At 45.5% G+C, this 71,002-nt stretch overlaps 1 protein-coding gene across 7 annotated transcripts; it reads left to right on the forward strand.

Moving 5' to 3' along the window:
- Positions 1-7,531: 7,531 nt before the first annotated feature.
- On the forward strand, positions 7,532-49,970 carry IRF2 (interferon regulatory factor 2). Of its 7 annotated transcripts, none has more exons than XM_030493152.1 (10): positions 7,532-7,814; positions 25,594-25,723; positions 27,161-27,264; positions 32,689-32,788; positions 33,390-33,566; positions 34,600-34,646; positions 38,398-38,509; positions 42,061-42,225; positions 47,227-47,273; positions 48,611-49,970. In XM_030493152.1, the coding sequence occupies exons 3-10, from the start codon at positions 27,178-27,180 to the stop codon at positions 48,920-48,922; spliced, it is 1,047 nt and encodes a 348-aa protein (XP_030349012.1). In that variant the 5' UTR covers positions 7,532-7,814; positions 25,594-25,723; positions 27,161-27,177; the 3' UTR covers positions 48,923-49,970. The 7 variants fall into 7 exon arrangements, with proteins under 7 accessions (XP_030349012.1, XP_030349018.1, XP_030349019.1 ...); XM_030493158.1 differs by having other exon boundaries at positions 42,067-42,225; XM_030493155.1 differs by lacking the exon at positions 7,532-7,814 and adding an exon at positions 7,852-8,220.
- Positions 49,971-71,002: the final 21,032 nt, after the last annotated feature.

Raw genomic sequence — 71,002 nt, forward strand, 5'->3', positions numbered from 1 at the left:
CTGTCCAGGTGCTTGAGATCCCTTGCACTCAAATACCAGCTCAGTACCTTCCCAGTGGCATTCCCCAAAGGCAGTTTCCTCGGAAACATGCCCCATCCATACCCTGGCAGCCCCATCAAGACCCCAGTAGCAAATTCTGGGAATTGATGACTTAAAAGTGATGTTGGCTTTTACTACACCATGACAGGTTTCTTGTTCAGCCCCTGGTGCTGCCTCTGAAAGAGCCTCTCCTCGGTTACATGGGCTTAGCAAATCTGAGAGCAGAGCAACGGCTGGAGCGACAGAGATGACTTGTCAAAAGAGAAGTGCAGCGAGATGGGCTGCAGGAGACATGAGTCATGGGTGAGCTGTGCTCCAGAAACAGCTCAGCAGGGCCAGCTGCTGCCTCTCAGAACATGAACTTGCTGGACTCGATGGGCTAGCACCAAAGGGCCAACAGAGAAGCTCAGCTTCACTTAGTTCAGTGTATTCAGAAGAAGCTGCATCTGCTCCTGCTTTGGGAGGATGATCAGTTGGGTGTGCAGTCTGTGGAGAAGCTCCCTAGAGACTGGTGCTGCCAGCCTGAATGCACACAGGCAGTCAGCAGGTGGGACTTGTTATCCAAAAATTACCTTTCTGTTAATAATCAAACACTGATTAGGAAAGGCAAAGAGCCAAAGCTTTAAAGAGGATGCTGACTTTGGAAATAGATTTGTAACTTGCAGTGATCATTTAATCTTAAGGCAGAACAGCCTTAAATTGTTTATAATTGGCTCCTATTTTAGAGGGGGGATCGCATTGGGCTGTCACCCAGACTGTTGCAGTATGAGCTGGGGAGTGCACTGAGGAGAAAAGGCTCAAGCTATATTTAAGTAGCCCCCAAACACATAGCATCAGAGGGTCCTGTGGGCTCAGATGAGCTGGGGGCACATAGAGCACTGCCTGTTTTGCCAGCAGGAGACCTCCTAAGCAGAACCCCCCTTACAGTCACCTCTCTGCCTCCCTCAAGGCGGTTGGTGAGGTGGCCGCGTCCCAGCACCTCCTGCCTCTGTACCTGAGCTGGGCAACAGTCTCTGCTGACCCCATTGCCCAGCACACGTTGGCGCTGGCTTAGACCACAGAACGCAGGGATGGGAGGTGGGATGCTGGTTCACACAGGCACACATCTGTCAGGTGATGCCCAGGGCATCCTGGGGAAGGTCCCACCTGTGGATCGGCTCCCTCTATCCTCCCATCCTTCAGCTCCAGAGGGGAAGAAAACACCACTAGCATGGGGTGGAACCTTCCTCCTCTCCAAAGCCATTTTAGTGGTGGTCCTGGCAGTCCTGGGGTAATGGTTGGACTCGATGATCTTAAAGGTCTTTTCCAACCTCGTTGATTCTATAATTCTATGATTTGTGGGTAAGTGTGGTTTTAGTGTGGTTGACGCGGGAATGTGCCTGGTGAGTGTTTCTGCTATAAGTGTCCCTGGAAAGGCTTTTTTGTATATGAAAATACACTACAAACAGAAAGCGAAAAGAGAAAGAGAGTTCCTTCCCCCTCAACAAAAAGAATTGACCTGATTTTAATAATAAATAAGTTTTGAATTAACAAATCAAGGCCTGTGTTTACACATGATGATGTGAAGGGAAGCTCTTAATAGCTCATTATTATCCAGAAGAAAAAGTATTTGTTCTGCTTTGTCAAGCCAATAGGTGATATATCACTTATCTTTTTATTCTACCTCAGTTTCACTGGGAAGGTTGCCATAAAAGCTTCCACTTCAGTGAAACGCTCTATTAAAGTAGGACTAAGCAGGATCACTTTCAGGTAGGATCTGCTGAAGCAGCCTGGCTCCCATCCAGGTTTTCTGTGCCAAGCTCCATTTCAGCCCTGAAAAGTCAAGATGCTGTGCATGTTTTTAAAAGACTGCTTTCCTCCCTAAAATGTGCTGCGAGAGCCATGAGATGTAACTAAAACCATCCCACAATGCTGGTGTTAAGCAAATTCCTTGTTCCCTCTCTTCCGCTAAAGAAAATGAACTGTGTACAGCAGCTGAGCTGGCAGAACGATGGACTGAAGCACTGCAGCCTGATAAAAACAGTGACAGGTAAGTATAATGAATAGTCTGTCTAGCCCTCCACAGTGTTCTTCTTTGTTGTATATATATTTGTTGGCTCAGAAGACAGGCTCTCCCCACCTACCTGTCCTCCTGGAACACCTGGGTGCAGTCAAACCAATACAATGAGGAAAGTGTCAACATTCCTTGGTAGAACAGATACCTGCTGTGGGTTATTGTTTCGTCTCTTGGCTCTTTCTGACACTAAGGGCTGGATACAGCAGCACCTTCACGAGGACACTTGCCTTTACTGAAAGTGAAAGAGGCTTTGAGTTGTGATGGTAAAGTTCAGAGATCTGATCTGAGCAAATGGATTTTCCCATATGGGAACAGTTGTCTGTAATTAGTACTTCAATTAGTACCAACAAAACCAAAGCAACACTCCCACCATCTAAATTCTTAGCAATCTGAAGATGCGCACAGCTGGAGATAAGGGCTGAGAAGTACTTGCTAATTTAAACACCCTGTTAAGCCTCTCAATGGTAGGTCTCCCTGCTGGTGTAACCCAACGAAAGACAAAGAAAATATCCCAAGAGGGGATTTGCTTTGAAATGCATTGAGGAAATTCCTTCTTCATGCTGTGAACAGTGTTAGGGTAGTGCTGCTGGAATAGGGTGTTGCTGCTGTGGATGGGCCCCTGCTGCTGCAGCTGGGAGGCCCTCATGTCATGCTTCTGTCCCCTGGGATGACATGGCTGAGCCCCACCAGGGAGGGGCAGAAGCCACATCCCGTGGAAGCAGCCTGAGCAAACTACACACCACCGTGCAGCTGTGAGAGCAGGACAGAAAAGGAGGAAAGACTGCAAAAAGGTCGAGTTGAGGAACCTGGGCAAAACAAAGACACACGTAACTTCAGGTGCGTGAAGACTCTCTGAATGCAAGAGGACTTGCTCATGTCCCTGTGTTTAAGGGCACATTTGCTCAATTAGGACTTAAGTGAGTTAGTCTTTTCCCCCTGGATGTTGGGTATGGAAGAAGAGACCCAGCCATATCTCCAGGGTTCCACTTGCGACCATTGCAGACACTCCTGGTGGCCACTGCTCTGCCCATCAGCCTCCCCATGCCAAGGTTGGGGGCACAGCAAAAGCAATAAAGTAGCAAAAAGCTTTAGTTTCTACAAATGTTAACATGAGCATAAATACTGCAGAAACACCAAAGACCAGACAGTCCCTTTATTTACAACAGCATAAACCAAAGTAAATGAAACAAACAAACAAAAAGCCCTCCAATGCATGAATCTGCCTTCAGAGGAGATATTAATTACAAGTTGTTAAAGTGTTAGCCAACATTTTTTCCATTATACCTGGGGTGATTATTTGTGTTACAGTAATATGCAAATACTTTAAATTCTTAACTATAATCAGAAATCTCGTGGTTCAGTTTTGAGTTCGGTTGTTTGGTTGTGGGGGGTTTTTTATAAGAAAGGTTCTATCACTATATAGTATCTAAAAATACCATTAAAAAAGGTGTATAAAAATACAGATTACATCAGTGTCAGAATCTTTTTCACGGGACATTAAAATTGAAAATAAATTTCCCTGGGCATCATGCTTAAAAATGGGTGTACGCACCCAGGAGAACATGGGTAATAGTATTAAAGAAAGAATTACAGGAGTCTTGCAATTGATTTATTTTCTTGATAAGCACTGGCCTGTAATGCAAATTACCAATACGGTTTCTGCTGGAGAGCTTTCCTCCTTTAACACACCAGAAAAATAAACAGGTCAGCCACGTGTGAGTATGTAAGCTTGAGGCCCAACTCCCTGAGAAAATTCAACTACTTCAATTCTACAGATTAAAAGCCATGATGCCTGGGACAGTGGTTTTAAGAACCAAAATGATGGTATAATGAGCTCCACGTAAAGATAGGATGAAATCCCACAGCAACAGCAAGAGAAAAATTCCTAATTATTGTTAAACTTTTCAAAAACATCATTAAACTTTAAAAATACACTGGATGGCTTATTTTCCTTCTGGAAGTTAAAGGATTCCCAGTCTCAAGTTTTTTCTGACAGAAATTCAGGCCAGGCCAGAATAGTGACTTTTTTGTCAAGGAAAGGCAGGATGCTAATGGAAACAACCAATTCCAGTAGCTGGATCCCAAAGGAAGGTGATTAAAAAGTTACAAACTTTGGCAATTCTGCAGAGAAAAAGCTGTGAATATTTGATGCTTATGGGTTAAATTTTCTGATGTTAAAGCTGCCAGGTCTTACTGAAACAGCAAAGTCACTCGAGGTAAAAGTCTCTTTTTGGAGGGAATGAGTCACTGCTGAAAGTTAAGTTTAGAAAACTAAAGCTGCCCATTCACTTTACCTTTCAACATCAAAAAAAGAGAATCACAACAGAAGATTTAACTTCTGGTATATATATCCTGTGAACTTGTAATGCTAGAAGACCTGGAAGGAAATGCCTTTGTTAATGCCTTGAATATGCCCCATAGAGATCTTCAAACATGCCTGTTGAGATTTGCTAAAGGCAATGGGAAGAAATGGCAAGAGCAAGTTGCAAATTCTGCTCAATGGTTTGGCTAGTCTTTCTCAAGGAAGCCAACTGTGTTTTATTTGACCAAAACCAATTAATGTCATTACGGCATTGCCAGTTTGTGAATAAACAGTCCTGCGAGCATGATATTAAATTATTAAAATGGCTGTAAGCATTCCCCCCCACCCCCCACCCCCAATATTTGCTGATACATAAACTTCAGTCTTTTTCACAGCTGGCTTATTCTGTAAACAAATTAAAAACACATACTAGAAATGACAACAGCATTGTAAAAGCCAGCCCCAACTGCTCTTCCCGTTGCTTGGAAGGAGGTTTTGGAGCAGCACTGAGCACTTGCCCTGGTCCTGACCCATTTGCAGGCATTCCCAGTCAGGTCTTTTTCCAGGCTTAGGAAAAGGGCATACTCTGAACAGCTTCTATCCCCTAGAAATTCATGGCTTAGGGGTCTGCTTGCCTTTAACCCTCATGGATTTTTTTTTCTTCTATGAATGTGTATGGGTGCTTTTTTGGATCCCCTGTGAACTTTTGGCACCTCGAAGCAGGATGTCCCACTGTTTAACTATCTGCTACATGAAAATCCACCTCCTTCTGTTTGCTTTAAATCTGCCACCTGCTAGTTTCACTTGATGCTCTCTAGTTCTTATATTAGAAAAGCAAGCAAATAATTCAGCCTTACTCTTCTCTACTTCATTATTTTATATGCCCTCCAATCTGACCATTTTCTGTTATCACTGCTCCATCCTAAAAAATCCTTGAATCCTTGAAGCACTCTAAAATAACATCAAGGTCTCTCCATATTTTTCGTTACCTTTGTTGCTCTTCTCTGGATCTTTTTCGTTTCTGTAACAGTTGGGCCAGAGTTGCTGGAGCAGGCACTCTGCAGCCCTCCCCATGCTCTCCATTGCACTCCACCCTTGGCATGTCCCACCAGCTTTGTGACAGTTCATGAGCACCAAACCGATCCTTCCATGGAGTTATTATGACTACAAGATCTTATTTCTGAATGGGAACAGGTTGGTTAGAGATTTCTCGCTTTCGATCACTTTACTGTTCTCTAATCACACCTGGCATAGTAACTGCCTCCACCTTGGTCAGAAACTCATTAATACCATCTTAATACTTACTGTTTTCCTAGTTGGATCTTAGGTCTATAAAGATTTGGCTTTAGTTGCTGGAGTTAGCTGATCTGACTCCTTCTGGCATGGAGTGTATGGCTCCTTTCCCTCCAGCCACAGCCTAGTCTGACCCTCCTGTACAAGCTGCGTCCTGTCACTACCATGTCCTGTCACTACCATGTCCTGCTGATTATCTCCTCTCACAGCACATGTATTTAGTCAACGTGCCAGTTCACAGCCAGGCATCCCAGGTCCCTCATCCTTAATCCACTGTGGCTTCATGGAAATCAGTCCCTCTTCTCTGTTCTTCTGGACATACCTGGGAGTATCCCCATGTGAACACGACCCTTCCTTGCTGCTCCTTCGCAGCTGCTCTGGGGACCTGTGTCCCTCTCCACTGGTGTGGAGATCTCTCCATCCTGCTGTGTTTCTGGAGAAGCTTCGGAGATGCTTGATTTTACTGTCCTGTCTAGCACCCTACATCTTGCTTCCAAAACATTTGCCCTTTATTACTTCACTGGTGCACATGGGGACAATAGCTACCTGCTAGGCCCTGGCATTTTTTGGGAAATGGCAGATTCCTGACATCCATGGGTCCCTTCCAATATAAATCATTCTGTGATTGTGTTCTACTCAGCAGAAGAAGAGCACTTTCCAGAACAGGAGGACTCATCACCCACAAGGGCGGACTCCCCACCCCATCATTAGCTTGGTGTCCTCTGCATGTCCAGAGCTGCCACCGCAGAGGGTCCTCACAGCACCAGCACCTGGGGGACACCTCGCTCTCCGTTTGCCATCCCACTGGATAGCAGACCGCTCCTTACTCATCCCTCTGCACAACCCCTTGTGTCCTGGCATTCCTCCCGCTGCTGATGGCTATGCATCATGTATCCGCACATGTACCTGTACTGCTTGCTTACCTGAATAGATGTATGTACATACTTACAGCATACATACAGCATGTGAGAGAAGTGTACACCTCTCTCTCTGCCCCCCTCTACACACAACCTGCTGTAATGACTACACTGCATATCTCCCTTAACCCCCCAGTGCTTGGGGCCTTTCTTTCATCATCTATGGGTAAGGCTAGGCATGATGTATTGCAGCCTCTCCTCAGTTGATTTTATATGCTGTTGTTTCCAGAATACTCTTGGTCGCTACATAGACTCTATGACCAACAGCAGTTTGCAAAATCTGTTGAAATTCAAGAGGTCTCTTTTGAAAGAACCAGCTGCTTGAGCCTCACTGAGTTCAAAGGACCTGGTCTGAAAATGTCCTCGTTGCAGGACTGTCACATAATCCTTTTTTAAAGGCAATGCCAATCCCAGCATGCGTGTGTACCAGTCCAAGACCTCAGCAGAGGGGGAAAAGAGATGCAGGGAGCGATGGAGTTGGTGCTGGGAGAGCTGAGCTGCAGGGATTCCCCGAGGTCTCCGGGAAAGCCTGCTTTGGGCCATGGGCTTGTACATCCCAGGATAGTGCGGGCTCACTCCCCACTGCCCGGAGCCACCCCAGTCTGACCGGGACGTGGGGCTGCCTAGGGCTGCCCCCCCCCCTCCACCCCCGGCCTTGTTTAGGGCTGGCCATGGGAGTTATTTCAGTCACAAGCCAAGCTATGAATAGAATCCAAGATTTCCACACGCAAGCCAGACCTTGGATTAAAAATATTTAAGGATGCTGTAGGAGCGGACGGTGCCGCAGCAGCACCCCAGAACCTTTAGCGCCCAAATCACCCACCGCCGAAACGGGGCTCCCCGGGGCCGAGGGGAGGAAGGGGCTAACCGGGATAAGCGGCTGCGGGGAGCGCTGTTCCGTGCCGCGCCGCAGCGGTGACGGGCGCAGCGCGCTTCCGCGCCCGCCGCCGCAGCCCTGCCCCCGCCGCCTGCGCGGCCGGCCCGGCCCGGCGGAGAGGCGGGGGGATTTCCAAGCGGCGGCGGCCTCGCCGCTTCCTCTCCTTGTTTTGCTTTCGGTCTGGCCCTCTCTCCGCCCGGGCGGAGGCAGTTAACTTTTAGTTTTGCTCCCGCGATTGCTCAGCGCCTGTTTTCATTTCCATTTCGCGTCCCCTGGCAACGGCGGTAACCTTGAGGAATTATATAAGGGCCGCGAAAACGGGCCGGCAAGGTAATTTTTAATTGTTTTCTGTTTTTATTTTTTCTTTTTTTCTTTTTGTGTGTTTAATTTTTGATCTCGTCCCTGTTCTTGTTCCGGTTCCCATCGCCGCTCTTTTCGCGTGCGGGGCTCCCGGGCAGATGCGCATCGGTTTAAAAACAAAAGGTCGGGCTGCAGCGGCCGCGGCCGAGCTCGATTCCGCCGCCGCGTGTGCGAAGGGGCGGCGGGGAGCAGGTAGCGAGGGGCGGGCGGGCGGCGGATTTCGGCGCAGATGGAGGGGGGTCCCCGCCGCCCGCCGAGTGGGGAGCTCCGGCCGCAGACAAAGGCGGGAGCGCTGGATCTGGAGGGCCAGGGCGCGGCGCGGGCCGGGCCGGGGGCCGCGGCACTTGTTGCGGGGCGGAGGCTGCGGGTGTCTCCGGTAAGGAGCGGGGGGAGCGGCGGCGGGGCGGCGGGCGGGGGTCGCGCTGCGAGGGGGGGTGGCTGCCCCCGCGGGTGCTCGGGGCCGCGGGGTGGGCGGTGCTTCGGCGAGCCCTTACCCGCCCCGCGGACGGCCCGTTACACAAGCGGCGGGCGGGGCGTCTGCCTCTCCCCGTCCGGGCTGCAGCGGGTTAGGGCCCCCAATGGTGGTGGAGGTGCCCCGAGGCTGGGGGGGGGGCCTGCCCCTGCGAGGCGACGAGGGAGACTGGCACAAGATGGAGCGGGGCCTGAGGGGCGGTTGGGCCGCCGCGGGTGGGCTGTGGGGGAGCGGCGGAAGGAGGAAGTCCTGCGGAGCGCTGCACAGGGCAGGCTGATGGGCGGTGGTGCTTCCTCGCTCCTGTGCAGCAGGCCTTTCCGCCTCTGCGTCTGCAGCGGAAAGTAAACACGCCTCTAGAAAGCAAGCCTTTCTGCCCCCCGCCCCGTGCGGTCTCGCTGAATCCGGCCTTAGCGAGTGCCTCAGTCACAGCCTTGAGCCGCGTTCTGCTTTCTGCAGGAATAGCCTCTTTTCTTGGCGGGTGCAGGCAGCGCTGCTCGTTGCATGGCTGTGCTGCTCCACGCCAGCAAGGGGGGCGGCCAGCCCTGGACGTCTTCCCTCGGAGGAAGTTCATGAACAGGGGTTTCGTTGTGTGTAATACGGAGGGTCGAATTCCAAGCATCTCACAACGCATCTCACAATGTCTAGGGGGCAAAGCTGCAAGTGCTTGAAGGATTTGATTCCTTGGCTCAGGTTCCCAGAGATATCTGGGTCTTTAATTCCCATTTGGATTGGTGTGAGCACCTAAACAGCAGAGTGTTTGAGGCATATTTATTATTTAGACACAGAGCTCAGGTAGAGGAATTTCAGAGTGCAGAACTTTGCTCCCGGTTAGTATATGGTTATAATTTATAGCCCAGCTCACCGTGCTAAGATCTTGCAGAATGTTGAACATAGGAACAGTTGTAAACTACAGCCTTAGTTTCTGGAGATGAAATACAGCATGTTTAAGTTGATAGACATTTTATTTAAGTCTTAATGGTTTGCAGATAATAACCTTTGCAGAATGCCTGAGTTAGTACCATAAAAAGAGAGTTGAGTGGAGCAGCAACATTTAAATTCAGCCTAATACGGAAACAACAACAAAATTATAAAAGCAGCACAATTGATCTGAAAGGCAGGTGGCTTCTGTCTGAATCTCAATCTTTCTGTGCCACCAGCCCCTTCGGAGACATCAGTGTCCTTCTCTGGCCCCTGTTGGTAATGTCCCATAGGGGAGTTACTACACCTGCTCCTTGTGTGCAGTGGTTCCTTTTCACTTGTAAATGGCGGTGGAAGGTCTGAGTGACGCCTTTGACATGGTATCACTTTGTTGTGGTCACATACCACACCGCAGTTCTTCAGCTAGGTGCAGGCATGGTGAGGTGTCAATCTGCTGGCCCTGGTGTCATCCCTCTGAGGTGGGGGGTCCCAGCTGGTTGGCAGAGTGGTCAGCCTTTAGATTTGACACGTATCTTTGTGGTGCCACCTGGTTACTTGCTCACTACAAAGTGACAGATTTCAGAATATGTCAAGTCAGCCTCTTGAGAAGAGCTGCTCATCACAGGCCACGTTACATGGAAAAGAGTAGCTAAAAGAGGTATGAGAGGTAACATACAGGCTGTTAGGAAGGGGGGTTAAAGACCCTAGTCTCCAATGCGTGGAGGTCTTTGATATGTGGGACCAGGTGGAGTTAGGGAGAGGCAGAGTCTTAATGCATAGTTGAGAAAATGTTGCAGAAAAAAAGGAGCTAAGATTCAAGAGGAGATGGAAATATTTTTAGAATAGGAAGAGTACACATTACAAGAATGGTCTTTATATAAATCCTTTTTTTTTTTTTTTTTAACCATTAAAGCACCACACAGACAGGCTGTGTACTTTAAATGAAAACATATATTTATATACACCATGCATATATTATTATAAGTTTAAAAACCAAATGGTAGGGAAAAGCTGACATGTGAAGAATGTAAAGTTTGCCGTGACACATCCTCTCTTGGATAGGAGCATTAGGGATTAAAACTGGTATTAAAACATCGCCATGATATAATACTTGGAGTATTAGAAACTTTGCAGAAGCTCAGATATTGTAGAGACAGACTACAGATGGCAGAGAGAGGACAGAGTGGCTTGCACGTGCATGGAGTGACATACTTTTTGTTAAAAAGGAAATAACTGTTTTGGGAAATAGCACAGGATCTCATGAATTAATGTTCTAGGCCTGTATCGGAAGAGTAGAGATTTGGGCTATAGAACTGTCTGCCCAACCAAGATGCTGACAGCAATTATCATACATGAAAAGAGAGTAGAGGAGGTACAAAAGTGGGAAATACAATGATCATGAGAGGCTTCCCATGGCAGGTGCCCTTACCTAGGTTATGTCGTGCTCCAACATGAAATTTCCCCAGGTACTAACTTTTTAGATGCCAGAAAATCTTAGTTCCTAGGTGTACCACTAGTGTACTCTGTGGTAGCAACTCTGGACAAAGTCCTGGCCAGCAAGAATTGAGTTCAGAATTTTACATTAAAAGTGCCAGCCAGCCATGATGTGACAGTGATCATAATGTAGTTAGACCCAGTGTTGCTTTGGGGGCAGTAATGGCCAGGGTGGTTGTGGCAGTGTTTAATTTTCTGAAGTAAATGTTCATAAAGTGAAGAAAAACAATAATAAAATGTGAGAGGCAGCCAAAGGTGTAAAGTACTTGCAGGTGGCATGTAATTCTTCAAAATTGCTGTAGTAAAAGCTCAGAGCAATTGCATGGCATCTGTCAGAAATACCAAAAAAGCTGAGCAGGCTGACAAGCAAAATAAAGGAGCTCAGTAGAAGTAAAAAAACATCTTTCAGAAGTTAAAGCTCCAAATGGGAAAGGTAGAAAAGAACATAAAATCTGTGTTAGACACAGTAAGGTAGGCCAAAAAGAGTCTTGCAACAAGTTGCTAAAGGCATGAAAACAATTAGTAAATCCTCTTTGAAATGCATCAAAAGCAGGAAGCCTGCTGATATGTGATCCATGCATACATGGAGTGCCCAAGGAAGAGAAAGTCATAACTGAAGAGTCAAACAAATTTTTGGCCATTCCTTCATTGAGAAAGAGTTTAAGGAATTCCCTTGCAGGAGGCTTTTTCCTTTCTAAAGGGGTGAGCCTTCTGGAGCATTTCTCTCAGACTGAAGTATCTGTAAGAAAGGGTATCAGAATGGACCATTGAGAAGGATGAAGTAGATGGCAGGTGATACTTGTTGAACAGTTTTTAAGGACCTTACAATACGAAATTGCTGATCTGTTGCCTGTTGTGTGTAACTTGTTGTGTAGGCCTTTGTTGGTGCTCTGGGAGTAGAAGGTGACAAATGAGCTGTCAGGTTCTCAAGGTTCCCAGAGACGCTGAGAACTCCAGGGTGGTCATTTTTGTTTGCTTGTTTGTTTGCCAGGGTTTAGTGAATGAGGTTAGTGAATACAGGTATAAACATAATGCATTGACGTAGACTAGACCCGACTTTTGTTGAGGACGAATTGTGTGTTGGGAGTCTTCTGGAGTTCTCTAAAAGCATTGCTGAGCAGTTGTTGGGTTCTCTTTGACGTAGCCCTCCTTAGAGCAGGGCCAGTTTCAAAGTGGGATCAGATTGCTCTGGGTGGTATGGTCATGGTCAGTTTGCTCAATGCTAGTTGTCCCCTTCAAAGTCTGCCCAGAATCTATGCCTTCAGTGGATGGAGGAAGGGATAGGTGGTGATGTGACACATTTGTTGGTTGTGTTAACTCATTAGGAACATAAAAATCCCGAAAGCTGAACCACAAAGGCTGCGGAAGGATCTCATATTGAAAGTCCGGATGTAAGTTTGCAGATGAAATTCAGCACATGTCAATGTAACACATGGAAGGTAGTGCAAATCTTAACTTTCTATACACAAGGACTTTTTACTCAGGAAGAGATCATACTACACACATAATCCACAAATAAGCTCTGTGCTCAGAAGTGGCTAGGAAGGGAGAGGGCAGGTTAGGATTTGTTAGGAAGGAGTAAAAAAAAAAACAAATAGAAAACACCGTCATGCCACTATAAATCCGTGTTGCTCCCCTCTCTTGAATAGGGTTAACAATTTTTGTTCCCCATGTCAAAAAGGATGTAGTGAATGTTGATGAGCTACAGGGAAGGACATCAAAGACGATCAAGGGTGAAAAAGAGCTTTTGTGAAAGAGTAAGTAGCTTGGAAAAGAAGTGACTGAAGAGAATGTGGGGATGTTCTTTAAAATCACTAGTGTCATGAAGAAAGTGAATAGGTTATAGCACAGATAAGATAAACACGGCCCAAGTAAAACAACTGGGAGGCAGCTTCAAAACAACAGGAGGTGTTTGTCCTGCAATATATAAATTGCAGTGCTCATTGGCCACTGTGTGTGTGTTGGGAGTTTATGTGAGTTCACAAGTGATTAGGTGGTCTGTGGGAGAGAAACTTGCTGTGCAGCTTAGCAGTCAGAGCAGTTCAGTGTCAAGTTCTGGGCACTGACTCCTCACAAAGAATTACTGCAGATGCTGATCAAGAATTATTGCTGAAAACTGCAAACAGGAACCTCCACTGAGAAGCATAAGCTACGGTCCATTTGCAGATAACATTGAGAAATCAGACCGGGAATTGCCCTTTGTTATGTGAATCTTGTGGCATAAGATCTTACGAAACTTCCAGCAAAAAAAACGTTCCTATGACGATCCTGTTTAATCTGCGCTTGTTACCCTTGGACATATTAACCTGACACAAGTTACAGTCAGGTTAAGTGTATCCTGTATGCATGGGAGTGCATGGGAGTGGTACCCCAGCAAGATTTCTTTGATGTTTGCAGGATTAAAACCTCTATTTATATTGTGTGGATCTTATATTGAAAGTCATGGTCCATTTGTAGGTAAAGAAGTAAAACTAATCACTTACTCTTACTTATCTTTGCAACTCATTTCCAAAGATTGCCCTTTTGAAACTCTATTCTTCAAAGGCCTACCATGGCTGTGATACTGAGGGCATAAACCATAAGGTAGTGTTTACAGAAATTTTATTGTAGCTTATGGTGCTATAAACTGCGATTAGTGTAAAACATTTTCTGGTTTGTCCTTTAAGATCACAAGTGCAAAAGCAAAACAAGAAATAAGCAAGCCAAATGGTACAGTGAATGAGAGGAAGAGGTTTATTAAGTTGCATATTCCACATGTGTGAATAACATTATGGAAAAAAATCATTCAGTGTAATTAAATAATTCCCCCCCCCCTCCGGTTTTTTTTAGAAGTTTTGTTGGAACTGTATGAAGGCTCTTCCTTGTATTGACTATGTGTGAACTCTTGTGTTAAGATTGAAATAGTCAGTAAGAAAAACTGGAATCGGCAATTAACAGTTATTAACAGTGACAGGGAATGTGTGTTAACAATTAAGAGTTTAATGTCTGCGTGTATATATATATATATGCACAAATGCATAGGTACATATATATAAAAATCAGAGGTTTTGTATATAGCGTAAATAAAATATTTTACAGCACACATTTATTATTGATAGAGTGTAAAACAGTTTTAAAACTTGCTCTTCCAGTTAGTGCTGGATAGGTTTTCAATTTCTTGGGAGTTGATGAAAAATTACTGCTTTTTGAATAAGCTAGGGAGAAAAGACAGAATTAGTAAGCAGTAAAATAATGTTTGGTTTCTCAGTGTGTGATATACTGCAAGCCTGGTTTTGTGTATATTGGAAATCTTCTGACCTCTTTGTTCACTTGGGGGCATGTTGCAAAAAATGTACAGCAGTCTTTAGGACAAGGCAGATGCTTTATCTTGTGCAGCTTGGACACAGGCATCCAGGAGCAAATCCGGTGCATGTGGCATGTTGTTTCACCCGAGGTGCAGGACTAAATCCTAGCTTTAAATTATTTTAACATTCAGTTGTTGCTATATAGGTTGCTAGCTTTCAAGAAGTAATGGGAAGTAATAACTTCCATACTGCTTGCTCTTAAAGAGTAGAGCAGGTTATGGTTCGATAGTTTTTCAGCTAACCTTTACATGCTTGGTTGGTAGCTCCCAACAGATCTGGTGTTAGGAATGGAGTTAAGGTGTGACAAAACCAGAAGTGTTTGTCCCTTAGTTTTAGACAGTGCACATTGTCTAGCCATTTCCCCTTTGCTGTAAAATTATTTTAAGTACTTTTAAAAGGCTTGCATGCTTAACATTGATACAGTACAAAAGAAAGGGAAGGATTGCTTATGGGTTTTGTTTTAAAAAGTGTGAAGTGTGGTTAAGTTCTGCTTTTTAATGTGACTTGAAGAGCTTGATGAGTGCACAGAAGACAAAGTGAACTGTAATATTCCTATTGATATTGGATATTGCTTGACAGCATTACAGGCAACCCTGTTACAACTTTATCTAAGCAAGATAATGCCTTAATTCTTCAATAAATTAAGGTAGCAGTAAGTTAAGGTCTTTATGTGCGTTTTATGCATATATATAAAACATGCATTTGGTGCATGATATGGGCCTTTGTGCATTTGGTGCACTGACTGCTCTTCTAAGGTGTTTTGTTGAATCATATAAGTATACTTTATATGCAACTGAGAGATGAATCCAGTGGAAAATACTGAATTACTGAATTTAATTGCATGTGGCATATAAATTTGTAAAATCAAGATCGAGCTTTCCCTACCCCCAAACGCATTCCAAAATTGTGACAGCATCTTAAAAAGTTTGTCTAAAATACAAATAATTGCACAGTAAGAAAAAAGGCAGGATAGGAGAGTAGTGTTTCTAAATTACTCAAAGCTTTCCTGCAGGATCTGAAATCCCAATAGTGTTACATGAAAAAGATGAAAGCAAAACTTGAGGATAAAATTGAAACCAAACACAAATAAAAGTGAAACTGACTCCATTGGTTTTCATTTCCCAGTTAGCAAAAACGAAAGAATAAACACAGAGCAAAGAAGCACAAGAGCTGAACTTGAAAAATTATTTCAATTTTATTGTTTATTTCATCTGTCAGTAAATTTGGCTTCAGCACAACAGCAGTCCTTTAGCAGACTACACAGGAGGGAGCAGGGGTTGCTCTCTCCCTGGTTTATCTGGGTACCACTTTTCCCACCCAGTGGACTGGGTGATGGCCCCACAGTATGGGAAGTGGCGTTTTCTTCAGTCACAGAAGTAACATTTTGAAATGCTGTGGCAATTGTGTATACAAAGTACAGTGGAGGTGATGACATCCAGTATGATGAAAGGGAGTCATTCAGCTGGTAGATGTGCTTGAATTTTATTCATGTTGAGATTTGAATTGTTAAATGGGATTAGGTATAAAATATGTGGTGGGCTTTTTTTTGTTCTCCACCTTTGGGATCTGGGTCAGCCACAGTAACTAAAAGATATTATCTGTTATCAGCCTTGCTGATGGCATGAAGTGACTGTGAATGGTTTCACTCCATTTCCACAGATGAGTTGACAGCTAGAAGGTCCTTTTTGACCTTGAGAACTAGCGGGTGAAATAGTCAAAGATGGCCAAACATTGGGTTGCTGTGGAATCTTGAATGAAAATCTTGGCTAAATTGGCAAAAAGGTTGGGTGTTGAGGGGAGCCTTGGACAGTGGCTGCTCTGCTGGAGCTGTACTAGGGTGAAATGAAAGACTTCAATTCCAGAGGGTTAATTCTCACATGTGTGCATGCATTGCATTTGAGCATATGAAAAGTAAATTCTTTGGATGCCGAAACTGTTCTGGAGATTTGAGATTGATGAAGGAAGCTGCTGAAGACTAGCTTTGTTTAGTTTAATAATATTTATCCGGCTTAGATGAGAAGCGAAGATGAGTTCAGTGGTCTCACTCTAGCTCAGTAGTATTTTAGGAAACTTCCAAGATAGAAATAGCTGTTGCACATCAGAAATTGAGGCTGTCTCGCTGCTGCTGGTCTGTGGTCAACACAAGATCTTTAAATGAAGAGCACATTCCATAACTTATTCTATTAACTATTCATATCTCCATATGAAAATGAATTAAGAAGTTCCTGTGTGTCATGTGGCAGTGGACAGAGTAGCATTTTTATAAAAAGGAGAATTACATCATACCATTTCAACAAGCGTCGGTATTAAGCATTTAATACTTGGCTCTCTTTAAGTGCAAGCCTTTCAAGTGTATGTACAAAAGGAAGACGTTTTTCTCTTAAATTCTGCAGTGTCAAACAATATCTCTGTAATAACTAATTCAATTTATTTTTTGTGCTCAACACATCTGCTTCTTTCATGGTGCTATTTTTGTAGCCATAAATAAGTGCATGTGACAGACATGTTTCCAGCTCACAGTGTGGATGATTCAGAGGATCCCAGCCCCCAAGTCTGTGCCTGCTGTGGTCTGTAAAGAAAGCATCTAAGTAAGCAGGAGAGTGTTCTTTACAAATCTGAAATAGCGTATACTTTTCTTTAATACCTTCTCTTGTAAGTAAAGGAGAAACTGCTTTCTTGAGAGAGCTGGTTTTGGTGCTTACTGTGAGGTTAAGCGGAGGCAGTTTGTGTCTCTTGCTCTTAGTTCTGGGTGCTGCACGAGTGATTAGAAATGCGGGTAGCAAAAGTGTAGGTGTGGGTTAGCTATTAACTTCAGTGGTAGAAACTGCCCTTGCCCAGACAATAAAATGAAAGCTTTAAGCAAATATTAAATTGCGCTTTAGCGTAGTGTGCAAATAGTTTTTGCTGTGTGTTGCAGAACAGTATGTTATGCAAACAAAGGTAGCTGTGAGAAACAAGACCAATCCGAGCAAGGTGGATTACATCAGGTGCAGGTCACGGCCAGGGAATGTGAAAACTCTTCCTTGAACACATTTCTTGGTGTTAGTTATCTGGAATAATTTTTCTGCCTCTCTGAGTACCTCTGAAATGTCTTTGTCCTCTTTGCAATCTTGCCCTAGCCTCACAGGCCACCACTGTGGGAACACTGAGCTTAAGGACTTCTGTTTTACAATGGCTGCTTTTCTTATACATAGCACCCTATAAAGCACTGACCCTGTACTTGAGCAGAAGAATGCTAGACAGGACATGGAGATGAAGCCTGCCCAGACTTTAAAAAGTATGTTTTACAATTTAAGATTCTGATCTTGCAGATACTTGCATGTGTGATTCTCCACTGCTTTCGGGGGGACTCATGTAGGAAACGTGCTTATTACAATTTTTGGGGTTGTCTCCTGTAAACCTGGACACAGAGCTTGTAAGAGTGCATTAGTCAAACAGAGACATGGAGAGACTTAAAAAAACGTTTTGAGTTGCATCAGTGTGATAAAAGAAGTGATTCTTTCTAATTGTTTGAGCCTTAATAGCCTTCTAGTTTTCACCAGGCTGGAAAATTCTTTATGAATCAGGTGTCAAGTGCTGAATTTTCCTGGCAGCTTTCAAGAACACACAGGGTTTGGCTTCCGTGGATACTGACTGACACAACTAAGCAGCAGCAGCTATTACATGTGGGTATTCAGGAGTGGATTCGTGTGTGAGCACTTGATTCCAGAATAAAATTGATTTATTGGGGGATAACTGCTCCCCAATGCAAGGAATTAATTCATCTCGGACAACCATGCCAGCAATTTTCTTGTTGTAAACAAGCCCTTCCCAAACTTGTCTGAGTGAAATACAACTCTCTTACTGAAAAGTCACCACCTCTTTTCTAGGCAGCGTTTTGGGAAAAAATAGTTAGACATGCCAGATAGTAAAGACAAATTGTGATCACTCATCAGATGTAACACAAATCTTAAGAAGCAAGTAAATAAGTTATTGGACTGGTAATTAATAATCAAGTTATGGCTGCTTTTGAGACTCTTGGAGGAAATGGCCGGGGAGAGTTTTCTGTAATCACATGCTGTTGACTATCACTTGCACAGACCCATTGTCATCCCAGTGCCACCAGAGTCTGGCATCTCCATCTTCACTCCAGGCAAGACCTGGGAAACAAACAAAAGCACCCCCCAGGAAGCAAAGTATTCCTTTAAAGCTGAAGGTAAAAGCAATCATTATGTTGTATTGTCAGCAGACTTGCAGACACTGGTGTGTGTGCAGATGATGGCACAGAATACTGCAGAGATGATCTTTAACAGTTATTTGTTAGAAGCCTGGGCCAAGTTCCCAGCTGATGTAAGTCACTGTGATGCCAGAGAAATGAATGGGCTCAGCCACAGTCACTGTGTTGTTCAAGTGGCATGATAATGTTCAACATAGGAGCCAGTGGAAGGGAAATTTTACTGTAGGTATTGAGAGGTTGAGGCGTTGTTTTGTTATGGCTAAACCCAGAGCCAAAAACCAGCCTTCTGGTTCTGTTGTATTAAAATAAGATGGCTTTTCTTCAGTGCGCTTCTAGTCTGCAAATCCAAGGGCTACCTTTAATGGTGCCTGAGATCACTGCAAAATAACAACTCATGTCTTTGCTGCTGAGGGAGAATAAGCTTTGCATGGAAACCAAAGGAAAGAGTCTGTTTTGATGTGTAATGTCTGAATCCCAGCCAGGGCATGTTAACACCCTTTGGGTGGAACAGAAATGCTATAGGGCTGATGAAACAGACTCTATATACAATGTGAGTTCCCATTGTACGTTTTCCTGGGCATGTTTATCATGCAGTCTGTAATGCCTCAAATAATACTCATTTGAGGTATTTGCTGCCTTTGGTTTTGGTGGTGGGTTTTTTTTTTTTGCAGGCAGTGTTGCGTTGGTTGGTGGTTTTTGCCCTCTGTCCCTGAAAGGGCTTTTTTTCCTTCTACCTTTGTGTATCTTTCTTGGATACAGCAGTGTGAGAGGACGGCATGCTGAATGCCGTCCTCCTCCTACATCTGCCTTGTACCTCCCTACAGCCTGAGGTGGGCACAGGAAAGCAGGGGCTTGGGAAGTTGGGTAGCTGTTGCTAACTTGAATCCATGGCGCAGCAATATGGGTTCCCAGGTGTTTCACCACCCCACAGAACTGTTCCCTTACCAGCCATGCTCCTGTTGTAGCCTTGCCACGTTTGGTTTGGGAACCTAGGGAAGCAGGTGGAGTGTTGCTTGTTGGTTGCCTGTGCAGGTTCTTCCCAGTGATCAGGCTGTGCCTTACACTGGTCTGCCCAGGACCTGTGGCCTCCCTCCCTGCCTGCTCTCCAATTCTTGGCTTTCCATCCTGTCTTGATGGAGTTTCCTCCTTCCTGCAGGCACCTGAGCAAATAAGATACCACCTTTCCTGCCCATGGTGAATTATTTTTCTTGGTGATGGAGAGGAAGGATATAGCATGCACACGGCTTCTTTGCAGCTGCCACCAAACTATTAGGGAAGGGTAGAAAAAATACTGCCATTGCAACAGTGTGGATCAAGCGTTATAGCCAATGTAGGAGCTGTGTTTGTGGAGCAGTCAGCTGTGGCGTACGCTCTAACGGAGCGCAGGGCAAGAGGTGCTTAGTGATAAGTAAATCTGCCAGCAGAGTGGTGATGTTGCCCCTGTTCCTCACTGGTCAACAGGGCATCACGGACAGAATATTCTTCGGAACAAAAGAGGCACTATTACGTGCAATTAGAAGACCAGAGTAGGCTTTGCTGTCTAACTATCCATGAATCCAGAAAGTCCCTTACAGGGTTTTGTGTGTTTTCTTGCTTCCTATCTGCTTTCCAAGCCAAGAGCTTCAGGATTTTATTTTGAACCCTTAACCTCTGCACCTCTGAGAACGATGATACGTACTTTTCCTTGTTTACTAATCCAACTTTAATTATGTGGTTTGCTGTTGGTTCCAAAAAGGATGTGGATATTTGCATAATTTGGGGTTATCAGAAGGCATGTTAATTCTGCTTCCGCAGCATCCGTGGTGAGATTCTCCTTCTCCTTGTGGCAGTGGGGAAGTGCAGTAGGCAGAGGTCTACCTCCCTGCGGGCTGCAGGAGGGGGATTTCAGGCATCCTGAATAAAGAGCAGTTCAGTTGTCTGTGTTTCAGTGTCAGCCCCACATTTCTGAAGTATTTCTGAGCAGGTGAGGCTAACAGGTTTTCTTGCCCAGGAAAAGTCTCTATCCCTATGACGAGTTTGACTTCCAAGCAGGGCTTTACTTATAGTACATACGATTAAACCTTTGAAAGGGGCATCCACAGTGGCATAGCTGAAAAAAGTGATCCTGCATGCAAAATCCTGTATGAAGGCAGAATCTGAGCTGTGACCAAGGGAGAGAATTTTGCTGCAAGTACTGTTCCTTAAAAAAAGATCATATTTCCTTGTATCCTGGAACAGTCTTGGCACAGGGACAGACACAGAACTCAGTTCTCTGAATCCTAAAATTAGCTTATGGTCTCATTTCAGCATATCTGTTTGGTCACACAGGGTGATTGATGCTTTTCTGAACTGCAGCAGTGTTAGCAAACAAAGGGAGTACTTAAAAGTTATTCAGCAAAGCACAAGTACAAGATAACTTAAAAAAAAATAAAAGTTGTCAGTTCTGTATTTGCAGAGAAAAGTGAAATAGATACCATGCAATATTCTGCACGTGTCCTCTGGGGAGCAGATGTTTTTTCACAGCTCTGGGGTAAGGCTGTGTCCTACTTCACAAATGTCCCCTCAAGTATCTTGCCCAACTTACCTTCTCACAACCGTTAGGAATATTTCCATACACTGACAAAACTTTTAACTGGGTACTCTATGATGGGGAAAGAAGAATTGCTCTTTCAGATTGTTTAGGTTTTTTTACTTTCACAGAATTTTTTTTAACTATCCATAGGCATAGAGTAGCTGTATTTTTGGGATAACCTTTGTGCCTCTTCAGTTATCCCTGTCAGAGGGAGCAAAACTGAGGGCAAGAGAACATCTCGTACTGCTCAGATTTAATGCCTGCCATGCTGTTGCTTTCACTTTCTGTCTACAGCTGCTGTAATTTTAGTGAAGAGCTCTTCATTCTCAGAGGTTACACTTTCTGTATGGCGTGACTGTTACCTCCGTCAGGGAGAAAAACAAGTCAGACTTACTAGAATGTTTTGCCAGAGAGCAGGGAGGACAAGCTCTTTATTGAACATTATGGAATGAAAATATTTATATTTATGTATAGATGCAGCCATTACTTAATCCTTTTCTAATGTCTCTTTAAAGATGAATAGCTCTTGAAAATAGTATTTTTCTAATATCTCTTTAAAAATAAATCAGTGGTGTGAGTTTCATTTTGAAGAGTCGCATAAAGAACCCTAGAAAAATACATCTTCCAAAGAAGTATAGAGCTGAAATTCAGTACGATTTGCTGCATCTTAAGGATGCTATGGTGACAGCTACCTGCTCAATGCCCTTTGTGTGACTACTCCTAAAAATGTTGCTGTACCCCTGCCTTCCTCTTTTACACCATTACGACTCTTCTTTCAGCTATGTCTATCTTAGGAAGCTGGCTTCACCCCTGACTGCTGATGTGATTTCCTTGTAGAAAGCTCATTTTCAAGTGCAATGTGCAGTAGCAGGAGTGGTGTTACTGACTGGCCTCCTCCCGGTCTGTGTGTTCCTAGCTGGATTCTGCTGGTCATGGCTTCAGCAGATCCTGTGCTGTCTGCCCTCTGTAGCACTTCCTCTGAGTCACGTCTGCAGGGTTAGGACAGTTTATAGCTTGTCGGGGGGTAGCCTCCACTCTGTTTTTGTGGTATCTAGTTGCAAAAAAAAAAGGCTGAACTGTCTGCAGGGCTAGCACAAATAGTGCAGTAAATAAAACTTTAAAGTAGGTCAGAATAAGCCCCCTGCATAAACTGTGGCATCAGCTCATGGGCCACGTTTCTTGTGTGGGGCGTAGCTCCTCGCAGGCTCCCAGTGGCCTCCTTCCCTCCTCCCAGCAAATGCTGTTTTTGTGTCTCACATGCTTGGTGCTCGTTTGGAAGTTATTTTATTGATGTGTTAATGTCTGTTGGTATATTAAGCTCCCACTACTGAAAAGGCAACCGCCCCTGCCTACAGCCCCCTTTAAGAAGGAGGCAGGTGACAAAAATGGAGCGAGAAGAGGGAAGTGATATTCGTGGAGCTACCAGCCACTGTAGGAGGTATGGTTAAAAATTGTGGTTCTTAAAGATTGGCTGTCTTCTTAAAAGGTGTTCATAAAATGATTTCCCAGCAGGTAGCCCTGCTTCCATCTCTAAATGAGCTCCTCTTTTCTTGTAGGGCAGAAATACGCTTTCTTAGGTCACATCTTCATTAGCAGTTGACTGTGTTTCTTGGCGATTATTCTTCCCTTCCCCCACCACGGGACAATGATAAACCAGGAGAAAAAACAAAACAGGGATTATTTTCAGTGTAACGCCAGAAAGCTTGACTCCAGCGTGGGTCTCTGGGAGTGTCAAGCATTGTCCTGTGCTCTCCCCAAAGAGATGCTGGACGTCAGTACTGTCCAAGTTTGAAGCTGTGGTCTAAAAGCACAGGAGCTTCATTAGTGGTTTTGGATTAAGGGGTTCTTCTCTGTCCTACCCGGCTGCTCCCTCCCACTTCCATGCAGGAGTGCTCTGCTCTCTCGGTTGTGATGTGACACGTGTCTTTGACTAGGATGAGAGCCATGGTCCAGGTTCAAACAGGCAGAAAAGGCCTTACAGGAAGAGGTGTTGCTTGTAAGCCTGCTAAATTCCCAGTCTTGTGCACAAACCTGCCTGTGCAAATAGTAGCATTAGCATGCAACAAGATTTGAATGGGACTGAAGGGTGGAGGTGATGGAGTGGGAGGTGCTCCTTTGCCACTGATGGAGCTGGAGCTGTGCCTTCCTCCTGGAGCTCCGGCTGGCTCTGCTCCTCTTCCCTGGCCATCTCCATCAATGGCCTTTCCAGGGTGGAGCAACATGGTGCCAAATGACCCACAGCAGGCACTAAGCCATTTTTCTCCCAGTTAACCCGAGTGTGAAGGTGCAGGCTATCAAAGGTAACCGGCTTCTGGAGAGGTTTGCTTTGGCCAGCTGATGGTACCCATGGCTCAGGAGCTCACAGTGGTGGTGAACCAGGTGGGAACTGGATGCCTTGGCAGCTCAGAAAATGCTGGTAGAAGTCCACCTGTCCTGATGCAAAAAATACAGCCAACCTTCTGCAGCTGCTGCTATGTGTAAATGTGCAGGGGAAGTGCAGTGTTAACATTGACCAGGAATGGGAGATAGGTGCATAGGTGCTCCTGGTTTTTACAGCCTGCTTCAGATTATAACTGTTGATGTTTTGTTCTCCTTAAAAGGATTGACTGTTTCTGCTCTTTCCTTTCTGCTGGGTAAACACTAGAGAGAGGCTGGAGCAGGAACTTGGCATGTCTGCTGTTTTGTGTGGCTCACCTTAGTTTCCAGCTTTGTAGGTTTGTTTTATAATTAATGTATTCTGATGGAGAATGAAGCTGGCTTGATATTAGGTGATGGCACCTGGAACCTTACATACCTTTGCTGCCTGTTTTGGAGAATTTCAGAGGTCTTTACAATCTTGAATTGCTTAATGGCAGAAGGTGTTCCTACTCACTGATGGATGAACTAAAGGTTCTCCCACCTGCAGCCATCAGAACAAGACTGCCAATTGCACCCATTAACCCTGTTTAAGGACAGACAGAGGGTACTTTTAAGGCACTGCAGAAATTGGTATTTCTTTTTGTACAGTTAAATCGTGCATTTGACAGCTCTGGGGAAAGGGGAGATGTGGCACCTTCATTTCCCATAGGCAATTACTCAGTTGATTTGACTTGGTATTTTCATCAAAAGGATGTTGTTGGTGTGCAACTGCCAAGAAACCCACTACGTTTTAGCACTGTTGTGGTCAGTGCTGTCCTGAGGCAGACAGGTCTGGGAGTGTGTTCTGAAGACATCAGGCATTATTTCCAGCAGCATGTGCTCACAGAGGAACACGGAGTGTGTTTTGATGAGCAGAAGCATGCTGTGCTTGCCCCTTGGTGAAAGACATTCCCCCACAGGATGCCCACAGTCCCCTCCAGCTGGACATCATTGTGTGTTTGTTTTAGCGGGGTTTGGTTTTACTTTCAGATAGACAGATCTTGGGAGCCACTCCTCCTTTCTCACAAGCCAAACCTCGTTTCTGACTACCTTGGATTAATCTGCCTTGGTGTGTGTGATGAATGCAAAGGTGTGTGCTGACAGCTGCAGGTGCTAATCTCAGAGTCATCCCAGGGTGCCAAAAAGGAGATGAGCACTGCAGCATCTGTGGGGGAGTAGTGGGGAAGCCCCTGGGGACATGGGAGGGAAGAGATGACAGGCTCGACTGTGCAGTTTTGGGCAGGATCAGCTTCCTTGTAGTAGCAATGTTGGCAGCTTTTTCATCTCCTGAAATGCACTGCTTTTGCACAAAGACAGCTTCTGTTTCTTCTGTGTTGCCTGTCCCAAGAGGGATTTGTTGCTGCTGCTTTCAAGACAACTTTTCTGCCTTCCATCTAATTTGTTCATTCACATGGGTTTGAAATTTGTTTTAGGGGGCTCATAATCCAGAAGACGACTCCCACTGCTAAATGGAAACACTCATATATTGAATGCTGAAGATGACACACAGTGTTTCCAGGAATTGTGTCAAAGTGCTTGCATACTTAAAGATATCTTACAAAGAAACACGTCTAAGATAATCGTTGCATCTACTTGTTTCTTCCTTGAGAGATGAATAAAAATTTGCTCACGTTTTTAGTACATTGCCATTTGCATTCTGCAGCTTTGACCCAACATGTAGTAGGGGAAGATGGTACAGATCTCCCATACTCACTCTGCAACCTAGATGAGGATCATTGGTGCCAAGGGGAAGGGGCTGCAGTGGTGCGGTGGCTGCTCGCCACCATCCCGGGAGCTGAAAAAGCTGTACCCGCATCGCCCTCACCCAGAAGCAGCTTCACTCTTGTACAGAATGGGGATTTGCACAGGGCTCAGCTGCAGTCGGGTTCTGGGGTTGGCTGTTTTTCGTGTCTGATGTGAACCCGAAAAGGAGCCGAGCAGTTGCAACCATTTTCTGAGCTATTTTAGAAATTCGTAGTTACTGGAAAAGGCTGAGGCTGAAGTGCGAGTGACCAGCTCCACACAGTAGTAAATAAAATGCCAGTATGTTTGCTAAGAGATTAGTGTGACCATGGCTGCTGGTAGATTCTGTGAACACATCAAAGAGCCTTATTGTTGCACTCAGGTTTTAATTCCTTATTAGTTTCAGGAAATACATGTCCTCAGAGCAATGAGAGGAAACTTTGAACGTTTTTCTTCCTCTTGTGCTGGGTGTGGGCTTGGTACTGCCTAATTGTTAGTCTGTCTGATGCCTGTACTCCCATAGGAAGCAAGAACCCATTTACATTTGTGTCATTGCTGTGTGCTTTCAAATACATGACCTACTCATTTTTTTCTCTTATTTTTTATGTTTTAAGATCAAAGGTGACAAGAATAGCAGAGCAGAGAAGTTAAGAATGATGCAGAGAACACAGATGTGAAGAACAAAGGAGAGAGGAAGGAGCTGAGCCTGGTGCGGAGGGGGAAAGGAGAAGAAGAAGCCTAAATGCAAGTACTTGAACATGGAAATGATGGGTTGCAGGCTGCTTAACAGGAGTTTAATGCACAGCTTAAATCTGCATCTAGTGCCAGTTGGTGCTTCCAGAGCGGTGCCTGAGATAGGTTAATGTTTTTAAAATTCTCTGCCTCAGGTTCAAGACTTTGGACTCTTGTGTCAATAATTTACAGCTCTGAACAGGGAAGTGGCAGCAGGGTCACGTGTGTGTGTGAGAGAGAGGAAAAAAAGTCGGTTTGAGTCTCAACTGAATAATACAATGTGGCATGGTGCAGCTGAAGGGGCTGTGAAGCACTCACTTCCTAGTTTAGCAGTATCAATATGTAAAGTAGCAGCTAAAAAATCAGTGACTGGGTTGATCAGAGAAAGCTGGAAGGAAAGGGTCAAACTACTCAGCCAGAACCATAAACTGAATTCAGCTCTGGGGCCCCCAGCACAAGAGGGACGCAGACCTCCTGAGTGAGTCCAGAGGAGGCCACAAAGATGCTCAGAGGGCTGAAGCAGCTCTGCTCTGGAGACAGGCTGAGAGAGTTGGGCTTCTTCAGCCTGGAGAAGAGAAGGCTTTGGGGAGACCTTAGAGCAGCCTTCCCATACCTGAATAGGGCCTAAAAGAGAACTGGAGAGGGACTTTTTACAAGGGCATGTAGTGACAGGACAAGGGGAAATGGCTTTAAACTGAAAGAGGGGAGATTTAGATTAGATATTAAGAAATTCTTAACTGTGAGGGTGGTGAGGCACTGGAACAGGTCGCCCAGAGAAGCCATGGATGCTCCATCCCTGGAAGTGTTCAAGGCCAGGTTGGATGGGGCTTTGAGCAACCTCATCTAGTGGAAGGTGTCCCTGCCCATGGCAGGGGGTTGGAACTAGATTTTGTTAAAGGTCCCTTTCAACCCAAACCATTCTGTGATTCTATGAATTGCCGTGATGTAAAATGTGTTTTTCATAATTTTGGTTAAGTTTATGGGACAGAATCAGCCATTTAAAAGCACTCTTGTTAGCAGGTGCATCATTTTAGCTAGCACAGTGATGCCTCCTGCGTGTGAGTTTTTTTGGTTACAGTTTTTTTCTTGGCAAAAAAAGGTCTTGTGCAAATTCAAGTATGTGGTCCAAAGAGTTTTTACAGGAGTGTGGTTGTTTTCCTTTGTGGCCTCTGTTATCCTCCCTGTATCAGCAGACAAGCTTTTGCCACTATGATGCGTCTTCTTCAGGTGAAGGTTTTCCTAATCCTGGTGTCACAGAAGAGTGTTTTCTGCCATAGAGGAAGCTTTATCATCTCAGTTGCTCTTAGGGGACGCTCCAGCACAGATACAGAGTCACTGTTATGTTTATAATTTTTTGATGCCTGCAAGCTTTGATAAGTCTGTACTGTGCAGAGATAGGGGGAGCTGCCTAGGAGTTCTGCCTGGAAAACTTGTCCCTTGTTGCTGCAGCTCCTTCCCAGGTGACAATGCCTGTCGAAAGGATGCGGATGCGCCCCTGGCTGGAAGAGCAAATCAACTCTAACAGGATACCGGGGCTGAAATGGCTAAATAAGGTAAGGGGAGTGCATGCACGTGCGCGTCTTCATGTGCCGAAGAGGGACTTTATAGCAGTGCCTGAGGTTTGGATGGGTAAACCAGCTCATTCCTGGTTTTCAAAGAGGTGACAGAGGGAGGAAGGGCAAAGCTGAATGCTTCCTGCTGAACCTGTTCCTCCGGGCTTGCCTGCCAGATCTGAGGCACCCTGTTTTGGCCTGGTGGATCTGTGGCTCCTTTGAAAGCATTTTCCAACTCTTTGTTTTTGGAGCGAGCATTTCTAGAGGCTCCACTAGGCCATTTTTTTAAGCTGGGAACAGATTGCTCACCAAGTAGCGTCAGAGGGACATGAACAAAATGCTCTTCTGAGGTGGAAGGCTATGTTCTGTGTGAGACTGTGGGTTGAAGCAACAATCTCATGTTTCAGACTTGGTGTGACTTCTCTGATATTCCTTAACCGGGGAGAAATGGGGTGACTTTTCCCTTGCCAGACCCAAACCTAATATTCCTGGTCCCGAGCTCTTACTGAGAGCTCTAAACACTTGGAGATCACTATTGTGGACTGCAGAATGTCAGTGCTCAATCTGATTTTTTTTTTTTAATTGGCTCAATAAAACCAGGGAGTGTATTTGAGACTTTGAACAGTAATAATCCTGGAAATCCTGCACGTGTTATGTAGTATGCAGGAGAGTAATTTGCCACACTGAAAAGCATGAAACAGTTTTGGCTACAGAGGCTACTTTATTATCAAAATGGGTGGAAGTGCGCAAAATGACGTGCAGAAACATAGGAGGTGCCACTCTGGTTAAGACACTGACCCAGTTAGTCTGGTATCCTCCCTATAGTAGTAGTTGTGGTGCTCAGGTGTTAATTTTTAGAGCTGAAAAATGACAATTAAGATTACTGCTTTCAAAGCTAGAAATGTTTGTAACTATAAAATTATCAGGAGCCCTTTAAATTTCAGCTACAAATTTTGTTTCTCAGGAACTTCCTGCATTAGCGACTCTCACATGCTGTGGCTGGGTAGATAAATATTGCTTTATCCGTTCTCTAGTTAGCTGCCCTGTGAATTTGAGTAGGTCCTTGTTCTTGCATAATGGGGTCACAGATGAAGAGGAAGAAGAGACCAGTTTTTACTGTTGTCTTTGTAATTTGAGTCCCACATTTCAGGTCCCTATGGATTCTTGTCCTCGAGTATCTCTACTTCGGTGTCACGTCTCTTCTGCTGACAGTCCATCTCTGCCGTCCTTTGTTGTGCATTCCTGCCCAAACCTGAAATAATTTCTCTGCACTTACTAGAGCACAGTATTTCAGATTTGAGCATATTACTCTTAAATACAGTATCATCTGTAGGTTATGTTCGTGTAACCTTTTTCAGTACACCCCAGGAACGTACTTGCCTCTTTTGGTCCACAGTGTGAAAACACTGCCACTGTGCTAAGGGCTTCTTTTTTGACAAGTTCAGCCCACCAGCCCATAAGGGCATTTTGCAAAGCATGTCATGTTGCTTAATGTTTGTAGGTCTCTGATCTTGTTACAGTGATTTCTGCCTTGTACTTCTGGCATAAACTGTTAGCATGCAAGAGTCGGTAGGAGATTTTGTCCTTAACATATTCTATATGACCAAGGCTTTTCTCACAAATAAAGTATTTTTAATTTTTTATTATTTTGTCTAAAACAAAGCCCTGACTCCTACCAGGAAGAGAATATCAGCCTAAGTGGCCTGCCTTGAGGTTTATTAAACTCGGATTTCCCACTTCTGCCCTCTGATTTGGCATCATTCTGGGTTGCCTTTATTGTGCTCAGGAAGCTAATTGCACTTCTTAGTATTTCTGTTTAAAAATGTTTAAACATTCATTCCACCAATGAATCATTAACCAAAAGTATTTCTATTTTTACTGTAAATCCTGACCATAAACAAAGCCATGCATGGAATCAGTGATACAGTGTCATGTGTATCACAGCCCGTTCTGTGCCCACAGAATCGACTGGAGGCTGTAGGATTTTGGGATTTGTGTATTTTAAACAGAATTTGGCAAAGGACAGTTCACAGTACAGAAAAGAAGGTGGGTCAGATTAGCAAGAGAATGGCACTTGTGTGTGTACAGCTTTTAAGAAAATAAGATTTAAATACTATAGAAACAATTACCATTCTGGGTGTGTCAATGGCTGTCTCAGGGGAATTTTTGCAGACTGAGAAAGGAATTAAACATCTCTTGGTTAAAAATGACAAAGCGGGTACGGGTGATTCACCTAATTCGTTCCCTGACTGTCAGTTGATCACATTATACCACCTTTGTATCCCCCTCCAGAACAGACCCCTCTCTATGGGGTGTAAAAAATAAGTACTTGTGCACCTCACTGATCAAAGTGTTATCCTGCTGGATGACGTGAGTGAGGAAGGGAATTTCTTTACCTTCCCAGAGGGACAGAACTGGGAGGTGTGAAGGAAATTACATGGTTCAGTAGAGGGCAGAGGTGGTGTGAGGAGGGGGATGATGAGAGGTCAGTGTCCCTCACGGAACTGGAAAAGGAAAATAGAGTGGAAACATTCAGAGTAGCTGTTACAAGAGTTGAGAGGCAACCTGCTGCTTTGATGGCTGCTTGGAGTACTGCCCTCCAGACAGATGCCACTATTTAAAATCTGTCCTGTGACTTCCTAGCTCATGTGTGATCTCATACTCACCTGCTTGGAGCATTTTGCAATGCTAGAGCTACAAGTGTTTGGTACTATTTTCCATTTCCTGGCTGTTTCTAAGAATGTGACACCGTTTCCATGTTGATGTCCCCACTGGAGATTGGTAACAATTCCTGTTACACTGCAAAAGTTTTGTGGGTTGTGCTTTTGGCTTCAGGTGAGGCTAATTTTTTAATAGAAACGCAAGACTGCTACATAGATGGCCAGTGATGGAGTGCTGTACCAGAGAGCACATGGTTTTCCAAGTCTTAAGAGAAAGCACTGATGAGCCTTTTCCTATTAAGGTCATTATTAGGGAGCACTGACTGAAGAAAGAGATGATAGGTAAATGTTTGATAATGTGTGATTAGTATTTAAAGTTAGTATTTAAATAGAAAGCATCTGGGTGAAGTAAAGCAGAACACACAGCCACATGGTATTGCTGCAGTCAGCAGTCTTGCAGGATTTCAGAGAAGATTAGATGTTTGATAGTTGATAAGTAAATCTGTAGCGTCTGTATAGGTATGTAAAATTATATATGTATTATAAAATTATGATACATGTGGATGCTATTATTTTGTAATTTATATTATAATTACTTAAATATAAATATTATTTATATTATAATTAGTTAAATGCTTCAAGACATCTGGGATTGGGAATAACTTTCTGTAATAACCAGAAACACTGTAATGAACACTTGGACTACTGTTGAGAGTGTCCTGGCATCTTACTTTGAAGCAGTCAGTATGGTTGTTGGTTACAGGATGCTATGTCTGGAGTCTTGTTCGGTCTGCTAGTTCCTACAGAATTTTTTCAATTATCATATGGAATATGAAATCCATGATAAAACCTCCATAGCATTTTGTAGCATTGTTCAAACCTCTCCCTGTCACCAAGCGTGAGAAGACTTTTTAATCTGGTCAATTCTTAAAGTTCTTGTTGATAGAAATAGTTTTCTATGGAAGTAAGATTTTTTTTTTTTCCATGTTCATTATACTCTGTGGGGGAGCAAAGGCAAGGAAGTTATTCTAGCTCTGATGAATACCGTAGTGCTGTGGACCACAGGATAGTGGGATTGAGGCTTTCTTTAGATCACTTCTTGGGGAAAGAGGAGAGCATCTCTGTAGGATGATTTAATTGTATAACAGGGGAAGAGTAAGGAGGCAAAAGGCACATGAAAGAAGTGATGGGAATAGATTAAGAGGAAGAATGAGAGTGTGAGGGCTTGAAGGGCAGTGAGGAACGTGTTAAGTTTGTGCTTTCAGCAAATTAAAGGTGAAGCCAAGCGAGAAGGGAAAAATGCAATTCTGAACAAGTGAATGTAAATGAGAAAAAGGGTTGAAGACAAGAATTGAAGGACAATACAAAACACAGGATCAAAAAAGGAAAGATCACATGGAAAGGAAAGGAAATAAACCTAACCTTGACATTAGTGAAATATTAACCAGACAGACAAGGAAGAAAAGTGGGTGTTGGAGGAAGGGGAAAGGGCAAAGGATTCATCTCACCCGACCACAGACATCTCCAATGCAGTCGGTTAAATGAGAGCTGCTTGTCTAGAGTTGTTCGCTGTCATTGGAGGGAAATAGGCTTTTTTAGGGTGCAGTTCAGTTGGCGTGGCTCCGGTGGCCACCTCAGTAGGAGGGTACATGTTGCCCTGGAAGTGCTTTTCACAGGCTGAGAAGTGGATCTAAACGTGTAGTTGCAGAGTTTATAGTGCAAGATGTCTGCATGTGAAGCCAAATAAGATGTATTTCCCCTCATAGGGGAGAACAAGTGTTGTGGAACAAACTTCTGTATGGCTTTGCAGAAATGAGCATGAAGAGTTCTGAAGCAGTCCTGTAGGTCACCACACAGTAATTTGTTCTGGTGTTGTATGACATAAAAGCACATCTGACCCAGCATCCATCTGGCCCAGTATCCTGTATGCTAAGTGCTGGTGGAAGGAGTATATGAAACATGCTGTTCAGGCTCTGAAAGCCATTGGTCTTCCAGAGCTGGAGCTGCATCCCAAAACTATCATCATTAAGTCACCAGTGTACAATCTTTCATGAGTTTTTCTGATCCCTTTGGGAATCAGTTTATATTTCCACTACGTAAGGCATGCCCTAGTTTAACTGCATGCTGTGTATTTAAAAAAATAATTTTAGAAAAAGCCTTCCTTTGAATTCCTTTAAAAACACTTCTCTTTGGCCTAAAGTTTCTAAAGTAAAATACGTTCAACTGTCTTCAGTGCCACCCCTTCACATGGGTGTCTGATGTTTTTTATCCCCACTGGAGAGATGTGTACAGTTGATAGATTCATATATCTGCTTGCTTGGCATATAACTTTGAGGGACCCCTTCACCATGCTAATGTTTTACTGGCTGAATGCTAAATCCCTTGAATTTGCTGTGTTCCTATTGTTGTTTAGTTTCAGATGTAATTTTTCTAATCATAAGAGTGTGCTACCAAAACTAGCCTTCATTTGAATGTTTAGAAATGTGCAGCACTACATGTTTTATCCATGTGTCAGCTTGGAAGGCTGCCAGGCTCATTATTCGTGAAGGGGCTTCTGAGTATTTCATATACTTAGGGCTGTATTCTGCGTTCAGTGACGCTAGTGGATATTTTCCTGTTGACTTCAGTGGCAGCAGCACTGGGTTAGAAGGAAGCAAAACACTTGCAGATGCTGGAACTGTGCTTTTAAATAAGTGACTTAAAGTCATCAGAAGATCCCTCAAGTCAATCAGTGTTGGCATTTCCTGTTTGTTTTCCCTTCCAGGAGAAGAAGATTTTTCAGATTCCCTGGATGCATGCTGCAAGACATGGGTGGGATGTTGAAAAAGATGCTCCCTTATTTAGAAACTGGGCAATTCACACAGGTATTGGAACTCTCTTTCAGCAGGACAGATTTTTATATGGTTTTCCCTTTTAAAGTTACATTTTCATTCTTTCTTGTCTTTGCTCTTACTCATACAGAAAGTGAATCTAAGTTTCTAGATTTGTGGGAAGCTAAGTGCTTTTTTCAAGGTCTGTGATACTCCCCAGCTTTATTGAAATGCCATAAGTCATTTGCATTGAGGAACACAGTAAAACTTAATTGATTTAAACGTTAACAAAATTGTCAGTCAGTAGAGCACACTCAGCACTTTGTAGACTTGGGCCCTTGGGCTTTTTATGCCTTTTTATGGATTTGAGCCAGACGTGATAAAGGTAAATGCTGTGCAAGCTTTTCCACATTGTTGTGCAGTCACATCTGAGCTGCAGTGTCCTGGGTCTTTCTTGAGCAGAAACTGTTCATCGTGTGGTCTAGAAATATGCATGGGAATGAGATCAAAGCACTCTCTTGCATCCTCAGCTATTGTGTAAATGTTTGTCATGGGAATTGAGGGCTGATACCTTGAAGTTAACCTACACTGTTATTAATTTGCCTTAGGTTTTCAGTTGCAAGTCGTGTGGGCCTAACTTTCTTTTCTTGCTTAGGAAAATACCAGTCAGGAGTAGATAAACCTGATCCAAAGACATGGAAGGCAAACTTCCGTTGTGCTATGAACTCTCTGCCTGACATAGAAGAAGTGAAGGACAAAAGTATAAAGAAAGGAAACAATGCCTTCAGGGTATACCGGATGCTGCCGTTATCCGAAAGACCTTCCAAAAAAGGTAGAAGGGAGAGTTTGTCACCATGAAAATGGTGATGGGGATGTTATTATTGTGGGGCCTGCAAAATGTGCCAGTTCTACTTCTGTGTGAAGCTGAACATTTTTATCCTGATGTTCCCCAGAACTTCTTAACAGCTGTATGAAAAATGGGCTACGGTCAGTTAGTTTCCCTGAACCGTAACCTGTCCCACTGTGGTAAGATTCCTCTCATAGCTCTGAGAACTAGAAAAGTTCATCATGAAAACTGAGATTCTGCAGATGGGAGCTGTAGCAGGAGAGGATTCTGCAGCAAGTCCAGTTATTATAAAACTCTTGACATATTTTGGGACCTGTATATATTGTCTCATGCCCTTTCTGTGTGGCTAAATTTATGTGTGAGTGAGAGCAAAAGAATTTGGCTGCAAACATTTCTAATTCTCAGTGCTATCTTGTAGTAGAGATGGGAGAAATTCCTGGGACATGTCTGTGCGAACAGTGGGGTAGAGCTGAGCTTGCAGTAGCAAGTCTGAGCTTCCACATCAGGGTCTCGTCAGGTCAGAGCAGGGGCAGCAACACTGGGGTCTGCCAAGGCACACGACATTGTGTGAAGGTTGTAAGCTCTGTGATATTGTGGATTCTCAAGTCACCACGATTGCATAAAAGAGTTGTGCATGAATTATAATATGTCCTCCCCTCCCAGGTTACAACTATTTACAAAAATATTTGTTGAAGTTTATTGTGATCTCTTTTCACGTTAAATTAATGAACAGTCTCCCTTTCTTTTATAGCTACAGTGAGAGTGTCACAAATGTGATGAGACATATTTAGCTTTTTCTTTTTCCCCTTTTAAATATTTTTCTCCCCTTTCCTTCTGTTTTTTAACAGGCCTTGTTGCTTAGTTTGTCATTCTTCCACATTTTTCACCTTGATTTCCTCAGTCCCATCATGGTTCTTTTTTGTAGCCCTTTTTGGGGCTATTTATTGGTGAATATAGAAAGTGTGAAGGATAACTCATGGTGCACAGGACTTTAAGAAATCTTCCTCTGTTGTTGCAGGAAAAAAAATGAAGCCCGAGAAGGATGACAAATTCAAACAAATTAAGGTAAGAAGTGGCTGTTTAATAGTGCAGCGCTTGTGAAAACAATCTGTTGCAAATTTTTTTAATAGCCCCAATAGTTTATTGTGGTGGATATTTGCAAATCTCTCATGCTTGTGGTTTGGTTAAGTAGCTACAGTTACATGGGATGTTTGGGTTCCTTTTAAAACGTGAAGGCTGTTAAAGCCATGACTGACGTCATCACTTGACACAGCCCTTGTGTTACAATGCCTGGAGGTTGGAAAACTGGCAGCCGCAGCAATACATTTGCCATTTGTTTGTCTGTGTAAGTAGAAATACAGTAATTATGGAAGGAATGCTTCTGAACAATGGAGGTACCTTTTGGAGCAATTAATTGCTGTGCGTAAGGCGTTGGAAACGCATTTTCTTTTAGGCAAGGGGGAGAAGTTCTTTCAGAGCTGCTCCTTCTGTTCCTGTTCTGTCAGTTAGAAGACCTCAGTTGTAAAGCTCCTCAGTCATTGCTGGAGATTTCTGCTTGTTCAGAGCATGGACCCAGAGTGACGTTAGCTTTCCCTGCAAAGCATGGTGTTTTCTAGCTTTCTCACTTCTGGTGAGTGCCTCTACAAGGTCGTTGGTATTACACACGGGCAGGATTTGGTCTGCCTCCTGTTTTTGCAAAGGTTTCAGACTTTCAGCCTTCAGTAAAGTTGCTGTCTTTGGGTTGCACATAGCAGCTGTGTCTGCTGCAGAAGGGCATGTCAGAATGTTGTGACTTTTAAATTGCCTTGAAGGAACCACTTTTTAACCATCCTGCCTGGGTCATGCAGCCACATGTGCTTGTCATAACATGAGTGATGGTAGCCTGTGTTCAGAGGGAGCCAGTAAACTCCTTTGGTCAGAGCAGCGTGTGATGCCTGCTAAAGCTGGCAGTAGCACAGTTCCCCCCTTCATAATCTTTCTTTCAGTTGAAATACAATATTAAATGCATTAAAAGCTGTAGAGGCGCTTGAATGATCTCGTCCTCTTCATTAAGATTAATCTCACAAACAGTCATTGCTGAGGGAGTCCCAGTGATGCCTGGCAGATTAGTACATGTGGCATTATGCGTGGGAGTAGGTGCTGGCGAGGTGCTGCTCGCAGCTTTTGGGAGCACTTTCCTCCAGCTCGGTTGCCCTGAGCTGCACAGAAGCATTAGGCCAGGCGACGCAGGAGCGGTGAGCTGAGCTGGCCATGCCTCCAGCACACACACCTACCAGTGATGCCTATTACGAGTATACAGCTCACCAGCCACCGACTATGGTAGGGCCACTTGGCTCTTGTAGGCTTTGAGCTGGGACCAGGTAGTACTCCTGTCTGTTCCCCCTTATTCTGACAAAGGCGTACACGGGCTGGCATCCAGATATGCCTGGATTTTAAAGCAAGGGCGCCTTCCATGCTCATCTACAGTCAGACTGACTATTGAATGTTGAAGGCTTTAATAGTGGAGAAGGGTGGTGGATAAATTAATGCAAATGCACATTTCTGAACTCTGAAAACTGCTTATAATTGCTTTGCTTGGTGGTGTGAATTCCTGAAATCCGAGTTGTGTGTTTTGCATTGAACGTCTTGCAGTTACCGTAGAATCCTCTCTTTAGTGGAGATGAGTGGGATTCTGTTCCATGATCTGCCTGGTAACTGCCATGGGGCAATACGAGCAGAGGGAGAAGCTGAGGATCTGAGTACAGATCTGTGAAGGGACTTGAGCATAGCAAGAGTCTCACGTTGAGCTTCCCCCTCTTGCCATTGCTGGACCCTGTGGGCACCCACAGCAACTGCAGGGGTGAAGAGACCTGCCAGACCTTGCTGAGCTTGAGCAGCATGCTGGGGGCACTCACTGCTTGTCCCTGCGGATGTGAGAGACCTGGGTCTTACCAAATCCCTGCTCTGCATTAGGCAGAGGGGGCTGCAAGCAGGTTTCCTACCTCACAAATGTCTCTTACCACTGGGCTTTTAGGCAAATGAGGTTTCTCCATTGAAAGAATGAGTTCCTAACAATGGGAAGAAGCCATAGGTGTCTAAGTAGCCCAGATAAAAATAAGCTCTTTCCGTTGAAATATTTCAAAGGACTGAGCTGCCTGCCTCAAGATTCATTTCTTCCTTATCCTAGATGTATCCTTTGGACTATGCATGCAGCTCCCCATTGAGACATTTTTCAACTCTGACACCCTTCCCCATCTATCTAGCTTAGGCTAGGCGTCTGGACACTGAAAATTTAGGTAATTTAACGCCAACTGTGCCAGTGTCCAAGTCCCTTTGTGGATCTGGCACCATCACCCGAGTTCCAAGATGCGTATTTGTTGCTGCAGCTCGAAAGGGGCTACTAAATAAACTTCATAGAAACCAAGCCTCAGCAAAGCTGAGCAAAGTTCTGCGTGCACAGCATTCCCATGGGGCAGCTGTATTTGCTGGGGCATTGCACAACGCCAGAGGCTTGGGGCTGCAGTGTGCAACCCTAGCTGTGTCTGCAGTTGTGATCCCCAGTGGATCAATAGCAGCTAATTCTATCTTTTCCAGCTCTCTGGGTCTTTGACCTGTGGGTTGACACAACCAGTGCAGCTCCTCAAATACCTAGTTGCCATTAACACTAACTTTGCACCCTTGTGATGTGCAGAGGGACCTTGGGACCGGGCATGTGTTTGCCTCACTTGATGGCTGGGAAGGTGCAGACTTGTGTCGAAGCGCCAGCTCATTTTGAGTGGATCACAATCACAGCATGTGGCATCCAGGAAAGGCCTGTCATACTGTCCCCACTGTTTTGTCCCCTTGATAACAGTTCATATGGGTAGTATTGTGGAGGGCTGGCACCAAGAGTCTTGAGGCTCACATTCACCCTGCCCTTGCCGAAATGCTTTAGGGCAGTGAAAATGAGCATGGTGTGGCATCACATCCAACTGGCAGCCCTCCACCTTTCTGCAGGTGTCTCTGGGTCAGCAGCAAGGTAGTACTTGCCTTGCAGGGCTGGCGCAGCCTGCCCAGAGAAAGAGCAGAAGACTTTAGACTTTGTAACCGATAACCCTGTAAGGGACCCAAATCCAGGGAGAAAGTTGGACCTGTAGATAATTCCTTAGATGTGTTTATAGCTTTTTAAAGAAATCCTGAATTTATGGAATTAAACATTTTGGTGTCTATTCTGAAGGGAGTTTTTTAGATTCCCACTCGAGTGTACCAGACCTACAGAGATGTATCTTGTGGAAAGCTCAGTCTATGTAGAACAGGTGGTGTTTTCCCAAAACTGTTGCCCTGTGGTAATGTTTATGATGCGATCTAAAAGGCTGTATTTAGTGTAAACACTTTGGTTTGCTTTCAGGCTTGCTGCAGAGAAAAATTAAGGTTAGAATTTAGTAATTGCTGTACAGAAGCTTTTAGAGAGCAGTAAGAGATACAGCATGTTTGGAAGGGAATGAGGACGAATATTAAATAGAGTATCATTTTAAAGCAGTGTTTCTTCCTTGTTTGTTGCAAATGTTAATCTCTTGTAGTAAATAGCACATTGATTTCTTGCTCTCTGAAGGCTCACTTTAAATCCAAAAATTAAAAATAGCTTTCATTTCAAAGCAGAAGATTTAGAAATGAAGTAGACTGGCTTCTTCTCAGAGAACCAAAATAGTCATTCTAAGACCGTGTCTAGTAGAGAGTGGGGGGTATAATGCCAGGCAGAAGCGATATGATTTATTACTGGCTCAGAACAAAGAGATGAACTGAGTCCAGGCTCCTAAAATAAATCAAACCTGACCCAACTGTACTGTTTTCATTCTAGCAAGAGCCAGTTGAATCATCTTTTGGGATTAATGGGCTAAATGATGTCACTTCTGACTATTTCCTGTCCTCCAGTATAAAAAATGAAGTTGACAGTACAGTGAACTTTGTAGGTAAGTACTCCTATGCTTTTCTTACATGCTAAGCATACAGGTGGCTTCAAACCCCTTTTGACTCTGCCAAACTCAGCTTCCATCAGCATTTTGCACTTTGGAGAATGCTATGGTTACAGTCAGGTTGACCCATTTTTCACTAGCCTGAGCCACACAAGGTCCTGGTTGCAGGTCAGCCCCACCACCTTGCAGAGACAGTGAGCAGCACTGTAGCAATGTGGTGGTTCCCCTGCAGAGTAAAGCGCTTATAGACATGCTCAGGTGGCTTTTCCTGACATGAACTTATTCCACAGGGTAGTCCTAAGCTATGAGGAGACTGTAGCCAATGTCATACGGGAGTTAAGCTGCAGTCAGATGGTGGATTCCCATTGCTCAAAGCAGAGGTTTGTATGGGGCGCCGTTTTATTTGGGAGTTTAAACCTGCAGAAGAGATTGAGGGACTTGTTTTTTTTTACTGGAACCTCAGTAGGAGAGTTAGTTCTTAATATGACTGAGCTAACAACAAGGATCAGTGAAGACTGCATTTAGAAACTGGTACGTTAGGAATTAGCTGTCATCTCAGCATATGAATAATTGGTTCTCAGTAGAATAATTGGGCTGGGTTTTGACAGCTCTTTTTTGGTTGAGGTTGTCTCAGCAGCGAGGGCTCATAAAAATGTGACCCATATACCATTTTTACTAGAATTACACTTCTATATATGACAAAAAAGTGTTGAAAGATATGTTAGTCTTCTGCTTGTAGAGATGACAGAAATTATGTGCAGTGACTATTTTTGATCCCCATTTCGTAGGTTGCAGGGCTTTGCATAGTCATTCCCCTCAAGTACTTCTGTGGCTGAGGAGTTTGTGAGTAGTCTTCCTCTTTTTATGGCAGTTCATTTAATCATCTGTTGCTTTGTAAGAGTGTTAGAACACAATTGTCGCTTCTGCTGTCACAGAGAGTTTTGTAACTTGAAGGGATAGCACTGTAGTGCTGTTAGTGCTTCCTATTTACTGACTGACTCATAAAGAAATCTGAAACACCCCCAAGGCCACTATACAGTCCCAGGGAAGAAGTTTCGAACACTTTTGCTTTATTTTACAGTCTTAAAGTCAAACAGAGATCATTTAAAAGTAGTTTTTGGAAAATACCTGGTGTTCCCCAAAGCCCATGAACAGTCATTTTGCTGCAGACACCTCGGTTTTCTACAGTATAATGTATCCTAAACTCCTGTATAATTTTATGATGAGATGAATGCGTGTTGCACCTTAGAAGATCTCAGCAGCAGTTTACAGGGCAGGACTCATAGTGTCAACGTCAACATCTAAGAGGTCTGTTGTGGAAACCAAGCAAGAGATTCAGAGTAGCAGAACTGAATTTGCACCTTAAGGGCATTGTTTTTTCTCTGGACTCAGATAGTCCAGTTTCAGGGGCAGGACAGCAAGGCTTGGGTGGGTAACTGTCATCCAGTGTTGTTTAATGGCTTATAAAGTGTGCTGCTTATCCAGGCTGGAGAGAAAAGATCCTTATTTAGGATTGCAGTTGGGATTTTAATGTAAACGGGGAAAAGAGTAAAATAGATCTGTTCTGCAGAAAGGAGGGAAGACAGCTGGATGGGAGGAGAGGCAAACAGCACCTGCAGTGTTTCTGACATACATGCAGCTCGTGAGAAGTTGTGGCATATTGCCCAAGTGAGCAGTAATTTTTGCTGTGCAAGTTATCTCTTGGGGTGGGTAAGAATTCGTCAGGTATTGAGGAGAAAGATAAAACAGTGCAGATGGCTCGGTCATACCCTGACAGGGTTGCACAATATTGGTTTCTCCCAGATAAAAATTAACTCTGTGTGTGTGTGCTCTTGCCCCCTGCACCCCACTCAATAAAAAACTGGTAGTTTCAGAACCAGGAAAGGTGAAATAGAGTGGAAACAAAATATCTGGAACAAAACCATAGTAATTGTAGTGATTCAACTTTAAAAGAAAAAACAACCGAACAGACAACTATTCAGTTTGTATGTAATTTTCTTTATGCTGGAATTGTTTAATAAAATACACACCTAGGTTTGGGGGATTTTCCAGTGGTTACTTGGCAGTTCGCAAAGCAAAATGATAGGCAGCTTTTCCCTGGGAGAGAAACCTGTCGCTTTTGAAAAGTCATGTTCTAGCCTTGTCTAAAGATAGAAGGCAGGAATGGTTGTGTGTATATACATGTGCATTCATGCATGTGTATCTTAGTTCATCCGGGAACAGATTCTGTCTTTTGACTTTTTAAAAATTAATAATTAGAGTACTTGGATCACTTAACAGAAGAATTTCAAGATACACTGGGTTTCATTGCCTACATTTTTCCAATCATGAGTATAGAGAAAAATGTAGTGTCTGAATTTCTAACAACACAGCACCATGTTTGTACAGATTTTGTCTGTATGAAGATTGCTTCTTTTGAAGCTTTATGTTCCAGTGGAAAAATATCTATAGTTCTTCTCTTTCTCTTGGTCAACTGTGGGTTCAGGTTATCCATCCTCTGAGATGGCTCCATCCCCATGTGCTCGTCTGATCTAGTAGTGGCTTTCCGCTCTGTGCTGGATTAATGCAGTTGTCATGTGTTCGTACTGCTGGGGCTGACAGGGTAGTTGTACAAGACAGAGGGAATTGTCTCAAGCAGCTCCAGAGAAGTGAGATTCTGGATTTCACTACACTTTTACTTAGTAGCTTCTTGGTACCTTGGTTTATTCCTCTGTTTCAGAAAGGTGTTGTGTAGCACAACTAATGTCTGCAAAGCACTTCAGGGCACTTAAAAAGCATCCATGGTGCCTTCACTTTGTAGAAATAAATCATGTTCCTTTGGTATTAAATAGCATGTGCCTGGGGGAATAAGAAAACCCTCTCTTAATAACTAACCAGACAGCAGCTTTCTGTCACAGACCATGGGGATTACAGACTACAGGTGCAACTGTCTTTCTGCATACTATCAATGGCATTGCAAGGATGAGTGAAAATAATCATCTAATTGGAGGAGAAAATTTTCACAGGTTCATGTCATGTATAAATCAGAGTCATATTTTAGATGACCATGTGGCCAGCTTTTGCATGCCAGTTCTGGTCTTGTGGTGCATAATTTACATGAGAGCATTTGGAGGCCATGGGATGTTGGCATCTTTCTTGGTGGGGATGCTTTCCCAGATCAGGAGAGATTGCTGTGGTCTGTATGTCCTGGTGAGATCACGTTTCTGGGTGGAGGAGGAATGTGGCTGTGGTCTTCCTTGCAAAAGCCTCTGGATAGCTAGTATGTTGAGGGGGGCTCAAGGGTGTTAGTGTGAGAGAGCCAGGGGAGAGTTGAGCGTTTTCAGTCATCACAAGTGGGGAAACAAACGTCTCTGAAGGTGATGAAAAGTAAGTCAGTCACACGGGTTTCCTTTAGAAGTCCCATTGAAAGCAGGTGCTGGGCATGGAAGAAAGTGCTGAGACAGTATTGAAGACTCACTCACATACCACGCAGGCTCCAAGGACAAACTCTTAGAGATCCAGTGGGGTTGAGGTGTGATGAGTAATCAATTTTTATTTCTAACCCCGAGTTGTAGGACAGCCGCACCTTGATGGCAGCAGCGAGGAGCAGGTGATAGTTGCCAATCCTCCTGATGTCTGCCAGGTAGTAGAGGTGACAACAGAAAGTGATGAACAGCCCCTCAGCATGAGCCAGCTGTACCCCCTACAGATCTCCCCTGTCTCCTCCTATGCAGGTAAGCATCCTAGCATTTCTTTTTCCTAGCTCTTTTCTGTTTGGAAGACACTGGGGGAAAGAGGGCTCTTCCAGGGTAGAAATGTCTGTTCATCCGCCTTCTGCATTTTTAACGCACCTCAAAAACTCAGAGTCCTCTACTCATTCCGCCTTGGGAAACAACTCGGCACATCTGAGGTGGGAAATGTAAGCTGCAGATTTTAGCCTGTGACTAATGGAAAAAGAACCTTTTTAGGTGTAATGCAGAGAGGTCTTCTCATCTTTTATTACAGGGACATTTCCAGCAGTATAAATTATGTGCTGCAGATATAGTGTGTCCCCTTTGCCCCTGACTTACTGAAGATTAAAGATCTTCTCTGCCTTTCCTCTGCCTGTTTCCTCAGTGCCTAGCACAGTAGACACAGAGTGCCGAGGGCTGCACTGCTGATGTATAATATAGCTGTGGAGCTGAGGGCCCTGGGGAAGTAGATCCATCTTGTTACAAGTAGTCTGCAGACTAGAACAGCCATGTAGTGGCTGATAACAAGTGGTCCGGCAAGCAGCAGAGATGTGGACATCTGGCTTCCAACGTCTGCCTCCCTTCTGGGTTCACTGGTATCTAAAAAGGGGTGAGATAACAAGCTTTCCCCTTGCCCTGCCCACAGTAAAGGGGTGCTAATGGTTTCTCTTGTTTGTCCAGGGCCCCTTATTTTCATAAAACTGGTAGGAAGTTCAGAGTCTTTGGCACTCATTTATCCCTTATCCAAGTCTGACAGTATGTTCAGAAGTTGTTAGGGCACATGTGGGCATGCTATATAGAGTCCCTGCAATCATATAAGCCTTATTTCCGTAGGAAGCAGGACAAAGCCACATATGAAAGTACAAGTTGTTTCAGATCCAGCTTGTCCTTCCTTTTTTAACATGTTGCTAACTTGAAAGCCTCAGGAGACAGGGTAGTAACACAAATGTTGTATTTTTAGGCAAACTTGAGTATTAATTGTTCCCCATGCAGGTTATTATTTTACACATGGTTATGCCTTTGACTCAGTAGACTGAAATTACTTCCAGATACATTTTTATAAAATACATATTTAGTAATTTTTATCTTTGGCTCCGGGTGAATAGTGTTATGTTCTTTTGAATAGCCTCCAATGTTAGTCTCACACATGTTAATAAGCTATTATGCTTCCCAGTGTGTTTAGTCTGTAATGGCCAAAGCATTTAGAAGAGCTTTGCAAAGTGTAAGGCTTTAACTTATTAGCGGCTAGGAGACAGGGACTTGTGGAAGTCATGGTGTTTGCTTGGCCTGGGATGATAGAGAGGGGTGGTCTGGTGACAGCAGGACCACCCTGATATGAGCAAGTCATGAGCTACCTCCCCTAAAGTCAATGCAACAAGCCTGCGTAAGGAAAATGAGACATGACTGAAGTTCTTCTGCTATCCTCTTATGTTGTCTTAGTATCCTGGTGGCCTTCAGCTGTCCTAGCTTACACCAGGACCTACTAGCCCATAACTCAGGTAACCCTGAGGTGACTTCAAGCCACTGACACGCTTCTGAGTGCATCTCAATGCAGTTCTTGTTGATCCTGGTTACTCTACCTAGAGGCCAGTAAGAAGTGGAGTACTGCAAGCGTCAGTCCTGGGACAAGTCCTGTTTCATGTATCAGTGAGCAGAAGAGGTGTTGGAGTTACACACTCGTGAAGTTTACAGGTGATGCCAAAGAGGGGACAACAGTTGGTATGCTTGAGGGGAGGGCCACCATCAGAGACCTGAAGAAACTGCAGGAATGGGCCAGCAGAAACCTTACCAAATTCAGCAAGGACAGATGCCAAGTCCTGTGCCTGGGAAGGAAGAGCCACTTGCAGCAGTAGAGGCTGGGGCTGATGGGATGGGGAGCAGGTCTGCACAAGGTGGGTGGGCAGTGAGCTGAATGTGAGACAGCAGAGCACCCTGGCCACAGAGGAGGCTGCCAGCTTTCAGGAGCATGGCCAGCGAAGTGATTATCTCCCTCTATTCAGCAGTAGTTACATTACTTTAGAAGTATTGGGTCCAGTCTTGAGCCTCCCAGTCCAAGAAAGATACAAACAAATGGGAGCAAGTGCAGGGAAGGGCTACCAGATGATAAAGGGCTGGAGTACTCACTCTTTGAGGAGATACTGAGGGATTGAGGCTTATTCAGCCTAGAGGAGAGATGGTTCTGAAGACCTCATAGCAGCCTGCCCCTACCTTCAGGGATGTTATTGAGAAAGTAGAGCCAAGCTCTTCACAGTGGTCTGTGGTGGGAGGATCAGGAACAGCAGGCATAAATTGAAGCAAGAGAACTTGGTCCAGCTGGATATAAGAAGAAATGTCACTTTTTTTCAGCACAGGGGCTGTCAGGCAGTGGAGCAGGATGCCCAGAGAGGTTATGCTGCCTCCATCCTTGGAGGTTTTCAAGACTTGGCTTGATAAGGTCACAAACAACCCGATCCTGTCCTGTGGCTGGCCCTGCTTTGAGCAAGAGGTTGGGCTATAGACTTCTTGAGGTCCCTTCCAGCCCAAATTGTTCCATGAACCCTTTTTTCCGAAGCATGCATTTGTCCTTGAGGCAGGAGAGAGGACAGGGATCTGTGGTTTCTTAGAACCCTGCAACTTACAGGACAATCTTGTAACTATTTCTGGCTTTGTCTCGTTCCACACAAACCCTTATGAGAACAACAGGAGGCCTGGCCCTGTGCTCATGGTTTTGTTGGGTTGAGCTGCTTACTCTGTCAGGTGCTACCGCTGTATGGCAGGAAAGAGTATGACCAGAGCAGCTGTGCAGGAACAGTTAGTTTAGCTCTTCTGAAACGACAATAACAAAAAGTAGCCTGAGGTTTCAGCTGTCCTACATAAATCTGCTTTATTTCAAAACCACCTCTAGCTCCTTTCTGAGGTTACTCAAGCAAATGATGTGAGTGGCCCTTGTGAGTTTTCTCATATTTCCACTGACGTCTATGAAAACCATTTTTTTAGTACCAAGGCTGTTGTCAGCCTCCTCTTCTGTTTGACAGTGCTTCAAATAATCTTTGTGATTGAAATAACCTAACTTTTCATGCCTGAGTGATTAGCTTCCCTGGCTTTGCTAACTATAGCACTATCTCTTGCTCAGCATTTTGTTATGTATAAACACCAAGCATAGATTCCTTTTCAGCTGCATCACTCTTTTTTTGTTGCCACATGTTTCTTCATGTCAGAGAATATCTGGTTTTGTCTCTGAGTGGATTCCTCCTATTGATTCTATCTCTGGGGCCATTTCTTCTTTGCACAGATTAATTTCTGCCTTTCCTCCCCCCAGTATGGCTTAATTAGCCAGATTAATCACTCTGGCACATCTCTCTTTACCTGGGCCAGTGAGTGAGAAGCCCTGCAAAGTGTTAACTTCACAGGACTTCACAGTTAGATTCAACATTTCAGACTGCTCCTCTGCTTACTGCATGCCGCGACAGAGACTCTGACATAGAGGAGGTGCTGGCTTTGGAAGTCATAGTCTGGAGTAGCTGAGCTGCCTGCTTCCTCATCTCAGAAGGGCTGGGTGCAGTTTAGATCCTGAGGTCTGACTATTGATTTACAGCCCTCTGCCTAAACCTAATGTTTAGCCTGAGAGAAGGGCAAGGCGCTGCCAGTATCTCTGAAGATGTGCAGGGGCACGATCCACGAGGCACAGTCCGTGCACCCCTAGCACTCATGTCCAGTGCAGAGCATAAGGTTGCTCTCTGGCAAGGCAGGGTCATGGTTTATGGTCACAGGGATGCAGGGGCTGTGCAAAGCAGTCTGCATGGGCTCAAATGCAGAATGCAGAGTGGAAAATGGGACTTGAGAGCTTCATCACCTGCTACAGTAACTCATCACATTGTTCCATCAACCTTGTAATTTCTGTGTTCTTTTTGGCTTAAGGTGTGGATGAGCCCTGTCTGCTCAGCCCTGGCGGGGCTCTTCCAAATGCTCCTGGTAGCCTGATAGATGCCTAGGAAACAGAACATAGTGGTTCAAAACCCCACAAGCTGAAGGGGACCTACAATCCAGACCTCCACTTTTCTGGGTGAGGGTCTGGGCACTGGGCAGCTGTGCTGAAGGCAGCAGCCATCACTGCAGACTGATTCTGAAAAGACAGGTTTGTGCCCTGTCTCAGATATATCTGAGACACAGCACTCTAAAACAGCCCATGGGCCAGGAGCCTGACCCTTGGGTGTTGGCAGACCTGTGTTCAGACACACGTGGGCTTGAAAATACAGTCAAAATTCCTGGATTTCAGGCTCCTCTGCAAGCGAGGGATACGGCAGCAGGAGAATGGCCGTCCTTCTGGAGCTGTGCCCTTGTGTTTGCGCTCTGGTTGAAGTGGTGACAGTGAAGGAGGCCTTGTGCAGTGGGGGAAGGTGATGGGGCTGGAGAAAGCAGCATTCCTTCTTGCTTGAGTGGTGGGTGAAGGGTTGAGAAATAAGCTAGGGGGGTGAGGCGTGGGTGGGAGAAGCGAAACGAGAGCAAAGTATAGCGGTAATAAAGCACCAGAAGTCACAAAAAGCCCTTGAGGCGGCAGGCTGAGATAACAGCTCATGAAACAAAACCAGACTTATCTCCTCTGGGGTGGAGTTGTTGCTAGTTTTGCAGGGAGATAAACATAAGGATTTGGACAGAACTTTGCTCTTTGCCAGGCCTGGAGCTGCCAAGAGAGGAAGAGGGGGCATCCCCGCTTGCCAGAGGCTCTTCCCTCTGCTCAGAATGCACAAGTCTACTACTTCCCTCTCCACTGCTGTCTTGTCCAGGGTATAGCCACGCTAAATGTGATAACCATCTGAATTTACCCCAATTGTTCAATGCAGCTGTGCTGTCTAGCCCTTGGATTGCTACTGCTGCAGCAGGGGGTCCATGCTTCTCTGTTGTTTTCTGGTTGTTTGGCTTGACTCTGCTTCTACTTGGTGGAAGTGGATCAGCCCTCTTGAGCTGGATTTTGCTACTGTAGATAGAATAGTGCAAATTTCATTTTTGTTTTGTTTTGTTTGACAGAAAGCGAAACGACGGACAGCGTTCCAAGTGATGAAGAAAATGCAGAGGTAAGAGTTTTCTGGAAGTTTAGCACTTTGGAGCAAGGTCTCAAGAACAATGTCCTGAGGTATTCTTCCCCTTCCTAATAGCTGGGGAAGTAAAACAAGCCAGGAAGGTTCAAGGGAGACAGACATTTGGATGATTGTCACAGAATGAATCTGTGCAAGTTGTTTCCTTCTCATCTGTCCAAACTACAAGGAGATTAATTTGCATCTTAATTTGTTCTGGAGAGCCCTCAACAGTCCCAGCTAGTTTGTTAATATGATGCATTGACATTGCTGGGTAGTGAGAATTTTATCTTGGTTGAAAGCATGCTCACTTTGTTTTCCTTAAGTGGCACCTGAACTCACACAGTTGGAGGAAATGCTTACACGTATAATAGAAATGCAACTTGAATGTTTGAGGTATGTGAGGCAAAAAGCTTTCCTGAGCACTCATTTGGGTATTGCTGGGTGAAAGGAACCAGTGGAGAAGATCCTATGCAGAACCAGCACTCACCATTTCTTTTGGGGCTGCCATCAAGTGACCTGACCTACTGATCTCCATGAGTACTTAGAGGCCTGGAGCTCCCTGAGGGCACTTAGAAGCCCTGTGCTGTAGCTGCATTTTTGCAGGAGGACTCTTCCAAATCTCTCTCCTGCTGTGCCCTCAGAAAGCCTCTGAATTCTTAGAGAAGTGCAGGTTGTGCAGCTGTGTAACAGTACAGCTAACCTTCTTGATTTTGTCTCTCGTGCCTTGGTTAGGGTGAAGCTTGTATGTAGACTGCCAGTAATGACTCCCCAAACCTCATTTGACGGAACATACCATTGTGGCATATGTGATGGGGAAAGGACTGGATGCACATCTTTCTTTGGTGGACCTCCTCGCTGTGATAGGGAACACACCATCAAGTGACAGTGATTTTCCTGGCATCCTCACCTGTGTTGACAGTTTGGGTGGTGCTGCTTGAGAGGTCTTGGGTTTCTGTTGCCTGCCTGTTGGCAGGGGCATACTCTCTCTGGTAATGGAGGAGACACTTTCATTTGGAATGTTTGGTCATCTATGTCTGGTTTTGTTTCTGGCATACTGGGAGTAAGGCCTTTATTTTCCATCAGAAGAGTGCAGAACCTCTTGAGTGCTGGAGAGCCACCAGGGTTTAAGCACACGACTTCAGGAAGGGAGAAGTGGCCGAGAGCAAAGACATTCAAAGCCAGTGGCCAGAGGCTCTAAAAACCTTATGCTTTTAGAGATGGGGTAATTCCTCTGCAATTTGTGGATGTTTTTCTCTTCATCTTGTTAATCAGAGCACTTATCAAAGTTGCACTTGCTCAAACAGTCTTTCCTCCTTTTTCCCCCACTTTTGTAGGGACGACTTCATTGGCAGAAGAGAAACATTGAAGGCAAACAGTATCTCAGCAATCTGGGAATGAGGAACACTTCTCATATGCTTCCCAGCATGGCAACTTTTGTAGCCAACAAGCCTGACCTCCAAGTCACCATCAAAGAAGAAAGCTGCCCATTGCCTTACAACAGCTCTTGGCCCCCTTTCACAGACATCCCTCTGCCACAAGTAGTGTCCACAGCCTCCACGAGCAGCAGCCGGCCAGACCGCGAGACACGGGCCAGCGTCATCAAGAAAACGTCAGACATCACCCAGTCGAGAGTCAAGAGCTGCTAAGCCTTTGGCAGTGTGGTTTTTTAGCTTTGTTTTGTTTGGTTTTGTATTTTACGTTTCTCTAGGAGAGGTTCATCCCTTGACGCACACAAGACAAATCTAAGGTAAAGCCTTGGCAATATAAAACATTGCTGTGTCCGACTCCACTTGCCGGAGTGTTTTTAACTCAGGACTCCAGCCGTCAGTATGTACGCCTGAACCCAGGTGGGTTTCCAAGGTTGCTACGTAGGAAAACAACCGCAGAACTTTGGCCCACTCACAGGTTCCAGTGTTTCATAAGAGGACCAACCGACCACAAGGGAAGCGGTGCTGCTGCGCTTCTCGCTGTCAAGGCTGTGATGGAACTGAAAGCCTCAGAATGGAAGAGAAAATGTGAACTAGCTGGAATATTTTTAAATAAAGAAAAATCTATTGTGAATATTGTACATAGTGCAGTACTAGCAACGTTGCAGTCTGCTTCTGCACCTTATTAAGAAAGCACTTACAAAAGGCCTTTTATTACCTTGCTCTACTTAATGGCACATTGAAGGTCCCTCCTCACCTGTATTCTTTTCCAAGGCTATTCTTGCTAAAGTGTCTTTAAAGAATAGAAGAAAGGAAAGGAAGTTAAAACTTCCCATGTGGATTTCATATGTTTGAAGACTGCTTTTATCATGTTTGTTTCTAATCTGCTATGCTTGAATGCCGCGTGGTACAATAGGAAGAAAAAAAAGAAACCTATTACAGAGATATTATGCAAATTCCCAGATTTAAAAAAAGAAGAAGAAAAATACTCTAATTCTAACCAGAGCAAGCTTTTTTATTTTTTATACAGGGGAATATTTTATTCAAAGTAAAATTCTAAAGTGAATATAATTTTTTTTAATCTTTTCTACAGCAAATTTATAATTTTAAGATTCAGTCCTTGGTTATCAGCAGTTATTACATCCTTGTGGCACATTTTTTTTTTTTTTAATTTTGTAAAGGTGAAATAGCTTTTATGAGCTCATGTAGCAATCAGATTATCCTGTGGATTGATAATAAATATGGTATATAGTTAAATTTTTAATAATCCTCTTGTTGGTCTCTTTTAATCTTTCAGAAGCCTCAGATGGCATCGGTTTGATAGGGAAATGGACCTCTTGGAATGAGCAGTAGTGTGAGCTGCCTTTACAACTTCTGGAGTACCCATCTAACAGGATGGGAAGTGCTGTGCTCAAGGCAGCTCGAGGCAGAAAGAGGAACTAGAGTTTAAAGGTAGTGTACTCAAGTTTGGCCTCACATGCAGAGGCTGGGAGTTGGGGCACCTCTTCTGCTGTTATTCCGTGGTTGGGCTTTGAGCATGTCAGCTCATGGAAGAGATCTTGTGAAAGTCAATCACCCACCCAAAACACAGCCTCAGCTGTGCTTACCCCATTCCTCTTAGATCTCTGTTTAGCTTGCTTACAGTTTCCTTGTCCAGAAAAATCTCTTTTTGCAGAGTTTGAAGCAGTAACTCATTATTAGTGGAATGAATCAGAAGTCAAATAAACATTCCCCAAGGCTGTTCACATCTGCAGTGTGATGGCAAATTCTGTTTCCTCTGGGTCTTTGAGGGAAGCTGTTGAGTATTTAATTGAGTGTGCAGTGGCTTGCAGAGTTGGTGGTGGAGGTGGTCAGGCTGTGCCTAGGACTCTGTGAAGTGCTGTACGCTTTGGGATGTCACTGGCACACCTAGCTATTGAAAAGGGGAAACAGTAGGATATTGTTGTGTGCTTAACCTGATGCCAGGATTCCAAATTTCATCACAAAGCCATGAGAAACTTGCAGTTTAGTCTAGCCAATCCACAGCCTGGTGGGCTGGGAAGACAAGGTTAGAGCTTTGGTTAGGGTTGGGAGGAAGAGGAACGAGCAGTATTTGAAATGAGGCTGCAAAGCAATACTGGTAATAGCCGTGGTATGTAAACTTTCTGGTCTCTGTCCCGTCCCTTTGGTTGTGCATGTACCCTTCCAGTGTCCACAAGGCTTAGTCTTCCTCAAGGAAGTTGTTCCTCTGTGTGTGTGCAGGGTTGTTACAGTGAGTCTCTGCAATCCCTAGTCCTTCACCAGCAGGGTTATGAGGCTCATGGCAGGCTGCTTTTTCTTGGTTTTGGGGCTCAGTTGGGTTTATTTTTATGTTTTCTTGACATGGTTTGCTCTGGGTTTTGGAAGTTTTTCGAAACTCCCCGGGTGAAGATCAGCATCTCTTACCCCCTTTTAACGTGATGGGCTCTTATTTGTTAGGGAGGGACCTCATAGGGTCACAGACAAGCTGGGGCTGGAAGGGACCCCTTGGGGCACATTGAGTCCAACCTTCTGTTGAAAGCAGGGTATCAGAGGAGGTTATTCAGGGCTCTGTCAAACCAAGTCTTGAATATTTCAAGTAAGGAAATTTTCTAGGCTTCATGAATCCCTTTCATCCAGCCTGGCCTCGTGTGGCGAGTTCCCTGCGCTGCGCCTGGCCATCAGGGTAGTGGCGTGGTTGGGGCTGGGAGCTGCAGGTGGAGAGTGGCTGGAAAAGGGGCTGTCTGGGGAGACCTGGGGCTTGGAGGAGTCATCTGATGAATTTTTGTTGTGAGGAAGGAAGAGTTCGGTTAAGCCCAGAGCTTAGAAAGGGAAAGCCCAGAGCTGCGGTTGTGCTGGGGCTGGGAAGGGGCAGCCAAATTCAGCAGAGGGCCGATGCTCGAACCCTCCTCTTGGGAAGGTTCGGTTTTGGAAAGGAAGAGCTGCAGCCTGAATCTGAGCCTAGGGTGGGTGTCAGCGGTGAGGGAAAGAGAAGGCTCAGTCACGTGGGGCTGGAAAGCATCATGCAATGTAAACTAAGTGCTGACGCTCATCTCCTCTGAGGAGTATTTAGTCTGTGGACAGAGAGAAACTTTTGCCTCTGGCTCAGCCTGGATTTGGTCTTGAGAGTTAAGGCCAAGAGAAAGCCTGGAGGTAGAGTTGTGTGGGGACTGGAAAGCATCTTCCCAAGTAAACAAAGCTGACTCAAAGCTTTTGCTTTCCTGCAAGCAAGGCTACTGTTTACATCTGCCATGGCCTGCTCTCTCCGCACCATTCAGATCGGCTGTGTTAAATGTTGGCACATCTCTGCAGCCCTCCAGGCAAGCGCCTGTCTCCCGTGTATTACATACTGTGAGAGTCAGTGGGCTTTCCTTGTCTGTAGCAGTAGCTCCCTGTCCATCACCCATGCCACTGAGGAACCATCACAGAGGCCTTGTTCCACACTTTGCAGGAACTGCAAAGCCCCTTTTTATGTCTGACCTTCTTGCACAAATCCTCCCTGACCTCAGTACTGTGTGTCCATCTGAGAGAGGGAACATATTTGCCCTTTATGGTGAAACATTTTGGCTTTCTGAGTCCCCCAGGCTCGCTCAGATGCCTACATGGAGCTTGGCATCCTACAGGGCTGACAAAGAGGAGTGAGGTCTGAGCTGCCTTTTCTGTGTGTCCTTTGAGTGAGAGCCTGCCTTCAGCAAGCCCTCCTGGTTACTGGGGTAAGGAGATGGTTGCCCAAGGGCCACCCAAGTGTTTCTAGGTATATAAATGCTTATCTGCAATGTAAACTGTCACTTGCCAGGAGAAGGATTTGCCGTTCTTAGCATCAGCCATCTGAAACTTAGAAGCAGTCAACAGGGAGAGGCAGGCATTTCCAGTTTAACCCATGCATTAACCTTTACATAGTTAAAGCGAGTTCCCTGGTCACAACTTGCCTCTGGTTGTTTCATGTGAGAGTTGGTGCCAGCATGCTGATGGCTGGGTAACTTGGCTCACCCTCCTCTTGGTCCTGCGAGGAGGGCAGCTGAGCTGCAAAACCACTAACCCGCACCCTGCGCAATAGGAGACACACAGACATACCTCTGGGAACGGCATGCATACCTGGTAAATTCCCCTTTTCCCAGGGCTTATATGTTTGAGGCTTTTCCAAGAGGAATCCAAGCAGGGCAGTTGCAGTACATACCCATCACACTGTTCCATCAAAGAGAACATCCACCGCACAAAGCTGGTGACGCTGCTGCAACTTGCTCAGACCAAAAGCAGTTGGCGAACCGCAGAGTGATGTAAATACAAAGGAGGATTTCTTCAGGCTGGGACATCAGACATCTATTCTGAAATGCGATGTTTGATTACATTTGGTTGCAAAACTACGCAGTCATAAAATTCAGTTTTGGCCCAACCACCAATTTGGTTCTGCAACGCTGGAAACCAGGTGCCTGCCCATTAGCACCGTGAGTAATCTCGTAGTTGATCTCGTTGTGCAACTCTGTGATGTGGTCAGCAGGTGAGCCTGCAGAAAGTGCCCTGAGCAAGGTAAGGGCCAGGCTCTTCTCTGCAGCACACACAGGGCTTGTGGCCAGAGCGCTGCCCGTGCTCCGACAGCTCAAGCAGGCCCCTTCAGGGGAGCTCAGCTAGCAAGGTGCCGTGATACCAAGGTCTCTGGCAGAGTCTGATCCCCTCAAAAGCTGTCTGCGGGGCTCAGGTAGGAGAAAAGTCATCTGCGGAGTAGCAGAAATGAAGAAGATGGATTTGCTTGGGATCTGGGCTGTGTTCAGAGGTGTCCCCTGTGGTGGGGGATACTGCTGCAGCCACCCTGTTGGTTAGGGCACTCAGCCTCCCTCTCTCCCACCACCGAGTCTCCTTATGAACATTCTAGGGAAGGGTTAACCTACATGGTAGCCTCTTCCTCATCAAGGACTTGGTGAGAACTGTCTTTTCTATCCATGCACATGTTTTCTCAGACTTGCAGGAACTTTTCACCAGTAGGACACATCCTACTGCAGAGCTTTAGAACCATTTGGGTGAGGCAGGACCTCTGGAGGTCACCTGGTCCAACCCCTTCTCCAAAGCTTCAAAGGTAGGTCAGGTTGCTCGGAGCCTTACTTGATCAGATTTTGGGAATCCCCACAGATGGAGACTGTTGCCTCTCTGGGCTTGGTGGTTTCACAGTGTGAGCAGAGTGGGGGGCATGGGCTGATGGGGTTCAGCATGACAGCACATGTCTCAGATCCTTGGGAAGTCTGAGGTTTAGCCCATGGAGCTGAAGGTTCCCCGTGGTACCAGCTGGGGACCTGGCTGCGTGAGGCACTGCAGCCGCAGAGAGAGCAGCTTTGAAGTCAGAAAACGTGAGGAATGGCAGTATGCACCGAAAAGGGGATGATACAGCACAGGCTTCTCCTGTATATTCACATTTACCACATGGGGAATCACCCCCCTTTTACCATGGGTGCCTTTGCCCTCGGCTGTTGCCAACATCCATCGCCTGGGCTTGTGCTCCTTGTGGTTTTCAAAAGTGAGTGGAGGCAGCCTACCCTCGCTTGGAGAAGGCGCCAAGTATGAATATTTCTGTAGCACCTGAGGAAAAAAAGAGGTGAAGTGCAGGGTCTTGGGGATTTAAAAGGAGCGAGTCTGACATGCTGTGAGACTTCTGCTCTTCCGCTTCCATCCCAAACAGGAGTTTACTGAGCAGATGGTTCCTCGAGGTGGATGGTGTTTCCATAGAAGGAATATATATGCCTGTGTGTAGGAGATGAATTTACAGGCAAAGCAGTGACGGAAAGACGGGTTAGAGAGGCTGGCTGGAGGGGCTCTGTGCCCTTGCCCAGGAAAGCTAAGCCCAGGCGTGTCTGATTTTTTGCAGGAGTATTTAAAAATGGAACATAAACAATTTCTTTTCTTGGGTTTGGAAGCTGCTGGAGGAGTCCTGCGAAGGCAGGATCATCCCTTCTGTAACCCAACTGGAATAATGGAAAAAATGAGGGAGAACAGGAGAAAAAAAGAAATAATGGCCCCAAGCATAAATTCATCCAGGTGTGCTTATGAGTCACATAGTGTTATGTCCCAGCTGCCCTCTGGTGTCTGGGGCTGCCACTCCTGATGTCCTCCTGGAGCCCGGCAAGATCCTCACATGCAAAGATACTCAGATCGCATTCGGAATGATGATAGGTGACAATAGGTTACCTAGGACCAGGCCCTTTTCCACTCCCAGCCAGTAACGATGGCCTCAGTTCCTGCTTGTGTGTAACCACCTGGCCGTCCTCCTCCCTCCCTCTCCTCCATGCAGCAACACTGGGACAGGCACTGAAGGCTGGTTTACATCCTGATGCACTCACACCTTTGTTGGAAGTAACTGGGAGACAGTAGTTGTATGACACCTGCATGCCTTTTTGCCACAGCACTGCTAAATACATTTCACTTGGCACTTGGATAAATGGGAGAAGGATGCATCTGTAGGAAGTGTGAAGTGCCTGCCCACATTTTGGGTTTCCCCGGGGCTCCTTGAAGTCACCAGGTTTGCTGTAGGGCTCCTGCTTGGGCCAGCAGAAATCAGCTTTGCCTTTAAATCGTTTCCCTGCCACCCAAGATGTGCCTTTCTCTTTTCTCTCCCACCGTGCTTGCAGCTGGGGCTTCCCCTAAAGAGGGAGGACAGGCACAACCACATGCCCTTTGCTCCAGCCTCTCCCTCCCCATTGCTTGGCATGGAAACTGCGAGGTGGGCACGCATGGGGCTGTGCTGCGGTGGCCTTGGAAGGGTAAGCATGAGGGCCAAGGGCCGGGACCCCCGGCTTGCATCCTCAGATGGCTGGAGGAAGCGCTCCCTGCTCCCTTACAGCAGCATCCCTTACAGCTGGTGATGCAGGCGCCAGGCCGGGTTAGCTCCATCCCCATTGCCTCACGCTAGCTGTTTTTGCTGTCAGACTGTTAATTACTGTTGCTGATTGGGTTTCACGAGGAGGGGCCAGTGGAGGGGCCGATGCTGCGGCGGAAGAACCAGCCCAATGACCTTTTCTGCGGGCGCTGGGAGGAGGGTTTCTTCCTTCGTGCTCAGAGCAGCAGGTGCAGGGGTTTTCTGTCAACAATGCTGAAAATAGTGGTGGGGAGGAAGGAAACCACGGGGGCCAGTGGGGACTGCTGCCACAGACAGCGCCTTGTCCAGGATGCCGGGCTTTCTGAGGAGGTGAAGGCAGTTGCAGTCAGGCTTGGGATGCATGAAATTCATTTACTGGACATTACAGCTCCTCGGATGAGCTTTTCGCTGTGCGTGGCAGCTCTTAATGAATTGCCCTATCCGAGTTCAGCGTGTTATTTTCTGATGAGTAGCTGATGATAGGTGGCTCCTTTGGGCCAGTCCTGCTCTCAATTACATGCCTGTAGACTAAATAATTCAGCAGCAGCTGAAAGGTGTGCTGCCGAGCTTCCCGCAGCTGCAGCCCCAGCGCTGCCCGGCCTCCTCAGAGCATTTCTGTTCAGAGCTGGGTTTGTACCGACCTCAGGAGGTGAAACATCACTGGAAATGGCTCCTGGTTTTATACAGGTTGAAGCTGGTAGAGAGGTGGTGGAGAGGTGTCAGAGTTACTGTTTTAGTTTTGTAAGGAAAATAAAAATAACTAGTAGCATTGCCTTCATTCCCTCCGCTCATTTGATGCACGGTTTCCCAGCTGATTGATACAACTCATCCTACCCTTTAACCTTAGTACATTTGCATACGTTTTTCCAGACTGTTCCTTAGGAGAACTTTTAAGGTGCCCAAATGCAGGCAGCAGGCTGGGGGTTTGGGGTGCTGCATTATTAACCCCTCACAGCTCCTGCCCTCAGATGTGGGGGAGCAGCAGGAAACGGGGTGGGTGCTGAGGACGTTTGCTGTAGCAGTTGCTTTTGCATGTGCCTGTTTAAAGATGCTATCTCTCACAGCCAGTGCTGTCAGGTTTCAGTTTTCAGTAGTATTTTTACTCTCAGGCAAATTTGTTTTTCTTTTTCCTTTTTTCAAAGAACAGACACACACTTCCCCCCCCCCCCCCCCCCCCCAAGTGCTACCTGACTCACTGTGACATTTTAAAGGTCATTTTTTGTTCATGTCGCATGTGACAGGGTGCAGGTCTGACGGGTGCAGCAGCCAGGATACCTTTCTGAATGCAGTTCTCTTAAGGGCAAGAAAATATGGACATATAAATAGGGGTGCAGGTTTGTTTCAGGTTTTAACATCCGTGCGACTGATGGATGTTAAAACCTGCTCCCTGCCGGGCAGGCTGTGCTGAGCTCACAGGAGGTAGCCACCTTCAGATTTGACTGCCCGGGTGTTGCGGGGCTGCTGCACCCTGGCCCTGGCCTGTCCTGCATTCATTTTTGTTTTCAATTTCTTGCTTTCTTTGGCCAGGTTTTAATCGTTTCACAAGTGCACAGTGTGACTCCAGCAGCTGAAGACCACTTCATACCCCTTTTGGTCTGGTCCTCCTCTATCCCTCCTTCCTGGTCGCCTTCCCCTGCATGCTCCTCCATTAGTTTGCATTGCCTCACCAACCCCTGCCACCCCAGCTCCCGGTTTTCTCCATGTAGTAAATGAAAGAGGAGTTGTATGGCTTGAAGGTGCTCTCACCTTCTCATAAGTAGCCTCCAGCAGCACTCTGGGCATCTGCAGGGAACACACTGATGCTATCCTGTCCCTGGGGCAGAGACCTGCATTGCTGCTCACACTGCCCAAGCCTTTTGCCTCCAACTGTCAGCCACACGATGGAAGAGAATAAAGGAATTCACATGGATTATATAAAACACAGCACAGAGTGACTCCAAGTCAGCAGTGTGGGGTTTTACGCTGCCCGAAACACTGCCCGCTCCTCCTGACCTGGTGCGGGGGACACGGCTTGGGCAGCCCTGTGCCAGCAGGGGTATGCATGCATCCATGCACGCGCGCAGCCTGGCTGCCTTCATGGGACGCTGTTCCTTCCTGTGGGGTGCTGCGGTACCCTGCTCCGCACAGCCACATCACCTCTGGCATGAGGTCCTCTGCCCTTATGCCAGCACTGCTCAAGATACCTTTCCCTAAAAGCTGTTTCCCTGAAGGTTTCCGCTGCCCCAGCACGCACAGCGACTCATCCTTGTGTTTGCACTTTTGCAGCTTCCTTTTACATTTGCCATACTTTGCTGGGGAAAATGAGATGATTCCTGTTTTGCTGGAAGGCCTTACAGTGCCATGGCACAGTGCATTTTGAGACAATATTGCTATGTCTCCAGCAAGTGCCGTTTGGAGACACGAGATTCTTGGTACTACAGAGAAACTATGAGCATCTTTCGTGTGGTTGGTGGAGGAAAATTTACAGGGAAAATGTAAATTACGAGAGTGAGCAAAGCTGATACAAGATCTCTTCATAAGAGTTTCAAAGGGCTCTTCCAAAATGAACCAAATGTCAGTGCAAACCAACCCCCAAATCAGTTTAGGATCAGTTACCTAGAGATCAATCTGCCATGCCTTGGCCCCCTCTGCTCTCCTGCAGAGGCTGCCCAGGGAACCTGTGCCTGAGCGCATCCTCCCTTGGGGACTGGGATGCAGCCAAGCATCCCAAATGGCTCCTGCCGCACCCCAACCAGCTTCTGCCACAGCTGGAGGGTGGGATGCTCCCCTCTGGCACAGCAACCGGGTAATGTGAGCACTGTAACAGCAAGTGTTCCTTCGCACAGCTGTGTGGTCGCTGCTGCTGAAGTTATCCTCAGCAGAACCTGTTCATTTTATGGTTTTACACAGTTTCAGGTTCCAGATGGGATGGAGGAGAAATGAAACCAGAGCAGCATGATAGACACAAGGAGTTACATCTACGGCCAGTCTACATTTATTCACGGAAATCTCTTTAACTGGCTTCTAAATAGTTTTACTGAAATCGCTTAAGTTTCCATCTGAATAAGGTTTTTAAAAGCAGATAGATAATACTAAATCAAGTTCACTGAGGGCTCAGCTGTGGGAACAAGTTACCTCATCCTATTGACCCACTCTGTCTGCAGCAATTGCTAATTTGAGGAAGGTAGCTTTGATGAAAGGGACAAGAAGGGAATTAGCTGAAGGAATATCCACCCCAGTGGGTCAGGGTGATGGTGTTTTTATTTGGATGCTTTAATTAACCAAACACGACCTCCTTGTGTAAGCAGCTTCTCACTGCTCCAGGGGACGGAGATGCTCAGGCATAGGACGGCTGTGTGCGTGCCGCTTTCTTAGGATCATTACCCTCTGCGCATGTCAGCACCACAGACCCGCCAAACTATAACAACATCCCGGCTGGGTCACTTCAGGTAAAGCCAACAGGATGTGCAGTGACTTCCCTTCCCTCGGCGGCAGCAGCACAAACAGCCCCAGTGCTGTGCTGGAGCCAGTACCGTGGCCAGATGCACGCTGTCCATCAGCGGCCATGGCTGGCACCCTCTAAACAAGGGTCTTTTTTTGACCCCTGTGCTACACGGCGTGCGATGCCAGGCTGCTTGATTGCCTTACAAAGGAAAGCCCGGGCTTGGCAGGGGTGCAGCTGCCTGGTTTATTTTTGCCATCCTTTGAATGTTTCTTCATGTGCTGACTTGAAGGAAGCTTTTATGAAGGTAGGCTTCAGTTTAAAGAGCAGCGTGAGGAAAAGCAAGCCGTCTGCTCCCAGTTGCCCCAGTGGACAGGCGGGAAGGCTGTCAGGGACGGTATTGGTCTCTGAAGCCCAGAAATGGACCTGAACACTGCTGCAGACCAGTGATGGAGGAAAGGGGGGTTGAGGGTTTCTAGAGCAGGGATGCTATGGCGTCTGGGAAGGGACCCCTTTCTGAATGCTATGTCTTGGTTTAAAAAGAGCCAGGACCCTCTTTCTTGGAAGGATAAATCATGCTTTTCAGCAAAAAACTGTGCGCAGTTTACACCCTGAATTTTACCTGCTTGATAAAACTCATCTGCGTTGATTTAGGCCACTTCTTCTGGATTTTTGACGGAGACCAAGCTGGTGAACACCTTACTCTTATAAGCATCCTCTGGCCTTCAGCTTGGTTTGAAGATTTTTTACATGCCCCTTCTTGTACCAGCAGCACCATTCATGAAGCTAAGAGTCAGTCAGTCAGTCCTGTCCTTTGCCTGACAATCCACACACCTCCTTACACATCAGAAAATAGCAGCAGTTGGTTTTGCCATAGTGCTGCCCTGGAAACTCACACTTAATACTTTCTCCATTGGGAATCCCACACCACACATTATCGCTGCTTTCTGAAATCCAGGGCAGAGCCTTGTTGCCAAGCTGCCTACCATCATGTTTACAAATAAAACAGTATAAATAATTCACAAACTTTGTTTTTTTAATTAAAGATCATTCCTCTCTGACCTCATTTCTATTTAAAATCCTACTAAATTGAGTGTCTCCTGCAAATATGTGTGCGTTTTCTATCAGACAGGCAGCACTGCCCCAGAGCATTGGGCTCAGCTCCATTTTCATCATAACTGGGCAGCAGTTTGGGGGAAGTCCGACTATATCTTCCATAGGGTCTGCACTCTTACTCTGATTTTCTATGTTTCTGGTAGGTGTTTCTGCTCTTTTTGGAGCAAAACTCCTTTTCTCATTGCTTCCCCTGACTGAGTAAATATGTGCTCAGTGCCGTGGCATTGTTTTCTTCGGGTTTGGGCTGTTTCCAACTGATTAATTATTACAGACACATGGTAGTCTTTACAACAGCAGGACAGGGATGTGCGTCAGCTCACTGGCCCGGCTGGTCCGGTATCCTGTCTCCAGGAATTTGGACAATTATTTGGGACAAGATTATTGGAGCCAGGGCAAGGTTAGGGTGTTTTTTAACTTCGTAAATCTTCTCAGCATTTACTAACCAGCATTTTGTTGAGTTAATGAGCTGGAGGTTACATCTGAATGACTGTAGTTAATAGTCCTGGTGGACACACCTTGCACAAATGTATCTGAATCCTTTTTGACCCTGTACATGCCTTTAGGCACTCTAATATCCCCTGGCAACAAGTTTCTCCATCCAGCTACATGTTGTGTACTGCTCTTCAGCTGCTTCAGAGTGATTGCCTGATAATTTAACCATAAAACAAGCATTCTGATTTTGTCAGATATGCAGGCTGGGAAAGTGAAGACATGCCTTATGTGTTCAGATTTCCAAACCATGTGTGCATGCTTTGGGCACACATTCAACCTCGGTTACGTGGACAAACACATGAGCAAGTGAGAGACTTCACTGGCACTCCTGGGCATGTGTAACTGGTCCCACCTCTGCAGGAGCCCAGCAGAGACCTACAAAAAACAGGTTTACTGGGTCAGTGGGGCACCGGGGCAGGGTGGCAGTGGCAGCAGTGACGACTTCCCAGGGTGCCAACCTGAACAAGGGCCAGCCTTTGCTGAAGAGTCCCGTGGCATGGACTGGCACTGTGTAACCATACCTAGGGACTAATAATAGCAGCTAGCTATTCGGTGTTAAGTGGGGGGGGGGGTGTGGGCAAGGTGGTTTGGAAGGAGCACTGCTGACACAGGGAAGCCTGCTGGTGTGCGTGCTGCTTCCAAGCATCAGCAGCTCAGCATGATAAAAGCAAGTGCATCACTGGTCCTCACTGCTATGAGAAGTGCTCCAGGGCTGCCTGCCATCGTGCTACCTGCCTGACCATGGAGGTATGGCACGCCCTGAAGAGGCAGCGCATGCAAATGTCTTGCACATCTGTACTTCCACTCGTGCAAAGAAAGAAGCCCATTGTGTGCAATGAAAAAACCTGGTTTTGAAGGGTTTTTAAAGCCCTTCCTTCACACTGTTGTCTGGTTTTCACTGAAAAGAGTTTCTTTCTTTCAAAGAGGAAGCAGGTGCTTAGAAAGGATTTGTTTTTGCAGTGGGGGAAACTGCAGGACGGTGGCCTTGGATCAGCCCCACTTTGCCTGGGTCAAAGTCCTGCTCTCAGTGGAGCATCCCCCCAAAGCTCAACCAGTGGGGTGGAGGCTGTAGCTGGTCTTACCTTGCTGGGGCAACCCAGAGTGCACACACGCTCATGCTGTCTGTCCCTGCAGTGTGAAGGGCAGCAAGCTGGTGTTACCTTTTCTGATAAAAAGCAGAGATAAAAGGCAAGTTTCTAAGGTGACAAAACAGAGCTGTAAACCAGCGCCACTGTCAGTCAGGAGCCATATACCTTTGGGAGCCTTGCTGACTTCTACTACAAAGCCTAGATGTGAAAGGCAAGGGAGGGGGGGAGGAGCAAAAGACGATACTGACTGTTTCTCTGTCCTGCTCTCTGCCTGCAGGTTTCTTCTACCACTTCTTTCCAGCTTGGGTGAAAGCGGCCACCAGGTTGAGAAGTTTCTGAGCAGGATTTACTAGCTGGAGAAGCAGTTGGCATAGCTGCTTCCACAGAAAACAAGCTGAAGCCAAGATTTTTTCTCCTAATTCACAGATTTTTCAAGGAAATAAATACAGGTGATTAGTTATAACCAGAGACGTATTTTATCTCATTGCTTCACCAATACTTTGACCATTTCGTAGCAGCTGTGGATGAAATGCTGTTTTGTTGTGCAGGACTTATAGATGTGGAGAGAGTTCCTGCTAGCCACATTCACTTACCTTCTCTGACAGCAGATTGCATGCGTACTGACCTGGGTTGGCTTTCCTGCACTTGGCCATGCCGTCCATGCTCAGATGCTCCATGTGGCCTTGGGGACCAGCAGCGAGAGGAAGCATGCTAGAGACAGACTGATTTCCAGGCCTGTCCCCTGCATAGCGCTGAACCAGGGAGAACCAAGCTCTGTGTAATGCTGGGGATGGAGTCTCCATACCCTGAGCCAGTCCCTTGTTTCTGCTTTGCCGTGCCATGACTACAGGGTTCATGATCGTATGCTGAGACCTGAGTTGATTTAGCTTTTAATAGCAGCAGTGAGGCGATTTCCAAATGCAACAGAACATGACATATGATGCATACATCAGATGTCACCCCACTTTATCAGGGCAGTGCCAAGGCAGGCATTTGACACACAGCAGTCTCTGATCCACACTAAGCATGCAATCATAGACTTGCAGAATTGCTAGTGTTGGAAGGGACCTCTGGAGATCATCTAATCCAATCCCCGCCTGTTTTAAGCCTGGTTTACCTTATCTGAGCAAGAAGCATGCATTTTCTTTGTGCTTCAGGAGTGGGTTTATCCCCCATGAGGGTTTATCACTTCCCCTAAGTCCTGCAAGTTCTTGAGCATCGTGCTTGTTCATGCTGGTACAGCTTGCTTTGTTCATGGGCAGGAGATGCACCAGCACACTGAAATAAGCATCTATTTTGATCTGAAAAGCCAGTGTATTACCTGTCCATTCATCAGAACACAATCAACCTGCGGTATTTTGGTGTGTAACCCATGAAGACTTTTCTCTTTAAAATCACCACTATGTTGTGTTAGCGGTTTGCGGCATTCCACATTCCCCCCCAAGATGTCTAGTATTCTGCTTCCATTCCTCCCCAAGATGTCTAGTATTGCACAATGCAGGGGCTGCCTGGGCATGAGCATGGGAGGGGGATGATGTGCCTGGCCCTCCCCCTTCAGCTGTGCTTTGCTTGGGCCCCACTAAATGAAAGGGAGAGAAGAAAAGAAAAGGGAACTTCTCTTTGGAATCGTATCATCCCAAAATTGAGAGAAGAAGCAAAACTTAAATGAAAAAGACTGTTTTTAGTAAAGAGTGGTGAACTTGCTAACCTTGTAGTGAGCAGTTCCCATGCTACGGTCTGTGGAGGAATGGCCGAATTCAATATCTGTATTAAGCATCAGCCAGCATTACGTGAAACGTTCCCTTGGTATCTTCCAATGCGCAGGGAAATCTCAGGCTACCTCTGTGTGAAATTTAGCCAAAGAAAACTGCTTAAGCCTCAGTTTCTGAGTTATTAATAAAGCATTACAAAAAAGAAGGTGCAGCTTTGTACAGCCGTTGTGGTTAGTATGACATATCACATCTTTATCTTAGCCTAAAAATAAACAGCACTAACTGCTTTTCTGCATCTGCATTAGAGGTCAGAAAAAGAAACAATACCAAAAGAGAAAGAGAGGAAAAAGAATGAATGCCAAACGTATGGTTCTGAAATCACACTTTGCAACTGAAATTTCCCTCAGAAACATCTGACACAGTAGAAGTGTGGGCCTGGTTTTCAGTTGAATAGTTCATATGATTTCACTTGCGGAGGCCGATAGCAGCACAGTGGGAACTCACGCCCCGCAGGACTTTCAGAAGTAGGTGGTGGTAAGACCAAATGGCAAGTCAGGAAGTTTTTGGCATCAACTGTAGTGCAAATCTGGCCTGAAACCCTTATTGGGCTCTAGGAGAAGAACCTGCTAGCAGGGACCTGTGGCCTTGCAAGTATTGCTGGGTATTTGCCAACTCTGATCCCCTGGGAAAAGATCCCTGAGATTTCCTCTGGTTTCATCACAGCATCTCCCAGCTATGGTCAAAACCAATTTTGATCAAAAGAGGAAACCCTGTTGGCATTCTGCAAAAGGGAAAAAATGGGATAAACACAGGAGTTGTTTTGTAGTGTATATGACTAACTCATAAAAGGATGTCGTATAATTTGTACTGAGTTACAAATTCCTCAGGAAAATCAATGAAAACAGTGACATGCTTCCCCACAGCTTCCATAAGGTACAACTTCAGTGTGATCCGGAGGTCAGAAAACAGTGTCTCCTCCCAAAGAAACGCAGGACAAGATATTTTTTAAAAGATCAGTGAAAAGTACTGGCCATTTGATAAGCTTCCCATCCTCAGGATGATATTTGCATCTGTTGCTCTGGGAATAAGAGAAATTTCATATTCCTTAGACAAAACTAGGCTAAGATGGTATTACAGCTGGGAGCAGATTAATAAACTCCAAGTAAAACATATTACAGGACTGTAGCAATTATCTATCAAAACGAAGTGTACAAGAACTCTAGAGGAATCAGGCCTGCAGGTAAATTTAAATGGAAATGTAAACACATGAACACAGGGAGACAGGGGCAGCCAAGCATGGCAGAGATGATGGCGCCTCTGTGAGCATGATGGCAGTCCAGCCCCACTATTTAGAGGCAGCACCTCATGGGATATCCCCCCCTTCCCCTGCTCTGTGTTCAGGTGATGGCCTCAGGGCCTTGTTCTTCCTCAGTTTTCCCCATTTAAATGAAAGTATATGTGCTGATTTATTTTCATCTGGACTAGGTATTATCCATCTCAGCTGGTATAGGCACTAAAGTACGTCCAACCAAATCCTCTAATTTATGATTAGGTCTATATCAAGCAAGGTCAACTAAAGCATCTTTTTACAGGAACTTCACCCACTTAAATCTTCTTTTCATTTATGTAGCCCAATCTGAAAAAAGAAACTGAAAAACAGAGCAAAGCTTTAAAATTAGCTACCCACTACCAAAAGAGGTATCAATATGTAATTGCCAAGGTGCCTATTAAAAAAGTGAATCTCTTCAACTAAGGCATCTGATTTGCCTTCCACCAAAATTCATCCCAATCCATAAAATCACTTCAGCATGTCCTCAGACTGATGGAAATTCTCATGTGTTGAGCATTAAATCCATACCTTTTGTGCTTGGCAGGACACTGGCTCATCAGAAGCAGCACCACTATGGCAAGTGGGCAGGTGCTGGCGGCACTGGTGCTAGTGAGCGAGCATTGCATGACTTGGAGGCTGCTAGTTCAGATGAGGACATCATATGCTGTTCTTTCCTGGAGACAGTTTAATTCCCTACCAGACGTTGTATTTTATCATACATTGTTAAAGGTTGCTGTACAATTTGTCCTGAAAGCCCTGAGTTACATGCTATGTCTAAAATAAGGATTGGAATCGCAAAATCACAGAATGGTTGAGGTTGGAAGGGACCACCAGAGGTCATCTAGTCCAACCTCCCTGCTCAAGCAGGGTCACCTAGAGCATCCAAATCATACTAAACCAACTCATTAGCTGCATTTGCATTGTACTGACTATGTAGTAAATGGGCGGAAAAATACAGGATTTTCTACATAATACAACTCTGGAAATTTCATTATTAGGAGCGCTAACTGACCTTGTTGAAGATAAGCTTATTTCCAGGACTCTAACTGGAAATGCACTTGCTCATATTTGGCTTTTCCATCCATTTGGACAAGTGGTCCATTTGCAATACAAACTTGGTTTGTATGGCCAGTAATACTGGCACCGGGCGGTCACAGTACACCGCAGTGTGGGCCACAGCCGCCTCGGAGGGGAACTGCACAGAGGTGCCCTGAGGACTACCGGGGTGTCCAGGCACTGCTGCACGGGGAGGGTTTACCATATGCAATTATCTTCCAGAGCAAGATACAATCTTGCAAGATGCAGTCATGGTTGATGTTTAAATGAATTATCTGATCACTATCACAATTATTTCTTTAAATTTGACAAGGATGGGAACCCCGCGTCCTGCTGTATTACAGAGCATGTTAGCACCTGGCAATGAGCTCCCAAACCCTTGCTGTAATGAGAGTGGCAGAGGTGAGGAAACACAGTGCAGAAGGGAGAAACCTAACTGGAGGCTGCTGTTATGGATGAGTACATCTGCTTGTCCTTGGGTGGCAGGTTTTACATAAAGCAGTTAAAAAACCCAAACAAGGTTGTATTGTGGCACTCCAGCCTCCATCATAGGTTTCTTCTTCCTGTGGAAATAACCTGCGATGCCTTGAATTCGGAGCCATGCTTCAGTCTGCAGAGGGTAAGGCAGATACCCCTTGCAGAGCGTAGGTTGCTGAGCACAGCTACATTGATCATCTAGCCGCAGGTAGTCATGTCTCAGTAAGTGCCACCACAGTGCCGTGGCACAGCAAGACACATGGCAGAAAGGAAAATAAAGTGCTTCATCCAGCTATAGAAGTGACAGACCAAGGCTGGACAACAGTAACGTGCAATCTTTCTTTCATCTGTTTCTCATGAGGAATAGCTTCCTTTCCCATGCAGTTCTACCTTCTTTCACCTCACTGCTTAAAGAGAAACCAAAACAAAAAAACTAAACCCATGAAAATCCTAAATATAAACAGAAAAAATGAGAAGATAGTGATACAACACAGCTGAAAGACACCGATTTAGCTGCTGTTGCTAGATCACTCAGGAAAGATGCTGGCAGAGATGCATCTCTGTGTGCTGTTAGAGACCTTTGCCTCATGGCATCAGGCCACAAAGATGTCAAGGCTCTTCTGCCTCATGTAGCTGAAGCCACCCTGGAAAGAGGATGGCTCCTGGTGGAAATGTGCTCCAGAAAGCCACCAAGGGCGCTAAGTTAGACTTTTCGCTCCCAACCCCACGTCTAGGCAAAGGCCAGGGCAGAGAGGAAGGCTGCTGCTGGCAGCGGTAATCTGTCACCCACATCCTCCTGTCTATCTGGTGGTCTCCACACCCATTGTAAGCCCAGATAAGACCTTTCCTGACCCCTCCTCTTCCCTTTCCAAGCATGCTGCCACTTCGACATTTAAAGATTTATAAAGCTTCATATTAAAAGCAGTTATATCAACTCTTCATCTTAAAAAGCAGTTATATCCCTCTGACATTAATGGGAAGATGGACCCCAAATCTCTTGTGTTTGATATCTTCTGTTGTCCAGACCCAGCTTAGGGTGGGTTAGCTGACATGCCTTGATCTTTGACATAAATGGTTCCTTCACCCAAGTATTTACTTTTTGTTGCAGTTACCAACAGGAATGGCACATACTTCATACTAAAGGAGCCAGGACCACCATCCGTCTCCCTGGCTGCCTGCTGATTGAGGAATAACTTCTACCCCCTTCCACAAGGATTTCTTTAGACCCAAGCCTGAAAAGAAAATTATTTTGAGGTTAGAGTTTCATGTAATTTTTAAGTCATTCTGATAAAAGCTTCTAGTAGCAATAAAGAAACCAACCCACCCTCCTTTCATTTCAGCTGAAGTTTTAAAAGAGATCTCATCCAAGTTGTTCTTGTGAAAAACAACTCCTCACTTGTCTTTCGGGTGGCTTGATGGGGTTTTTACATCTCCTCCTGACCTGCAGGGATTTTTTCCCCCACGTCTGTGTAGAACCCATTGTCCCCGGGGCAGGTAAGCAGCATCGCAGTCTGGCTGACCGGCTTCGTTTCAGCTCACTTCTTAGAAAGTACAAACCATGCCGAAAAGCTCGCTGAAAAGTCACTGCATACCTTAGAAAGCAAAAATCCTGCTCCTGGGAGGTCCTGATAGCCTGTGAGTTAGCACTGTGCTGTGAAAGCTCAGAGGCGATGGAGCTGCCCCGCAGCCCCAGGCAGGCAGCAGGTAAATAGGGGGGTAGCAGGACATCCCGATCCCACTCCTTCAGCCTTCCGTGGCTTCACTGTAAGAAATCACTAAGTAATCACCATGAAATTTATATTGCATGTATATTATTTTATGCTCCCCATCACCCTGTCAGGTGCAATGGGCTGCGCAAGGAGGTGTGTCTGAGTCAAGCTGTGATGGGCGTGCAGGAAAGAGCATTGCCCAGCAGAACGTGACCTGAGCAACTGTGTCTAACTAGCTGCTGCAGGTATTTGGGAGGGTGCCAGTGAAGGCGCTGCTGTGTATTGGTTTCACCCGTATTCAGGAACTGAAACTTCTCTCTAACAAAAGGGTACAGAGAAGAAGAAACACTGGGACTCGCACTGCTGCAAGCTCCTTTGCAAAGCGGATTTGGATGCAAAGCAGGTATGTCAGTGTGGACCAGAGGATGCAGAAATGGGTTGTGTGACAGTGATGAGCAGATAGCCCCAGCAGCAACAGTCCCTCTCCATCAGTCCCCAGATGAGGTGTAAGGAAGAAACAGGTATGACAGGGTGGGGGCATTTCCAACCCCAGACACAACAATGTTTTAGCCAATTCTAAGATTTCAGACTGTGATGCTTGGCCTTTGCAGAAATCCAACTTTTACTGGCCTGCAGTCTGAGGACTTGTTACTGTTGGCTGCTAGGCTGTGCTTTTAACAGGCAGGCAGGGAGTGTTAACATCACTCTTACAATGCGTGTCCTCAAGGAAACTAATCGTCAAGCACTTGTTTTTGCCATATGAATGTGAGATGTCCCATGACCACTTGACATACACCAAAACCAGTATACAGTTCGAAAAACAGCAGTTCGCAGCAGACATTGGCTTGCATCAGATGGTTTAATGAGCACAGCTCACAGACACAGCCTGTTCTCTGTACCTTCCATATTCACCTGCACAGGAAGGTTTGCAGATGGTTTATGAGATGCTACGATCGGTGCCCTGACAGCTGTAAAATGTTCAGGTTGTTTACAGAGTCTAGAAGAGAACAAGTTCAGCCCTGGCCTCTTCTCCACCTACATGCGAAGTGGTATCTGGAACAAAGCGTCTAATGTTTGCACTGAATCTCATCAACCTGACTTCCAATTGTAGAGCTGAAGACAGAAGAAAACAAAAGCAGCCAACTGCAGGACCTCGACACAGTGGAGATGTTCACCTGAGGCTTCCTCCGATGCCCCACTCTGCAATACAGCTTTAACCTTTTCATTGTTATACTGATCGATATTGCTTTTTAATATGATCTTACTGGGGTGAAAAGGTGCTTCAAGAAGAGATCTACAGCTGTGCATCTGGAACAGATATGCTAAAGTATCTATAATCTCAACATGACAGGAAAATCCTTTGCCCTGCCAATGCATCCCACCAGCCCTTCTTGGGCTTGTCATCACCAGGCAATTTTTGGAGTTCAGGCATGCTGCTGACAGCACTGTGTGAGCTGCTTAAACAGTAGAATCTGTGCTCTGGATAATGCCAGTGAATCATGATGAAACTGTTCTGGGAAAAGGTTTTCACTAACATTAGCCAACAGAGCTGTAAAGTGACCTACCTCAGAGAAAAATGCCACATGTCAAGCAGCAAAGGCGGAGAAGTCTTGGCTAAGTGAGGGAAAAGCTTAAGAATCGACATTACCTTCTGAGCACGGTGATAACTATCATGTCGGCTTTCATCTGCTGTCAAATAAGTTAGATAGAACAGTGAATAGCATTTGCAGAGACTTCTGCCTAGCTCTGCAATAGCTGTGAAACCCAAGACTACCAGAAACGCAAAACCTGGAGCTTCTGCTTGCTGTGTGTTGGGACTGCTCCAAGCTGCTGTCTCTGATGGGTCAGCCTTACCCTTCAGCTTCATCTACAGCTAAGCAGATTACTTAGCTGACTGAGGTAAGCACATTGACGTCTGAAGGCTTGTGTTTCATCCTCCCAGAAAAGGTGCTTCAGGGATCAGGAATCTGATAACAGCCTGTGTTGCTCTGGGTGTGAAGAAGTTTCTTTGATGCACAATGGGAGATGTGACTGTGCAGAGAGCCTGGGGAGAATTATCTTTCTGGGATTAAAGGAAAACACGCAATTTGCCCGATTCCCAGGAATTAATGGTGAATGGTAAGATCAGCTGGCTTGATTTTTGTGAACGTTATATTATCAACATCTGGAAGAGCAACATTTGGTTGAAAACTCATCAAAAGAGCGGCTTGCTCAGGATTTCATAAGGGTCACAGCTTCCCTTGGGACTCTGAAAACAAAACAAAGACCAGATACCACAAACCAGGACCACAGCTGGTCCAGAACAACTGAAATGTCCACCTGGATTTTTTGAGCCACAGAGGTCAGAGACAACTTCAGGGCACTTCTTGGTTGATGCCACAAAGAAGCATTACAATTAACACACTGCAGAGCGCAATACCAGTATCCAAATAAGTGATCAAGCTGCAGAGATCAGAAATAGCATAAAAGGCAATGAGCTAAGGTCTAAAGTTTTGCCTTAGTGGGTTGTTAACTGAAAACAAATGCAAGCCCTGGATTCTGGGAAGTGGAGGGGAGGAGAGGAGAGGAGAGGAGAGGAGAGGAGAGAGAAGAGGAGAGGAGAGGAGAGGAGAGGAGAGGAGAGGAGAGGAGAGGAGAGGAGAGGAGAGGAGAGGAGAGGAGAGGAGAGGAGAGGAGAGGAGAGGAGAGGAGAGGAGAGGAGAGGAGAGGAGAGGAGAGGAGAGGAGAGGAGAGGAGAGGAGAGGAGAGGAGAGGAGAGGAGAGGAGAGGAGAGGAGAGGAGAGGAGAGGAGAGGAGAAGAGAGGAGGGGAGAGGAGGGGAGAGGAGAGGAGAGGAGAGAAGAGGAGAGAAGAGGAGAGGAGGGGAGGGGAGAAGACGTTTAAAAGCTCATCCATGGAAATCCTATGTGCTTGTTCGAAGTTAAAGTATACAAAGAAAGGTGCAATCACTAGAGGTACAAAGATCAATGCATTAATTTTGATGTTATTTGACTGGGGAAGCTCGAAACTTCAGATACAGAAGGCTCCTGTTTCTGTCATAGTGGATATTGCTATGAACCAT

This window comes from Strigops habroptila, chromosome 7 (genome assembly GCF_004027225.2).
Source record: "Strigops habroptila isolate Jane chromosome 7, bStrHab1.2.pri, whole genome shotgun sequence".
NCBI lineage: Eukaryota > Metazoa > Chordata > Aves > Psittaciformes > Psittacidae > Strigops > Strigops habroptila.

What these genes read in the sequence shown, in the direction of transcription:
- IRF2 (XM_030493152.1), top strand. Translation starts at nt 27,178, where the DNA reads ATGCCTGTCGAAAGGATGCGGATGCGCCCCTGGCTGGAAGAGCAAATC. An exon ending in GGCTGAAATGGCTAAATAAG is followed by an intron (nt 27,265 to 32,688) that starts GTAAGGGGAGTG and finishes TTTCCCTTCCAG; the next exon opens with GAGAAGAAGATTTTTCAGAT. An exon ending in CAGTACAGTGAACTTTGTAG is followed by an intron (nt 38,510 to 42,060) that starts GTAAGTACTCCT and finishes TCTAACCCCGAG; the next exon opens with TTGTAGGACAGCCGCACCTT.